The sequence below is a fragment of the Marmota monax genome, unplaced genomic scaffold (genome assembly GCF_021218885.2).
Source record: "Marmota monax isolate L192 unplaced genomic scaffold, Marmota_monax_Labrador192_F-V1.1 WCK01_AAM20220418_F8-fsc00149, whole genome shotgun sequence".
Classification (NCBI taxonomy): Eukaryota; Metazoa; Chordata; class Mammalia; order Rodentia; family Sciuridae; genus Marmota; species Marmota monax.
The window spans coordinates 1,261,080-1,324,606 of NW_026693170.1; the positions used below are offsets into that span (position 1 = coordinate 1,261,080).

Sequence of the window (63,527 nt, forward strand, 5' to 3'; positions counted from 1 at the left end):
GGCACACCTCCAGCATAGTCCACCCTCCATCCTGGAAAGAAACCTTGGCCAGGACCTGAGGGTGGCACCCTATCTGGGGAGTGGGGGGGGCAGCAGGCTGGAAGGCTGCAGGGGGCAGTCTGCATGGGTCATGCCTGTTTTCAGGCGACTGCACCCAGACACACTGACCACAGATGCCATGAGCTCTGGGAGGACTGCCGTCAAGCCCAGCCCATCGTGAGGCTGGGAAAGACAGCGATGACCTTCTTTTTCTTTTAAGGCCAGGAACTTTGTGTTCGGCTGTGCAGATGTGCAGTGAATTGGCCAGAGGAAAGTCTGGGTCCTGGGAGGTCACTTGTGAGCCTTAGAATGTCCTCTCTGGTAAGATGATGTCCAGCGGTGTGATTTATGCTGTGGCCTTCGAGTCTCCTGAGACCCAGGCTGGCTGTGTGGGCTGGATGGTCACCAACCAACCCTGCTGACCAGGTTGGGCACCAGGGCTCAGTGAGCTTCCTCTGCCAGAACACATTCTGGGCGTCCCACACATGCCCCCCAGGGGAGGGGGCTGGAAGCTTCGCCTGGTCTCCTGGGTCCCGCCCAGTGCTCACCTTCCTGTTGCTGGTGAAAACCCTGAGCGGCCTTCTCTGAGCCCAGTGGATCCTCCTGGCACATTATTGAACCTTAGTGGTCTGGGGCCCTCTGACCTGCAGTAACTTCAACACCCAGTCCCGTGGGAGCAGGCCAGCTTCTCTGCTGACCCCACACCTGTCCTCGCCCTCCTCCTCTCCCCTGGGCACAGGTGGCCTGCAGCCACTGGCCAGGAGCGCTTTCCCAAGGCCCACACCAAAGTATGCCAGGGTCTGAGAAGGGCCTCTTGACACCAATGGCCGGCAGAGGGCAGAGATGGATGGGGTCTGGAAGGTCACCAGGGGGTCAAGACCCCCTCAGAACTCTGCCCTCCAGGTGTCTTGCAGGACAGGTGTGGAGGGGCATCTCCAGCTGGGCTCAGGCTGGAGCCTCTCTTAAGCGCCTACTGTACCGGACTGCTTGGGGGGTCAGGCCAACTCCTGGGCACACCTCCAGATCACAGTCACACAGCCCTGGCAGCCAGTGGCTCCACCAAACAGGATGACTTACAATAATGACTTTATTTTAACATATTTAATTACAGACATAAAACAGCTGGGGAAGGGGATGGGCCCCAGCCTAGCCCCACCCTGGGGCGACCAAGAGTGGGTGCAGGCGAGGCCTCCCTGATGACCCTCTTTCTGGGGGTCTTCCTATGGCGGGGCCCTATTGCTTTAGCAGGGGAGGAGCCATGCAAACGAGGGGGGGCGGAGAAGCCTCCTGGCCCCACCCCACCCCGAGCGGCCTTCCTCCAGAATGCCCAGGCTGCCCCCAGCCCCAGCTCCTCCAGCGCCTCCCTCTGCCCAGGGAGCAGACCCTCTGGCCAGCCCCGCTCTGCTCCCCACCCCCTCTGCAAACCTAAAGGGGAATAAATACAAACTTTACAAAGTAAAAGGGGGTCCAACGATGCCCTGGGGCGGGGCCTGCTCTACGCCTGCCCAGGGCTGGTGGAGCGGAGGCCCCGGTGCAGCTGCCCGCCCTCACATCATTCCTAGCTGCAGCAGCGTGTTGGCGTAGGCCATGGGCTTGACGTTGGGATGAGGCTGGAGCCGAGACAGAGGGACAGTCAGCATGGGGGACCCCTGAGCGCCCAGGTGTACTACCCCCTCTCCAGGTCTGGGGAAGGGCAGAGGCTCGAGGGGTGACTCACCACTGCTGTGAATTGGTGGAACTGGGGCCGCAGGTCGGAACCCCGGAGGTGGATGTAGGAGGCTTTGTTCCCCATCTGGTCGCTGCAGGGACAGGAGGGAAGTGACTACCGTGGTTGGGACAGGGCTGGGGGCTGAGAGAAGGGAGGGTGGAGAAAGGGGAGCAGGCAGGAGGGGGTACAGGTGAGGGGAGTGGGTGGGGGCGGCACCAGCTGGGCACAGCCAGCCCCATGAAGCTGGGAGCTGATCCACCAGGAGGTGTGAGGGACACTACGGGATGTCCTCCAGCCTAGGCTAGGGCACAGGCCACCCTGCAGGTGTCTGGACTTCAACAGAAAAGAGGGAGGGGAGTGGAGGGACAGGAGGAGGCAGGAGCTCACTGGTAAAGAAAGGAGAGGAGAAAAGTTTTCAGAAATGTCTGGGTGACACCGGGAGACGGGTTTGCTCTGAAACGGCCCAGGTGGGGCAGCCTGGGGGACGTCCTGGGGGGACATCGTGGGGGGACATCGTGGGGGATGGGGTGCCCAGTACAGTGAGTGTTCTATCCACCCTTCCTACAACGGAAATCTCCCATCACAAAAAGTTAAAACCAAAGCAGACAAAACCCTGTGCCTGGGAGGAACCCTGGCTGGGGAGGGTGGAGACGCACCAGTAGTTGGGGGCGGAGAAGACAGTGACGCAGCGGCCACCATGTGCCACTTCGTAGCCCTCGGCCTTGACCTCGTGGCTGCGGATGATGTAGTCCAGCTGGTTCTCCTCCAGGAAGGCCTTGGTCACGTCAGGCCCGAACTGGCAGCTCACGCCCCGCTTGCTGACCGAGCGCCCATTCTGGGGGTGGGCCATGAGAGGTCAGGGTGACCCCTGGCCTGCCCCGCCCGCTCTGCCCACAGCCCACGTCTGCTGGCCCTGGAGACTCACCTGAGGTTGTGGATCCGACCATAGCAGGTCACACATAGGACCTGGTGGGGAAGGGAGGGAACATCAGGGACTGTCCATCTGGGGGGGGGGGGGGCGGCTGCTGCACCAGCCAGGTGCCTGCCCCACAGCACAGCCCGGGTGGGGGTCAGGCAGGGGACAACTGGGGTTGGGGCTCAGGACATGCCCACTGGGTTTCCGAGCTGGCCTGTTGTCCCTGCGGATCTCCCCTTGCCTCCTCCCCCAACCCATTATTCCACATTATTCCATTAGAGCCCCGACGCCAGATGGAGCATTCAACGTCCCAATTCAGACCAGGCCCTCGTCGGCTCCGAGTCCTGGTGGCTCCCCACTGCCTAGGAACAAGGACCCAGCTCCTCACAGGCTGTGGGGCCCTGCAGGATGCGTCCCGGGGAAGCTCATGTCCAACAACAACCCTGGACCCGCCACTCCGTCCCACTCCTGCTGCGATCTGCCCTGCCCTGGGCCCCTCTGTGCAGGCACCTCTTCTTCCTGTGGTGTCAACTGGAATGTCACCTTCCTGAGAGGCCACCCAACACCATCCATATCCTCCAGGACACGTGCCCTCTGTGGTCTCTCCCCAGGACTTGAGTGGCACCCGAACACCTCCCTCCGAGGGGCGGGAGTCAGATCCTGGTGGTGACAGGTGTGCCCAGGGCGCAGTATCCTCGCCCTGCACTGTGGGTGTCTCCCTGGCCAGTGTGGCCCTGTGAGGGGCCCGGACTCAAGCCACAGGTAGGAAACGCAGGCTCCTGGTCTTGCTGTCCTTGCCAAGAGCAGAAGGCCCACGGGAGCCACGGGAGCCACGGGGGCCCAAGCTGCAGCTCAGGTCCCAGCCCGGGTGCTCACTGCCTCCTGCTGGTCCCACTCACCAGAGTCCGGGGGCTGCCGATTCCGCTCAATCTTTCGGATATCGTCTAGGGTGACGCCGTCTTCACTAAATAAGCCTCCATGCATGATCTGGGGAGGGGCAGGTGGCGACTGTGAGGGGACAGCCCCCCCAAGCACTTCACCCAGACACGGCCGCGTGGGGGGAGCCTCACCAGCACTTTGCCGTTGATGCACTGAGCCAGCGGGAGCCACTCGAACACCTCGCTGAAGAGCTCGTACATCTGGGCTGTGTACTTGGCCTTCACCTCACCCTCAAAACCATAGATCTGGTTCATGTTGTCCGTCTCGTGGTTGCCTGACAGCGACAGAGGACAGAGAGCTCCTCAGCCTCTGGGCTCATCAGCACCCTCTGCCTGGCGTGCTCAGAGGGACTGAAGGATTCCTCACTGGTGGCCAGCAGGTCCCAAGCTGATGACAATTCATACGCCAGCCCCTGGCCCTTCACAGGAACCCAACAAGATACAGACATAGCTCCTAGTCCATTTTCTGGGGGACAAATGGAGGCTGGGAAGGGCCCACAGGCACCTGTGACCAGGACCAGGCCAGTCTTGGGGCTCTATGGCCATGGGATAGCCTGGGCTGTCCCAGTCCCGTGGACCTCAGGCTCCCCATGGCAGGCCTCCCAGGCTGGGGGCGGGTGCCCCAGCCAGGCCCTCACCACCCCCACCCCATCTGCTAAGGGCCCAGCTGTCCTGCAGCCTGACGAGCTCCACTAAGGGGGCTTGCCCGGCCCACCTGGCCCCTCCCAGCCACCTTAGTGGCACTCATCTCCCATGAAGCCCCGCCTCTCCCTCGACCTAGCCAAAACCAGCAGTCCTTCGAGGCCCCTGAACTTCACAGCCCCCAGGGAGCCTCACGCCCATGACTTCCTCGGTCCAGGGTGAAGCTCCTCACCTCTCAGCCCTGCCCTCTAGTGCTCAGGACAAAACCCTGCAGCCCCCCCCTCCCCCCCCGCCCCGTCACCTCTGGCACACACTCTGAGCTCTACCTCAAGAGCCTGAACCTGACATAACCCCCGCCAGGTTCCACTGCCTCCCCACCTGCTCCAGCTCCCACACCGATCCTCCATTTGTGCTCTACGTAGAGGTTGGGAGACCCACATTGGTCCCAAACAGAGTCCTCTTGGAAGCCATGAGCTCCATCCACCTCCCTCTCCCAGGGTTCCTGCTCAGACCGCCCCCTGCCCCCTGGCTGAATCTGGGACAAACCAGAACAGCTCCCTCTGCCCCAGGACCTTTGAACACATAGCTTCTGCTACTCTCTCCCCAATTCCTGGCTCTCTCCTCTTTCGGATCCTTGGTCCACCTGTACATCCTCAGTGGGGGCACCCTGAATAAGCCAGCCCTCCAGCCATCCCAGCTCTCCACTCCCTTTCCCACTTGGATGCTCCTTGATGCAATTTGCCAGTAGCTCTTGTGCATCTCCTGCAGTACCCCGGGAGCCCTCTGGGGGCAGCATTTTGCTCCCCAGGGCTCTGAGTAGCCAGCACCATGGCTCTGGGACACTTTAGGGAACATCTGGGCTGGGAACTTGCCAGTGGCCTACCAGGCCCCAGAGATCAACACATGCACTGTGCTGACACTGGAGGCGGTGCCGATGGCCTGGGCTGAGCGGTGACATCCCTGCCAGGGGCCTCACCAGCTCCCTTCTCTGGGACACACCAACTCTGTCTCATCATTTTTTGGGGTTTTCATTTAAAAAAAAGTTATGTGACTCCTCTTTGGGGGTGATACCCGCAGTGATCCCCTGCCTCCCGCCCAGATCCTGGCCCTCTTCTCTGGAGGCCTCTGGCCCCTTCTAGGGGACGTCTCAGGGGCTGGGGCTGAGGAGGGGCCGGAGGGAGGAAGCCTCCAGGAGCAGCCCGCCTCGTCCAGAGTGCTGAGCAGAACCCGCCGGACACCTTGGCCGGCGTCACGCAGGAAGCCTGTTTCCGTGCAGATCATCAACAGGCCTCTGACGGCCACCTGCTGGACACACTGCACACACCTGGGCTGCTCAGGTACAGTGCTGCCCAGTGTGGCGCTGGCCTGTTGCAGCGCACAGCCAATCAGGCCTCACCAGGTGGTCCTGCACACTTTCTGGGAGAATTCACCCATGACCCCGACCTTAAAGCTCAGGGGGGACAGCCCAGACCACAGTGCCTGCAGGCCCGGCACCTCCAAGCTCACCTCGAAGTAGGTGAAAGTGATCTGGGTAGAGGAGCTTAAAGCCGAAAAGGGTGAGAATCACTTCAACTGAGAAGGAGCCACGGTCCACAAAGTCGCCATTAAATATCTGCCCTGCTAAGGAAAACATGGCGGGCAGAAGGTGGGCTGCACCCCGGGTCTGCTCACCCCGGGCCCCGTCAACACCTCCCAAGGAGGTGGCACCAGGGGGTGGGGACCTGCACTGTGTGGCTCTGGCCTGAGGCTCTAGACCAAACTGAGGCCGATGGCAGGAGGCCCCGGGTGCTCATCTCGCTTCAGCTGTCCCCACAAAGCAGGCCTGAAACCACAGGAGGGATGGCATGGGACTCATGCCCAGCCATACACAGGCCCAGGGTCCCACCCCCTGGTTACTTATCAAGCAAATATCATGATGTCAAAACTGTGTAGAGTGGGGTGGGCCAGGTCTCAGCACCTCCTGAGAGGTGAGCCCATGAGGTGGGCCCTCCTGTCCCCATGTCACACACGAGGAAACTGAGGCACCAAGAGGTAGAGCGACTGCCTCAGTCACACAGTTGCAAATGGCCAGGCCGGGGGGGGGGGGCGGGGAGGGGGGTGGGCGGGCAGTGGTACAGAACAGTCTGCCTGCAATCTTAGAGCAGATGAAGAAAGCAGGGGCTCAGGAGAGGGGGCCGCAGGCCCGGGCGACAGGGCACTGGCAGACTGGCCCTGCCCTCCTCCCGTGGCCAGGCCTCCCTGGCGGGGTCCTCTCCCTCACACGGTCGGGTGGGGGTGGGACAGGCGGGCTGTGCTGAGAAGGATACGTAGGGGTTGGTCTCTGAGGGTAAGCCGTTGAGCTCAAATATGTTGAGGAGGTCATAGAACTGGCCGTGAGTGTCCCCGCACACTGTAATCTTCTCTGTCTGGAAGAAAAGAGGCCACCGGAGAGGGAGGGGCCCAGAGAGAGACGTGGGGAGGGGGCAGAGGTGAGGGGAGGGACGAGAGATCATGGCAGACCAAGAAGATCCATGCAAGAGACAGCGACAGCAGCACAGCAACGAAGAGGACAGACAGAGACCAAGAGGCCAGGAGAGGGACATGCGGGAAGACAGACAGGGTGGCGTCAGGCACAGAGGGAAGGGCAGACCGTGCCAGGTGGATCTGTGAGTTCCTGAGCTCAGCAGCCCCTCCCGAGCCAGGAGGCCACCGCCCCCCACTGGCCCCTTCTCCCACTGCCCCTCAGGCACCCCTCTCTCTAACACCAAGCCGCACCCCCGGCCCCCACTCTTTTATTGAGAGAGAGTCTTCATAAGTTGCCCAGGCTGGCCTCGAACTTGCCATCCTCCTGCCTCCCACATGGCTAGGATTATGGCATGCGCCACCACACCTGGCTCAACACGCACCTCTTTAAGCGTGGTCTCCACGAGTGTGCTCAGCTTGGAGAGGACCTCTTTGACCTGTACCAGAATCTGAAAGGCAAGGCAGACTGTGAGTGGGGACCGGCTGGGACAGAGGTGCCCATCCTGGCAGGTCATATGCAGCATTCAAGTCTCCAATGGATGCTGGAGTTTCAAAAAACAGCTTAAAAATGATGTTTTAGAGAAAACCTGGGGAAATGACACATCTGGAAACGTAGGTGATACTGCTGTTCATGGACCGAGATGACCTGGACAACATCACGTATCTCTTTCCAGATTTTCAGGCCAGCCTGTGGACACCAGTACTGGTCACCGCTGTCACATCAACAGGTGGGACAGCTGCACCGCAGTCGCACAGAGGACTCCCCTGGTTTTAGGAGATGCAGGGGGAACTTATTCTCCAATGGTTTGGGGGGAAGAAAAGAAAACAATGCACACGGACACGCAAGGAGAGGGCCCCAGGGCTGCAGGGGAGGGGCATAGGTGCCAGGGCCCGCTCCTCCACTGCCCACGGGCCTGCCATCCTCAAAGCGCTGGGAGAAGAGTGTCAACAAAGGTAGGAGGTGGCCACCTCTGGTCAGAACCCAGACGGCCGAACACTGCCACTCTCACGGGAGGCCGAGGGCAGCACCTGCCCGGGCTGAGTGTGGGGAAGCCAGTGGATACCCGTGGCCGTGAGTGGGCTGCTCTAACAGGTGAGCGCCCAGGGGTCGGCCATGGCAGACTGCCCTTGCCCCCCACCAGCTCTCCAGGGCCTCTAGAAGGCGGGGCAGGAGGAGGCCTGCGGCAAAGACCCCCGAGTTCCGAGGAAAAATGCCCCAGCAACCTCCGCGCTAGCGCAGTGCCTGCTCCACAGGGTCCCAGGTGCCAACAGCACAAAGGCACCCCGGGGGTTTCTCCAGGGGGAAGGTCCCAAGCCCTGCTGAGGGGACAGCTCCAAAGTCACTCTGAGAACTAAAAGCTGACTCCAACCAAGGCCGCGGGACTGCAGCCCAGGCCCGCAGCCCATGCTCCTGCGGCCTGACGCAGAACGCACGCAAGGCCATTTTGAGGGAAATCTATCTACCTCGGTCTCTGTGGTGCCTTTACACGGCCTCTGCTGGTGTCCAGAACTCCAGCCTTAAACGGCACGGACACACGCGGAGCTCTCTGGACTAGTCATAAAGATGACAGGCGGGCGGGGCTGTGGCAGTAAATGAGTGCACTGTGTCCACCTACAATTACAATAATTAAAAAAGAAGATGGGAGGCCACTGTTTTTTTTTTTAATTTTTTTTTTAGCTATAGATGGACACAACAGCTTTATTTATTTATGCGTTTGTTTGTTTATTTATTTATTTTTATTTGGTGCTGAGGATTGAACCCAGTGCTCACACATGCTAGGCAAGCGCTCTACCACTGAGCCACAATTGCAGCCCCGAGGCCACTGTTCTGAATTAAGCTTCTGCAAGAGGCCACAACAGGCCAGGCCAAAAATCAAAATGGTGTCACTCCTGCTGAAGCTCTACATCACTGTGCCCGTACTCCGCTCTTTATCTGACCTCCTCACAGACTTGGTTCCTCACACAAAGCCACCTGCAGTTCTCCCTTGTCAACCAACCAGTTATCTTTATTTTGTCCCCATCTTGCAAGGACAGTGACCTGGAGGCGACCCATATGTTGTGTGTTCTTTTCTGCTTCCTCCAGCCTCTGCAGCCCCAGAGCCTCCTTGCCTCAGCTCACTCACCTGGTTTATGGGATACGGTACTATCTGACTCTAGAATCAGAAATAAAGCCCATCAAGATCTTCAAACTCAATTACTGTCATTCTGTCCTTTGGGCTAAAGGAAACTGGAAGGCCTGTGTAGCAGCCCTCAAATCAAAGATCTTCTGATCTTCTCCTGCAGCCCCATAACCAGAGCGAGGTCCTCGGGAAGTTCACCACACCACAGGAGGGGATGTTGTGCCCGGCCAGTCGTCACCGTGACGGCCTACTTCCAACACAACAACTCCTACCTGAGGCCACTGCTGACCACGGGCTTCCTCTCCCATCCCACGGCCAGCCATCTCCCTCCCACAGGCCCCTTCCCAGCGCCTTGCTGTAGCGCTTGCACTTTGGACCCTGGAGTCTCTGCCCCTGTCCCCCCCCCCCAAGCCGCTGCAATACCAGACCTCAGACACGGGCAGCTGCCATCTCCTCCTCCTCCTCCTCACTGCCCTCTAACTGAGAGCACTCGGGGCTGGCAGTGCTGGGAGGCTAGCCCGGGGTCTCTGTGTGTGCGCACATGCAAGCGTGTTACCTGGTAGGCGCATTTCCTGTGCAGTTTCTTCTGGTCCTTGTACCACTGCATGAGCTCCTTCATGAAGGTGATTGTCACTTTGCCGTCCTCAAGCTTGGGCCCACTATACTCATCCTCGATGGCTGCGTGAACAAGGGGACCAGTCAGGGGCCTCACCTACAGCAGGGTGGGCAGGGGCCTGCTCCAGGGATGGGGCAGTCGTGGCTGTACACGTGCAGAGGCGCAGAGCGAGAAGGTTCCCGTGAGGCTGTGACATGCTGGTGTTCCTGGGTTTTAGGGTTAGCATGCAACCCTGAAATCCACGGAGCCTCCACAGCGCTCGTGCCCTGTTTCCGACAGTACCAGGCTGCTCCTCTGGAAGTTGTCTTTCGCAGGGCTGTGTCCCTGCCCTTTGCCCAGCCTTCTAAATTCTAAGAAAAATGGCACCTAAACGACTAAGATGTTGACGTGAAGGAATCTTTCTTTAGATTTACGGAGTCCAGAACATCTGGTGACCTCATATGACACCAGAACGTGCCATCCTGCCCCTCAGTCTTCACTCCTGGGCTCAATGAAGCTCAGAGACAGCGTGAGGTTAAAAAGCGACTGTCTGGGGACTGAGGAACCAGCTCCCGAGGACAAGGCCAGCCGAGATGTGCTTCCCACAAAAGGAAGAAGAGAATAAGAAAAGGACCAGAGACCACCAAGGGAGGAGGAGTCTGCGGGCCTGTCCCCTGCCGCCGCCCTGCCTCCCCCCCCACAGACTTCCCTAAAACCGTCTTGTCTGCCCCGTCTTCCCAGGGCACAGGCCCTCAAATACGCCCCTTTCCTTCCTACCAGCTCTCGTCTACTGAGGGCAACCAAAGGAACGTGGGTCCAGTAACCTAAGAGCCCATGACGAACCTCCATGACACCCCAAAGAGGCAGGGCTCAGGCAGGAGGAGAGCGGAGCCCCGCCTGTTAAAGGATGCCCGACGGGAGCACGGCCACACGGGAGCTGAGGGGTGCAGTACAGTGGGACAAGCTATGCCCACTGGGACTTGGGACTCCCTCCTGTGCTGAAGTGGTGAGCCTGGGGGATGAGGGCGCGGGGCGGCTGCGGGGTGCAGAGGAGGAGTCTAGACGGGTTGCTTTGACCCTCTCAGTGGAAACTGCCTCGGAGAGCTGTGTGGCCACTAGCAATAGACGGCCACGAGCCAGGTCCCCAGGGGAGCCCTGAACACAGCTGGCTAGTCAGACTGATGCTGCTGGCCCTGGGGCCAACAATGGGTCCCAAGAGGACCAGACACGGTTTCTGGACTGGGCTTTGCAAATGCCCAGGGAGCCCTGAACAGCGGAAAGCCCACCCTCCCTTCTCCACACTCAGGGCCGGACATGTCCAGCGATCGGCAGAGACACCCTCCTCAGGGGCCTCGCTTGTCAGAGCCGTGGAGGGGAAGCGGAGGGTCAGTTGTCTAAATTGAAGGGAGACAGAGGCAGGAGGGCTGGGCCTCTGCCTTCGTGAGTGTGCACTCACTCTCAGTGAGGCCCGAAGGAGTGTCCCCGGGATTCTCCTGTGTTCCCGGTGCATCTGGGGCGCAGGGGTGGGGACACAGGAGTGACTGTGCAGCTCTCACCCCGAGGGGCACACACCAGGAAAGGACGGGGCTGTTCATCGTGGCCCTTCCTTCCTCCTGAGAGGAGTGCTGGCCGGCTCGGGGCTGCAGCGTGAGTGCCAGCAGCCGGCAGCTGGGAGGACTCCCAGTCGAGATGCTGGACCCATGTGTCCGACCTTAGGGGAGAAGTCCCAAGGCCTGCTGGGGTGGCCTGGGCCTCCACTCCCTCTGGCAAAACTGGGGTGAACCGGTAGGCAGGTCCACTGCTTAACTGGCCCTCAGGTCCCGCCTCAGCCTATTTGAATGGAGACGGATGGCGGGAAGGGCACTTGCTGGACCACAATAAAGGAAAATTCTGAGAGGTCCTAAATTTAATTTCAAGGTTGGAAGATGGCAGGGAGAAAAGATAGGGAAGCCCATGGGTGAACACCTGTGGTGGAACCGACACATCAACGCCACGCTCCTGACGGTGCACAGAGGCCGGCTGGCTGGCTCCCCTGCCCACCCCGCCCCGTGTGCCTGGACACAGATTGCTCTGGGCAGGGAGGGTGGGCACCGGCCCGACTCACTCATGCTCTCGATGTCCAACGAGTCCACTACGGAGCGCTTGTGCTCGTCCCCCGCGATGGCCCGCTCAAAGGCCTTCTGCTTCACGATCTTGTTGCACTCCTGGTACTTCATCTTGGCATCTTTGTCATGGGGCTTCACCTTCACCACCTGGGCGGAGCGAGGGCAGGAGGGGGGAGAGCGGCGTCAGCACTTGGGAGGAGGGGTGGACGCTGTAGCTGCCCTCGTCTGCCCTACCCTGGGCTCTGTAAATGCTGCAGTGAGACCACCCAGGGTCCCCTGCGCTGGTGGGTGCATCTCCCTGGGCATCTGCATCCTGGCCCTGAGCACAAGAGCTGCCCACACAGGGCCCAGACCGGTGCTCCTGACGGAGCTCAGCCCTAACTCCAGGTGTGGCAGCACAGCTCGGGCAGCTGAGGCGGGAGGATCACAAGTTCAAGACCAGCCTCAACAACTCAGCAAGGCCCTGTCCCAAAATAAAAAAATAAAAAGGGCTGGGGATGTGGCTCAGTGGTTAAGCGCCTCTGGGTTCAATCCCAGTACCAAAACCACACACAAAACCCCAACAACCCAACCAATAAGAAACAGTGTGCGTCTGAGGACCACGGGCTCCGCTGCAGGCTCCTGAAGGGAGCTGGCACAGGCCAGAGGGCTGTCTGTGCAGCTCGCGCGCTGCTGTGATGCCAAACAAGAGGGCGCCTGGGAGGAGGGTGGCGGCTCAGTCACGGAACAGTGTGGACACCTCTGCCGTGCCACGCTGGAGACCTGGACACCCGGTTAGGTCTCAGCTTCCTCCTCTAAGAAATGGAAGCTCTGCGGCCAGGGCTGCTGGACGGGATGAGCAAGGAACCCAGGCCTGGGACTTGGACCTCAGGCTTTTTTTTTTTTTTGGTACCAGGGACGGAACCCAGGGGTGCTCGGCCACTGAGCCACATCCCAGCTCTTTTTATGTTGTGTTTTGCGATGGGTCTCACGGAGCTGCTCAGGGCCTCGCTAGGTGCCCAGGCTGCTTCGAATGGACTTGGGCTTCTCGGGAGAACCCTGATCACTGGTTTCCTGCAGCTTCCTGTGCTGAAGAGACGTGAGGCTGGGGCCATCCAGGTGCAAGTCGGTTCTGCCGGCTAAGAGCGGAGGCAGCTCTGGTGAGCCTGCCCTCTGCTGTACCGCTCAGAGCCACCATGAGAGTGGAGTGAGGGGCACGTGGGAAGCAGGTGCAGTGGTGAGGGCGCGGGAAGCCATGTCAGCCAGCGCCCACGGCTCTTCACAGCCCCCCTGGCATGGCTGCTGACCAACTCAGCAAGATCAGACCCAGTAAGCACTGGACACAGACTTTGGGACACAGGAAGTTCCCCGTTAAAGGAGCTAGTCCCTGCCCCCCACCTTCTATCCTACTTCCTACAGACCCAGGTCTTCCAAGCTCAAGAGCGGGCAGCACCAGACTCAGCTCCTGGCCCTGCCACCTGCTGTGACCTTGGGCAACAGACCTCACCTCTGCATCTCAGTTAGTTAACCTGTAGCTATTTTACCTCTGTGCTTCTGCCGGACCCGGTGCACACATGCCCCATCGCCTCTCCAGGAACGGGACCCCCATAAATCCTGGGCAGGGGACAGAGCACTGAGGGCCAGTCCTGGCCCCCAAGCGGTAGGGGCTCCCCAGTGGTGAGAGTCAGAAAACTCAGCAAAGACCCGCTACTCCCCGCGGGGAAGGAAGCAGGGTGGTGAGGCTGGTGCACCCTGGGGTGGAGGTGTCGACCAGGAGGGCAGGCAGCAGCAGGGAGGTGGCAGCCCATGCCTCCTCTGTCCAGGCAGGCCCAGGCTGGGACTCCTGCCAGGCAGTTCCACCTGGGGTGTGGGTGTACAGCCAGGCAGGGGAGGCCCCGGCAGTCTTCATGGGAGGGGCTGGGAATCTACGCCACTACTTGGCCTGGCCCTCGGGGCCCATCCTGCCCCCCACTCTCTGTTTGCCCAGTACTAGGCGGCAGACCATGCGAGTCTCCAAATGTGCCAGCCCCACCCTAGCGGCAGGACTTTGTTCGGGAGGCCCCTGCCAGACACTCCATCTCCCCCAGCTCCTTCCTAGCTCCAGTGCCACCTTCCTCTCTTCCACGAAGGCCACCTGCCACTGACTGGGGACAGGTGGGCTGTGGCTGCATCCCCCAATGGAAGAATGGTCAATTAAGCATTTCTTCTGAGCCAGTCTGCTGCCCACAGGCACCTGCAGGCCAGGAGGACCGCAGACGGGAAATGACGGCACAGGGAGAACGAGGAGGGGCAGAAGCAACAGCAGCCCCGGCAACAGCCACCAGTCGGGACTGGGAGATGCTGCCCCGAGCAGGAGCCCGCTCACTGTGTCTCCCCTGCAGCTCTAGCTCTACGGGTGGCCAGCAGAATCCTCGTTTGACAGATGAGGAAACTGAGGCCTGGAGTGGCGAAGTCACCGACCTGCGAAGCCAGGACTCTGTCTTCTTCCAGGTCAACCTGGGCCAAAGCCTAGGCTCTTGATTTCCACCACGCATGCGCACGCGGGCAGTGCTTCCCCGCCAGCGCTCCTCCCTGCCCTGGCCAGGGTTGCTTGGCTCCCACTCCTCCTGCTCTCAGGGCATCCTGCGCACCCCAGGGAGGCCGCGTGGCATAGTGGCAGGCTCTAGGCCAGGCCTCCTGGGTCTGGTGGGCGGCTGGCCTCACCTCTTGAGCCTCCCTCCGTTCTAGGCAGCGGGGTGGTGCCAGCACCCCAGGGAGGGTTGGTGTGAGAATTACTGCCAAGCGCTTCCCTGAGGCCAGCAGCAAGCAAGCGTGCAACTCGAGGGCCTGCTGCTGCTGCAACGCCCTGGGTGGCTGACCAGGACAGAGAAGGGACCTGCCAAACTCCTGCTCCTGGGGAAGGTCCTTTGTTCCAGGTGAAAAGGGCCTGGTGGGACCTTCAGGAGCTGGGCCTGCTGGGCCAGAGCTCAGTGCTGGATACCTCTTTAAAGAGGATTATCTGAAGCCAGGCCCGGAGGCTGTGCCACACAAGGCTGAGGTGCGAGGACCGCCTGAGCACCAAGGGCAAGGCCCCCTGGGTGGCAGAGTGAGACCTGGCTAAAAAAATAAACAGTGGTGTCTGAGCTGTACCGAAGTCAGCCTTCTGATGCTACCTGGTTGTACCAGATGCCCTTGGGGGAAACCAGGATCTCTGTGTGACTTCTCCCAACCACATGGGAATCTGTGACGTTCCCCAATAAGCAAGCTGTCTTTAAGTAAAGCCTTCAGTCAAGTGTGGTGGTGTGCACCTGTAATACCTGCTTCTCAGGAAGCTGAGGCGGGAGGACTGCAAGTTCAAGGTCAGCCTGGGCAACTTAGTGAGGCCCTGTCTCAAAATAAAGTAATAGGGGCCAGGGATATAGCTCAGTGGCAGAGCACCCCTGGGTCCAATCCCCAGCACCACCAAAAATAAAAACAAAAACAAAAAAGTAACACAGGCTCATAACATCCCCATGGGAAGCCCTGGGTGCTGCACGTGTTTGGGCTGGAGCATGTCAAGGTACCTGGAGCACAAGCTCGTCTCCATCTGAGCTGGCCATGAACCTGGCACCTGACCACAGAGCCCATGCCTCCAAGCTCTGCAGAGGCGACCTTCAGACTCCTGTCTAAGACCCCCAGTAAGAAACAGGTGCTATTTTACATTTGTATTTGTTTAAGTAAAATATATTTGTACACAAAACAAGATGAACTTTTCCTTTTCCACACGATGTAGACCAAAATGCTGACCTCAAACCATTCACCAGACTTTGTGCCCATGTACAGTTCCACTGGTGGACTGTGAGCCAGGGTCCTGCTAAGTGACCCTGCAGGAGGATCTCACAGCAGTGCTGGCCCACCAAGGGCAGGCAGGCAAGGAGGTGGAGGCAGAGGGCAGCCCTTTTGCTCCAACCAAGGCCAGGCCTTGGCTTGGCCTCCATAGCAGCTCCTGATCTAAGAAGAAGACGGGCCTGAGTGAGTCCTCTGTGAACCTGCACCTGCCACAGGATGCCCTCTGGAGGACAGGGGTAGAGCACGGGGACAGGCGCTGCCCTTGTGCCCCAGCATCAGGAGGCAACAGGGCTGACATCCTGCAGGCAGCAGCAGGCACGCAGACTCATGTGACGTCCCCATGTGGACAGTTTAGGTGCAGCATGTGGCCGCACCTCAGGTCGGTCCTACAGAGGGTCTGGGTTCCCCACCAGCCCTCCATGGCACGCACGATGCTGGGGATGCTGGGACACAGCTCAGAGGTGGGGTGTCCACAAACTGGCCGGGATCAACCACCTTAGGCTCCCAGAATATGGGGAAAACCTTTTCCCAGACCCAAGAGTGCCCTCGACCTGTCCTGGCGATCCTCTCAACCTCTACGCCCAGCGTCCTTTAGGCCCCTCCTCCCTGCTGCGCCCTGCCCCCAACCCTGACGCCTGTGGTTACTCATTACTCAGCCACCAGCCCCAGTGACCTTTACTCACACGACTTCACCAGAGCCCCACAGCTGCCCAGGAGGCAGTCACTCCTCCTGTCACCATTTTTCAGATTAGGGCACCAAGGACAACAAGGGAGTGGCTTGGCCAGGTAATGGCTTATAGGGACACGGCTGTGCCGCCCTTTCCCCCACTCTCCTGGGGTCACTCCAGACCCACTTCTAGCCTTCGCCCCCACCCTGACAGTGCCCCTGGCCTCAGCTTGGTGCAAGGTCTCACCCTGGCTGTCCACCCCGACCACAGCCAGGCTGCCATCTGCCCTGGCTCCCTCCAGCTGCCGACGTGCCCCTCCGTGCCCCTGCTGCCCTTTGCACACCACAGAAGGTGCTGGGTGGACCCGAGTGACAGTGCATTGATGTGTGGCGGGTGGGGGAATCCCCGACACTCAGAGCCATGCCATGTGCCCAAGCACTGTCCCCAGAGCACAGCACGCACCCCACTCTCAGGGAGCCAGTTCTCTGAAACAGAGACATGGTCTTAGGGCCACTCTGGGCTCAGATCCCAGCTCGGTCCCTTACCAGCCGGGGACTGCTGGGCGGATGACTGGCGCTCTGGGCTGCAGGCTCCTCACTCACAGTGAAGGTGAGCCAGCTTCCCCGGGGGGCTGCCCGGCCACGCAGCCAGCTGGTTCTCGTGAAGGGTCAGCACACACCTGTCAGAAGGTGTGCGCTCAGGGGGTCCCCAATGGTGTCCCCCCAGTGGGGCAGGGAAGATGAGGAATCCTGCCCTGCTTTAGGTCCTTCCTCACCACGGGGCGACACATCCCTGTGTGCTGTCCCTCAATGGCATGGTGGCCTCCACTTCTCAAGGTACAGATCCACACCTGAAGTTACCCTCTGCACTACTCAGTGGGTGATGGGGTTGTCCACCTGGCCTGAGTCCTGAGCTGCCCCAGAGGCTGTGCTGTGCTGACCAGCAGAACCAGCCCCATACTCACAGGGGCTAATTACTACGTGACCCCCAGCATGTTCTAGGCGCCAAGGAGCAGAAACTCATCGATTCCCTACAGCAGCCTGCTGCTCTCCTCGGTCCACAGACGTGGAAAGCAAGGCAGAGGGGCAGGTGACTTGTCCAGGGTCACAAAGCAAGTGACGGCAGGGCTGGGACCCTACAGTATGCTCCTGTGGGCACCTGCTGGGGAGTGCCGAGCGAGGCGGGAATGGCCGCTCACTCCCTGCACTTCTGGCCCCACCATCTACCTGGCCCAGATGCCGGGAGCTGGCCCGTGCCCCAAGGCCCGGCTCACCGTCTCGTAGTCACGGAGGGCAGCCCGGAACTTGCCCAGTGCCATATTGCTGGCGGCCCGGCGGTAGTAGCCCTTGATGTACTTCTTGTCGATCTCGATGGCCCGCGTGGCATCGCCCAGCGCATAGCCGTAGCACTCGGTGCGCAGGTAGGCCAGGCTGCGGTTGCCGTAGTAGATGGCATTGCTGGGGTTCAGCTCGATGGCCTGGCTGTAGAACTTGATGGCGTTCTCGTAGTCCTTGGCTGTGGAGAGGAGGAGACGTGAGGCCGGGCTGCCACCGGAGGGGGGGGGACAGGCACTGGCCCAGTGCTGGCCGAGTCTCCTTGTACACAGATGGGGAAACCCAGGTCCACAGTGGAACTTGAAATATCCCCTCCAGCCACCATCTCCAGCACCCAAATTGCACACACTCACCCTCCCAAAGCCCAGGCTGGACACTACTTCCTTCGGGACCTCAGGAGGACCGCCCAGAGTCCTCACCACAGTCAGGAAGGGGTGATCTAAGTGTCAACCCCAACCAGCAAAGTGAGTCTGCCCAAGCCCACGGGTGGCCCAGCTCCCCAGAAGGCCAAGGAAGGAAGAGGAGATAGATACAGGGAAGGAGACGACCCAGGCCTCCAGGAGAAGGGGACCCCGAGGACAGAGACATCAGCCTGGAGGAGGAGGGCTCCTAACAGAAGGAAAAGTGGGTGCAAAGGCCCCGGGTGGGACAGGCCTCCCGTCTGAGGGCGAGGAGGCTAGAGTGGCGGAGGCAGAACGGGCTGGGGAGACAGGTGAGGAGAGAAGGAAGATGGGATAGATTCCTGGGGCCCTGGCAGCCACAGTGAGGTCTGCATATTGATGTTCTAAGTGTGGAGTGACAGGGTGTGACATCCAGTCAAGGGCAAAAGGTCAGATTTTATTTAAATGAGCCACAGCTGTGCCCTGCACTTTACATCCTGATCTGCAAAATCCTCGTGTCTCCATGGCACAAATACCATCTGGTGCTCACTCTACACACAAGCCACAGAGGTCTTGCTCAAGGTCAAGTGCCCGTCTGTACCTGCAGAGCCTGGCTTGACTCCTCCCACCTGCCCACATAACGCACAGGAGAACCAAGGCCTGGAGAGCCGCGGGGCCTGCCTGGATGGGGACCCTGATGTGCCAGATGCCATACAGGGCGGAGCCCTCGTAATAACCCCAAAGATAGCTGCCTGTTCTGCAGATGAGGGCTCTGCTCAGGGAGGGAAGGTCTGAGCCCGACTAAAGCAGGCCAAGCCCCAAAGGCTTCCACTCCCACCTCAGGGCCCGGGGCAGGAGTGGTGGGGACAAGGCAGGTGGCCTGTGCCGGATCCCTGGCTCCACCTTTACTGGCAGAGCATCCTGAGTCCTCTCCTACCACTCACCCCACCTCTGCTGGCCACACCACTCACCCGACGGAGCCAGTCTCCCTGGGGTGGGCCCCATGAGGGCCGTCTCCCTTACTTCTTGAGCTCTGGCCCTGAATTGGGACACAGGAGCCCCCTAGCCCTGGCCTCCCTGAATCACAGTCCAGGGGAGAGAAAGCCCTGGTCCCCGTCAGCGAGGACCCAGAGTGTCCAGAGTTCGGGCACTCTGAGGGGACACCACAGCCGAGCCCTGGGGGGCAGGAGTGAGTGGCTCAGGGAAGATGAAGGACAGAAGGAAAGAGACAGAGAGTGACAGGGACGGAAACGAGAGCAGGGAGGAGCCGCTTCCTAGGGAAACAGCCAGCAGCAAGGTGACCATCCTTCTGGAAACCTTTCAAATGGCTCCAGTGTCCCTCCTTGAGGAAGCCGTACTTGACCTGCAGTCTGGTCAGGTGCCCTCCTGGGCTGCCCCAGCCCTGCCCACCTGGTTGTCACTGTCAGGTGAGGGCAGCACCATGAGCCTTAGGAGGGCAGAACCAGCACCGGCTCCGACAGGCCTCCCTGGAAGGCCGAGCCCGGCTGGCCAGCGCTCTGGGCAGGCCGGGAGAACTAAGTGGCAGAGAGTGGCACCCGAGATCTTGAGCAGGCCCGCAGCACAAGACCAGGACAAGCGGTCCCCTCCCCAAGCCCGTCTGTTCACCTGAAATTCGAGAGCCACGGGGCTGAGTTCTGTGAGACCAGGAAGAGTGGCAGCAGCCCAGAGCCACTGCACGAAGGGCCCAAGAGGGACAGGGACGGGGAGGGGCCCGTAGCGAGCGGCCGCCTTCTGTACCCACCCAGTCCTGCCTCACAAGCACCAGTGCACCCCCTCCTCAGACGGCCCCAGGGAGCGAGGAGGAAGCGGAGGCCCAGCAAGGTCAAGTCACTCACCCAGCGTCACAGAGGAAGGTCTGAGCTCAGGCAGCCTGGCCCCACCCTCGGTGCCCGCCTTCCTCTCCAACTCTCAGGCCAGGAGCACACCTTAGGGGGAATGCGCTCCCCCAGCCCCACTTACCGAAGGGGGCATCGGGTCCAGGGAAAGAGGGCAGAGCCACCTCCCCTAGACTCAGAATGAGCAAGGACCAGGCTCTGCCCCAGGATCTCTAAAGTGAGACCAAGCTCACAGAGGAACAGCCATGGGGAGACAGGGACATCCTGAGTCCCTAAGACCCCCCAGGCCCTCCTCTCTGCAGGGCCCGGTGCCTCTGGACGTGAGCGCCAGGCACGTGGCGAGGAAGGGGATATCCGGGGCTGTGCCCACGCTCTGACCTTGGCAGGCAGTTCTGCTTCCGAGCCCGGCTTCCTCTAGAGAACAAACAGGGCTGCAGCCACCTACTTCCCGCCCCGGGGAGGTCGGCGAGTGTACCTGGCCACCACCAGGGCTCAATTAAAGTGAGCAGTAATTATCTTTTATTGTATTCCCACAGCCCCCGGAGCCTGGGGCTCTGTGCCTGCCACCACCTGCCAGGCAGCAAGAGGCCCGGCCAGGAGGGGTGCGCTCGGCTGCAGCTCAGTGCCAGCCACTTCTGGCTGCCTGCCCAGGTCCTGGGGGGCAAGGAGCCCCCGCCATGGCCTACTCTTTCCCAGAATTCTTACCTCGCCCCACAGCAATCAGACTCTTGCTGCTCCTCTAGAGCCCCAGGGAGGGGTGAGCACAGCTTCCAGCCCTCACCCAGGTGGTGACTGGGCCTTGTCCTGGACACCTCAGGCCACTAGCCCCAGAGCCCTGTAGGCTCTTCATTCTGTCCAGTCAGTCTCCTGAGCATCTTCCACACCCACCCCCATTCCCTCCTGCCCGCCCAGGCCCCGGTGCCCCTCTGCCCAGGTTCCTGACAGCCTTTCCCCTGGCCTCCCAGCCTCCAGTCTTGCCCTCCAGAGGGATCTTTCTTTTCCTATTTTCTTTTTTTGGTACTTGGAATTGAACCCAGAGCCTGGCACGCGCTAAGCAAAGGTTCCTCCAATGAGCCACATCCCAGCCTCAGGCCCACCCTTCTTTTAGGGAGACAAGATCTCACTCACTAAGTTGCCCAGGCTGGCCCTGACTTGTGATCCTCCTGCCTCAGCCTCCTGAGTAGCTGAGATCACAGGTACGTGCCACTGTGTTCAGCTCTAGAGGGTCTTTCTAAAGCACAAGTCTGCTGTCCTCTCTGCTTAAAACCTTCCATGGTCCTTGGAGCCCTCAGCTCAAAGTCGAGTCCCTCCCCATGCGCCTGCATGACCTGCTCCCAGCAGCCTCGCCGTGAACTCCTCCCACCCCCCTGACAGCCCGCTCTCTTCCCCAGTGCCAGGCTCTGCTCACCTTTGGGTCTTTGCCACCTGTTTCGTTTTTCTTTCTTTTTGTGTGGGACGAGGGATTGAACCTGGGTGCTTAACCACTGAGCCACATTCCCAGCCCTTTTTTATTTTGAGACCAGGTCTCGCTAAGTTGCTTAAGGCCTGAGTTGCTGAGGCTGGCTTTGAATTTGCAATCCTCCTGCCTCAGCCTCCTGAGTTGCTGGGCTGGGATACATACAGGCGAGGCCACCACACTCGGCTCCCACCCGGTTCTTTCTGCCTAGAGCACCCTCCCCACTCTCTCAGGTGGCCACTCTCCTTTCCTCTCTGAAGCACCTCCTGAGTCAGTTTCCGTGCTTCCACCCTGATCAGAGGCTCCACCGCATCTTACCTTCCCACCATTCCAGCCTCCTTTCCTACCTCCAGTCTTGCCTTGGCACCCAGTCTGCACAGCAGCCGGGGATCTTCTTCCAGCACTAATCAGACCAGGCTGCTCCTCTCCTAAAACCTTCCATGGCTCCCTGCCACCTCAGGATAATGGCCACACTCCCCAACCTAGCCTCCAAGGCTTAGCCTCATCCTTCACCAGCCCTGCTCCCCCGACTGATGAAACTTCCCCACACTTTGAATCGGTTTCTCTTCCCACTGGATGGAGGCCCACTCTATGCCGGGCTCTAGATCCTTCCCATCCCACCATCTTCTCCAGCACGTGGCAGGTGCGAGCCTCCCGCTCTCCAGCAGAAGCAATCCTGTGCCTCTACGGGACTGTACCTGAAGCAGCAGACTCCTGGCCCTCACGCCCCTCCTGCCACCCTCCCCTACAGAACCAAGTACTCAAAACACTGGCCACACCTGCTGTCCCTACTTCCTGCTTCCCACCCACTCGCCTGGGCCACCTCGGCCGGCCTCCACACCATCGTTCCCCAGCAACACCCATGGAGCCAGATCTAGTGGTCAGTGCTTGGGGCCTCCCTGGGCAGTCCCTGGCCCAAGGCACCTGCCTCCCCTTCTAGAAGCACTTGCTTCATGATACCTTTCATGGCTTCCCTCTCCCTCATTAACTACTCCTCAACACCCTCCTTCCGTTCTAAGTATTAGAGTTCCTCAGTGCTCCATTCTAGGTCTTCTCTAGGTGCTATTCTTAGATGACCTCATCTGTTCCTAGGGCATTTCCAACCACAGCTGATCACGCCTAAATTTTTCTCCAGTCCTGACTGGCCCATGTTACCTACTCCATTTCTTCTTGGACAGCTGAGTAAAAACCAGACAAGTCTTTGCAATGACTTCTGACACCCTGCACGATCTGGCCCCAACCTCACCTCATCTTGTATTATTCTCCCTGCAATGTGCTAAAGCTCCAATCATGCTAGCCTTCTTTCATTTCCCACCCCAGGACCTTAGCACATGCTGCTCTACCTAATCAGAATACTCCTCTCCCATTCTCTTTCTGATTTTCAGCTTAAACACCTCCTTCTCTATAATGCACTTCCTGTCCACCCTATCTAAAGACACCTCCAACTTTTATTTTCTACTTCGTCACCTTGTTGGTTTTCTTTTGAAAGAAAATTACTCAATGTGATACTCCTGCTAAATTACAAGCTCAGGGCAAGGCCACATGTGTCTCATTAGCTGCTATACCCTAAGCGCCTTGCGGTGTCCAGAGCACATAACAGGTGCTCAATAAACATCTATCAAATTAATGAATGAACACGTGCCCCGACGTCTCAGTCTTGCCCAAGATCTTAAGTCATGTTATTCTCAGCGCTTCCTTCACCTCTTCTCCCAAGGCCTCCCTCCTTGTCCCTTTTCCTCGGATCACCTCAAACCTCCTGCTTTTTGCTCCCCCCGCCCAGTCTCATGACCTCACCCCGACCCCCACAATTCCCTTATTTTTTGGGCTTCCCCCACACTTGGTGGTCTCCACCCCAAGCCTCCCCCCGGCAGCGCCATCACTGCCCAGCCACATGTCACTGGCTGGTAGCGCCCTCATCAGGCCTCACCACCAGGTAGCACCTCTTTCCAGGTCTCGCTTTTGGTGGCGCCCACATCCCGGTCCCCCTTCCGCCCCACGCCCGGTAGCGCCCGCCTCAGTCTCCCCGTGCAGCAGAGCCCGCTCGGCAGCCTCCGCTGGGTAGCAGCCCTTCTCCCCGGAGCCCCCTCTGTCGCCCCTTGGTAGCGCCACCCCGGGCCTCCCCGCGCCGGGTCACTTGGTAGTGCCTGCCCCGCGCCCAGGCTGCCGCTCCGCGTTGCCATGGTTCCGCGCGGGCCTGGCACCCCCGGCCTGGGCCGCTGTCCACCCTCCCTCGCCGCGTCCGGGCCGGGCGCACCTTTGAAGTAGTCGTTGGCCTGCGTCTTGAGCTCCTCTGCCCGCTTCAGAGCGCCATCAGCCGGGGGCTCATCCCGGGCGGGCTCAGCACACTCAGTCCGCTCGCCCTCCGCCATCGCCATGCCGCAAAGCGACCCCCACCCTGGCAACGGCCGCTAGCGGCGGCCGGCCGAACCGTCGCGAAGGAGCGCCGAGTGACCGCCGCCGCTGCCGCACAAGTGTCGTAAAGCGCGGGCCCCGAAGGCGCCCTTGGCGCGCCTGCGCAGGATCCCCCTCGCCATAGAGCGCGCGGAGGACAAGGTGACCAGAGGGTCCCCAGACAGCGCCCCTTGTAGGATGAGCCAATGAGGAAAGCGAAAGGGGCGCGCGGGGAAAAAAGGCCCGGCGTGGCCCCTGCTCCCAAGGTTACCGTGTTCCGGGGCCGCCAAAGTTTCTTGGGTCTTACGGACCCCGCGGTCCTTTCGGATTGACGGGTGGGTGGCAGAAGCAGGTGGCAGGTGGGGCTGCCATTCCAGGCAGCGGAGCCAGACCCGGGCGTCCAGCCACCGCCAATTCTTGTGTGACCTTGAACAAATCTGCCCCCGGCCCCCCGCCCCTCCTAGTGCCTCAGTGACCCCTCCGGAAAATGGGTGCTTCCCAAAGTCCCAACCTCGCGGCTCGGGGGTTCTGATTGTTAACTGAGGACACCCCGAGCCCCAAGGAGCCTCGTTTGTCGCACTGTGTTCGTTCCCTTCTGTGTATTCGGCTCCCCAGATCCTGCTGAATCTTGGTGGTGACCGTCGCCCGTCGGTGGTCGCTTCCTCTCCCCCCCTCCACTTTACCCTCGGTATGGCCGCCGCGGGGGCCTCCTAAATCGCTGTAAACCTGGACCACACCCCTCAGCCTTCCATCGCTCCCCAGGAGAAGACCCTGGAGACCCTCGACTGTCCAGCCTCAGGCAAACTCTCCGGGTCCCGCCCCCTCGGAGCCCTGCACGTTTTATCTTCTGTGCAGCTTTTCCAAACCCAGGGCCTCCGCGCAAACGGGGGCACCACGTCCTTTAAGGCTCTGCTGTCGTTCCCCACTTGGAAGCATCATCTATCCCACCCAAACCTCTTGTCCCATCATCTGGCCCACCTTTCCCACCACCGCCAGCAGTCACCCTAGAAGGTAGGTGCTAACGTCATCTTCATTTGACACATGGTGGTTTGCAGGGATCAGCCTACTTAGGCAAGGTCACACTGAGAAGAGACAGGCAGGATTTAAACCCATCTCATCAAATTCCTGTGCTCTTAATTTCTGCTCTACTGTAGGTACCAGAGCCAGCCTTGTGTGTTCCTGAGTTTTTCTTTTCTTTTTTTGGGGGAGGGGTGTTCTGCCCTAATCCAGCTCAGGCTGGATTCACACAGTTAAGGCTGTGTGACCTTGGGCAAGTGTTCACCCTCTCTAAACCCATTTGATGGGGTCCAGTGGGGCTAGTAATGGTGCCCATCACACAGGATTAGAGGAAGTTTTATAAGATCACATGAGCACAGTATTTGGTTGAGGGACTGAAACAGACTAAGTACTTTTTATATTTACTCCATCGCAAGGGACAGTGCCTAGTGCTACAATGCGGGGTGCGGGTAGAGGATCTAGGAGGACCTTGTCCAGCTGGACAGGCAGAGAAGGCTTTCTGGAGGAGGGGTGCCTTAACCAGGATCTGAGGGGAGGAAGGCATTTGAAGCACCCCGAGGGGGGGTGTAGGGGGCAAGTACAAGGCTCAAAAGGGGTTTCCTTCCCTTGAAAAGATTCCTACATGGAACACAGGAGAGCGATATGGGGGTGACAGCAGAGAGACGCGACAGAACAGACACTTCTTCCCACACACGGATCTGCAGACACAGTCGCTCTCGAGCGCAGACGCGCTCACTGGAGTACAGAGAATCATGTTACAGACACACATTGGTCCCTGGAACTAGTGTCAAACAGCCCCACGCATGCACACAGCAACACACACACACACACACACACACAGAGTGAATCATCTCCCCCAGAGACTCACCTACAGGTAGAAGGAATGACACCCCCATCACAGGCTCACAGAAGTATGTCACCAAGATTCACACGTGCATAGAGGATGACACCACCAGGCACACACATTGAGACCCACGGAGGAGCTCGGGCCCCTTCACACACACACAGGATCAGAAAGTGAGGCGGACACCCAGCCTCCCCCCGAAGCCACCCCACAGATGACTCAGTGCACAGAGCTGTGGTGCCCACCAAGGCGAGGTCTTTATGTGGTTGCAGGGACATCAGTGGGTTCCAGAGTCTCTTCCCTTCCCCTAGCCCAACACAGCCCTCCATGGAGGGCTCGGGTCACCCCCTGAGAGGGGAGGGTCCGACCTGTCAGATCCTTTCCCCTCATAGCACCGGTCTGGACAGGCCACTCCCTGACAGAGAAGTGGGCAGTGCCTTCCAAAGAGGGGGTGAGAGGGGCTGAGTGTGGGGCTTCCTGTGGAGAGTAAGAGTAGCACCATTGTGAAGGGAGCTGGGGGACAGGAGGGCACACAGCTGTGGTGGGGAGCTGAGGAGTCCCAGCCTCCCTCCCCTCCACCTATGCAGACAGGGCTGTGCGCAGGCCTGCGGCTGGGGAAGGCTCTGGGGGCCCCCAGGCGCCTGGGATGAAGCCAGGTAAGTGCTCTCTGGAGGGCTGGGTAGGGAGGGGAGGGCTTCTAGGACAGGGAGACCTCAGGAGGTGAGGCTGAGAGGCCTGAGCGTGAAGTTCATGAGCAGAGGTCCCGGAGGGTGGAGACCTGGGAGGCAAGACTGGAGACCAGGGTGGGTTGGTGCAAGTTCAGGGGCCGCGGTAGGGGTGGGGTCTGGAATGAGAGTCAGGGCTTGTGAGATCCGAGGTCAGAGCAGTCCACGGGGCAAAGCTAGATTCTAGAATCAGATTCTAGAAGCACATGGAGGCTGAGTTCTAGAAACTGAGGAATTTGAGTCTGAAATCAGAGGCAGTTGGAAGCTGTAGCCTAGAACCACAAGAATTTATAGAGTGATGAGAGAATTAGCAAATGTCCCCAGACCAAGTTCCCGAACATAGGGATTGTGGAATCCTAAGATCCAGAATCAGGAGGAGGTGGGATTATAAGGGCCAGAACCACAGAAATCTATGAGGCAAAGGCCTATAATCGGATCTTTGAAGGTGAGTTCTAGACCCAGGGTTATGTGGAGCCACGTGATCCAGAGGCGGAGCTGGAAGACATGCCGTCTAGAACCAAGGGAACGCAGGGGCCGCAGTCTAGAATGAGAAGACAGGCATAGCTCCGTTCTAGAACCAGAGAGGTCACAGGCAATGATCCTGGATCAGAGGACCCTGACGGTTGCAAGGTCAAGAGGTTGTACAGTCTAGAACCAGTGAATGGCGGAGGTCACGAGGTCTAGAACCTGAGAAAACTGGCACGCGGTATCTGGCTCTGGACAGCCGGCACCAGATCAAGACACACACTCACTGACTTCTCTTAGGGGAAAGTGAGTCTTGTGTGTAGAGAGGCGAAGAGGAATGAGCTGTGTCCACGAGGTTTGGAACTAAGATGATTTAGAAGTTAGAGGAGGCCGAGATTTGGAACCCAGTGTATTTCAGATCAGGAAAAACCAGAACCAAGGAAGCCTGCACTCGTGGGGTCCACAACCCAGGAAGGCTGGGTATGGTGGCTCCCAGCGGCTTAGGAGGCTGAGGCAGGAGGACTGCAAGTTCAAAGCCAGCCTCAGCATCTTAGCAAGGCCCTGTCTCTAAATAAAAAATAAAAAGGGCTGGATGTGGCTCAGTGGTTAAGTGCTCCTGGTTCCATCCCCTGGGCCTGAAACCAAACGAAAAACTAAAAGAGGGAGTTAGGAAATGAGTTCTAGAACCAGCGGTGCTCACGGGCTTGAAGCTGGAGGGAGTCGGAGGTTGTGTGACCCAGAACATTTCTCTGGAGATGGGGAGGCTTCAACACAGGCAGCATCAGGAAGTTGTGAGTTTAGAACGAGAAAGAGCCAAAGGCTGTGAGATCTGGAATCAGGGGTCTGGGGCTGTTGGGGTCCACCACAGACCATGCTCGAGGGCCAGGGGAGGCCGGAGGCTGCAGCCCAGGGCCAGGGGAGGCCGGAGGCTACACCGTCTGGAAGCAGAGAAAGTTCTGGGCTCCCCCTGAAGTAGGAAGACGGCGAGTGGAATCATTGTGCGGCGAGGCTGGGTCAACGGCAGGGCTGGGGGGCAGCTTGGGAGGTCAAGGTCCCTGGACGCGAGGTCTGACCCAGAGCTTCCCACCCGCTGAGGCCCGAGGAGCGGGGACAATCAGAGGCCCACATTCTTACGGACCCCGGGCAATTCATAGTGATCAAAAACCATATCATGAAAACACAGAAATCAAAACAATAATAAAGGAAGGACAGAAAGAGACGCTCCCGGACCGGGCCCTCCCAGCCGATCCCAGAGTGAGCCTGAGTTCCGCGGGGAGTGAGGTAACCAGGAGTCCTGAGAGGCGACGAGGGGGCCGAGTCCCCCAGAGGTCACTGAGCGAGACCCCCGGGCCCCAGACGGCGTGGGCCAGGGGTGGGGCTGAGGTAGGCCCGAGGCTGGGGGGGCACTCGGGACGGAGGCCCCCTCCTTGCGCTGGTGCAGGCTTGGAGTGTGGCTGAGGTCCCTTCCCGGTGGGAGGCGGAGGCGGGAGCGGCGGCTCAGCGGGTCTGGGCCAATCCTGCCGCTGCCTGGAAGTGGCTCCTGGGCTGGACAGGATCCTGGCCTGGACAGAGAGAGAGCAGCGAGGGGCCCAGGCCTGTGGGGAGACAGGGAGTCAGGGGCAGAGCCCTCAGACCTGCCTCCCTCCCGGGAGTTCAGCGCAGGGGGGAGGCTGCCCCGTTGGGCCTCCAGCAGCAGCAAACGCGCTCTGTGGCTGGGGTGCGGCTCAGTGGTGCAGCTCCGGCCTAGCGAGACCCTGGGTCTGACCCTCAGCACAAACAAGAGACCCCTGATCTTGTCCTGATTTGATTCCAGGTGTTGCTACTTACTTGCTGGGTGACCTGGGGCAGATGACTTCACCTCTCTGGGCCTCAGTCCTCTCATCTATAAAATGGGCTAATAATAGACACCTTCCCAGGACTGCTGCAGGGTGTCATCGAGTAAAGCCACATAAAGTGCTGTGAGCGATAACCGATGTGTGTTACCTGGGAAACGGGGATAGTCATACTGGACTCAAGCATGAGAGCTACTCGTCCAAAACATATTCACTGAGCACCTACTAGGTGCCAGGCCCATGCCTGGTGGAGGAGCAAAGCTCCCTGCCCGGCTGGGGCTGATGCTCCAGGGCGGTGGCCGTACACACGCGACTTAGCACAAAGCTCGGCCCAGAGTGAGTGCTCAGCCACAGCCGAGCCCTGCACACAGACAGCCCTGGCCCTGCCCTTGTGGGCACAGACTCACAGGGAAAAGACGGCCTATGGCCAAACAAGGACACACATGCCAGTGTGATAAGGGGCGTTCAAGGACGTGAGCTCCTGAGGCCGTGCAGGGCTCCAAGGAAGGGGTGACATTTACCTCATCTACAGGTATAGTAACTAGGCAAAGAACGCTGGGAAGAGCCTTCCTGGCAGAGGGACCAGGATGTGCAAAGGCCCTGAGGTAGCTTCTGGAGGAAGAGAACTCTAAAGTCATAGTGTCCTACAGAGGCCCCATGCAATCCGCCCCTCACCTTTCTCTGCCTCAGCCACATCAGCCTGCTTTTCCCCAAATAAGAGAGAGACGCTCCCACCTGGGACCTTTGCAACTTCTTATTCCCTTTTCTGGGACATTCTTCCCCCAGAAATCTTCAGGGTTCACTCCTGCAGGTCTCTGCTCAACTCTCTCCTTCTCAAGTGAGGCCAGCTCTGATCTAAGCCCCGGCCCACCCACAACGCTCTTTCCCCTGCACGAATATTTCCCCAGTGGCACTCGTTTTCCTCTCTTACGCTTTTTAAACTTTGAGACTGGGTCAAACTCAGTTGCCAGGCTGGCCTCAGACCTGCCATCCTCCTGCCCCAGCCTCGCTGGGATTTCAGATGAGCCGCACGCCTGGCTGCGCTTCCCTTTGTACTGCATTTACTTCTTCCTTATGGTCTCTCTCTCACTGGAAATCCAGCGCCAGGAAGGCTGGGGTTCCGCCTGCTTCAGCCAGTGTCTCTCTAGCACCTGGGACAGCGCTGGCACCCGCTGTGTGTGCATGAGGGAGAGTCGGTCAAGCCAGGTGAGGTGGTGGCACCCCTGTAACCCCAGGGACTGGGCGGCTGGGCAGGAGGAGCACAAGTTGGAGGCCAGTCTGGGCAGCCGAGCAAGACCCCGTCTCAAAATAAATAAATAAATAAATAAGAGGCTGAGGGTGTGGTTCAGCTGTTAGGGCACCTCTGGGTTCAAACAGAGGGAGGAGAGTAGAATGAAGACAGTGGAAGTGGCCGAGGAGGGACACAGAGCAGGGTGTGGCCTGAGACGAGGCTCTGCCAGGCCCTGAGGGATGGGAGCCCGAAGTGGGAAGCTTCCTCTTTTTCTGAGAGGCTCTAGAAGGGTTTTGAGCAGGTTTTGAGCCAGGGCCACATTGATGCTTTGGAAAGACCCCTCGGGCTGATGCCTGGAGATGTCAGGTGAAGCTCAGCCTTTTTTTTTTTTTTAATATTTTTTAGTTGTCAGTGGACCTTTATTTATTCATATGTGGTGCTGAGAATCGAACCCGGGGCCTCACACCCGCTAGGCCAGCGCTCTGCCCAGCTCCGCCCCAGCCCCAGCCCCAGCCCCAGCCTGGAGCTCGGCTTTTGTTAATGGGAGTGGGAAGCGATAATAGCATCACCAACTAGTGTCTCACTCCTGGAGAGGCTGCGGGCCCAGCATCTCCACCAAGGCCAACAGGGGACCCTGCCTGAGCGCTTACTGCGTGGCAGGGTCCCCTCTGCTGGGACTCGTCCCCAGGAGTCCTCAAAACCTGTCCTTCAGGTGAGAACCGTAGCCACAGGCCCCACCTGACAGACGGCAAACCAAAGCTTCCCCAACCCACAGGCCAGGTGTGGCCAGGGGACCCGGCTTGGACCCGGCCTGATTCCGACTCCAAGGGGCAAGGCTGCCCCCTCAGGGTCTCCTCGCCACCGCGGCCCAGGAGAAGAGGAAGGGGCAGCCTCTGCCATGGAGATCACCTCCGGCCATGACAGTCCCCGCCACCCATCCAGCAGGAGAGGGACCCAGGGCTCTGCACTCCCAGGTCGCAACTCACCCCAGGGCTCGTTCACATCCAGGAGGCGGCTGCTGGGATCCTGCTGGCTCCCCGGGGCTGCTCCTCCTGTCAGAAGGAAACTCTGAGGGAGAGACAAAGTGGCCACCGTCACCACCATCACCACCCTTACCACCCCACCCCCATCGATGTCCAAGGGGGCAGGTGGCACAGTGGTAGTTAAGGCCACTCCTGGGGTCCAGTGGCTACCTGTCACTGTGTGACTGTGGGCAAGTCACTGTCCCAGACACCTCTGTTTCCCTAGAGCCTCATTTTCTCCCTTCTCCCCCCTCTTCCAGCCCTGGGAGGCGGCTCTGTGGGCGGCGTCCACCTTGCTGTGGTTCCTGGGCTCAGCTGCCAGGAGGTGGGGGTGGGAGAGGGGACTGCTCTAGTTGCTCCCCTACTGGGTCGCTGTGGGTTGGCTGTGCCCTCCGTGGAAGGTTCCAGATCTATTAAGGCTCCCTGTTCTCCCCAGGACCCAGAGGTCACTCCTGTCACCTTGTGGCCAGGGTTAGTGCTGCACCAGCTGGGTTTCCCTGCACCCTGGCCGTCCCCTGTGAGTTAGTTTCCTGCCTAGATTCCGACGAGGAAGGGGTTGGCCCTCATGTGTACAAATGGGCATCATGACGACGACACTCCAAGAGTGGTCCCGGGACTAGGTAAGTTAACCATGCAAGGCATGGTGAGTCATCAGCTGCGCATAGTAGGCACTCAATAAATGGAAGCTCTAGATAATGTCCTCCACACCCCTCAAGTTCAAAAAGCCCTCTGTAGATCAAGGGGCAAGAGAGCTCTTCTCTGGGCACCATGGAAGGTCCTGGAGGGAGCCTTGTGGAAGGGACACAGTGCAGGCTGGCTTTTAGAAAGGACACCCTGTTTGCTTTTGTGCAGTATGGACAGCAGGGTGAGGCTGGAGGCAAGGAGACTGGAGGGGAGGCTGCTTGGTTTAGTTGGGTTGGGCATATATCAGCGACCGCCCACAGTCATCTGGGGGGCCTGATCTCACCGAGTCCCCACGACATCCTGTGAAATGTAATCAGTGCCATTTGCCAAAGGAGGAAACTGAGGGTCAGGGTGGTAACACGACCTGCCCAAGTTCTTGGGCAGATCTGGGGCCTGAAGCCAGTCTGGCTCTAAGATTTATACGTTCAGCCCCACACTGGGAATCCAAGGCCGGGCCCGTTCCTGTCTTGGGAGGGTCCCCTGCTGGTGCTGGCCACCCGCACCTCTCCCCTCACCCTGCTCACGTTTCTTCGTGGCACTAATCATGGATTGGCAATGCCTTCGCATACCCATGAGCAGAACTAGAAGATCAAGGTCCTGGTTCAGCGGGACCGTTGATCTTGCGTTTGACCTTCAGCCGGCCCCTGGCCCTCTCTGGTTTGCCCATCTATAAAACAGGAGGTTTGAGCCTGCTGGCTCCGAGGCGGGGAACCCCACCAGCCCCAAACATACCAGGCTGAGGGGAGGCAGCAGGAAGCTTTCGGGCTCTAGGCTGGGGGGCCGCTTGGGGGGTCTCACTCCCAGCAGCTCCACCCCCTCGTCCACTGGGCTGTGGGCCAGGGCCCTGGGGAACAACAGGCAAGACTCAGAACACAACAGACCCGGGGCAGGGGCTGCACCTGTGCCCCCAAACTCATGCCACGCACCGGCCCAGCGACCCATCAGCTGCCCACCCGGCCAACTCCTCGCCATTGTCCCCACCCGCATCCACCCACCCACTTGTCCATCTGTCCACCTACCCACATGCTCATTAATTCCCCCCTTCTTTCATTTAATAAGTCTTTATTAGGCACCTGCTGTATAACCAACCCCAAGCTGGGAGCCTTGGGCAACATGGAGATGTATCCATAAAAGTCTCACAAGGATAGAAAAGGGACCTCTCTGGAGACCAAACAGGCAACGGCTGCCACTTGGACAGCGGAGACTAGTAATCTAAGATCATTGGAGGGGGACCGACAACATTTTGTGTGGGTGTACATTTTCTTAGGAAGGGAGTCTACAGCTTTCAACAGGTTCTGGGGCTGGGGATGCGGTTCCCCCCAGCACCACACACACAGGTCACCTCACCAGCTCCCACAGGTGTTGGGAGACAGTTCTAGGCACTGCTGGCTACCGCAGCAACGCCTCCCTGCCCCGCGGATGAACCCGGTGGTGCTTCACCACTGAGCTACACGACCCCAGGCCTTTTGAGGCAGGGTCCCACTAAGTTGCTTAGGGCCTCGATAATTTGCTAAGGCTGGCCTCCAACTTGAGATCCTCCTGCCTCAGTCTCCCAAGCTGCTGGGATCACAGGTGTGCACCACCTGTTACTGTGAGAGAAACTGTCACCGAGTTGGAGATTATGTTCCGAAGGAGTAATCCTGGCTGAGGTGGGGTTGGGGTTGGCAGTGAGCGTCGCAGAGGGTGCTCCAGAGGTGACAGCTTAGGAAAAGGCAGAGAGTTTGGAACAAACTTCACTTGTGCTGGGGACAGTGAAGCCCTGGCCGGAGAAGGGCTGGGGCAGGGGGATGACTGTTGTGGGAAAGGCGGAAGGAGGGGGCAGGGCAAGGCAGGGACAGGGACCGTCCACCTTTACTCCCGCCTCCTTTACTCTGGCTCACCTCTTCCGAGCCCCAGCCGTGGGGCCGGATGCTGAGGGGTCCCCTCTGGAGGGGCTGGAGCAGTTCAGACGGGGGTCACTCCCCCAGCGGGGCAGCAGGGAGGACTCGGGGGTCAGGGGCGACAGGCCGTGGAAGCTCCGCGCGCGGGGCCGGCGCACAGCCCCTCGGGGTCTGTGGTAGGCGCTGGGAGGCTGCTGGCTGGCGCTGAGCTGGAAGTCGTCGTCCATGGAGATGTAAGGGGCCAGCATCTCCAAGTCCAGAGCATCGGCGTCCTGCAGGGGACGGGCAGGGGTAGGGAGTTAGGAGCTCAAGCCTCGGACTTTAGAGGACCTGGGACGGAGTCCCAGCTCCACCGCCTCCAAGGTGCATGGTCGAGGCCAGGAGTCGGAGATTCAGATTCTGCATCTGTGAAATGGGTATAAGGACTAAGTGGTGGTCAAGCACAAGATGGCCCTCCAAGATCCTCCTCTCTTGGGATTCCCACCCTAGCTGGTGCCCAGTGACTGAGGCTGACCTGGTCACAACAGGAGACGGTCTTCTGTGACTTCCACACTGGGTTATAAAAGGCATGGGGCTGTCCATCTCTCTCTCCCATCACTTTCTGACCAGCTCCACGGAGAGACCCCCCAACCCACCAAGGAACTAAGGAACTAAGACCTTTGCCCACAGCCCAGCGAGTGACCTTGGAAGTGAATCCTCTAGGCCTTGCCAAGCTTTCCAAGAGACCTCAGCAGAAGCCACCAGCTAAATGGCTCCCAGACCGTGACCCTCGGGAATCAGGTGAAGTTACAAATACTCAGTGTTTGAACCTCTTGGTGGGGTGCTGCCATTAACCCAAATCTAAACTATAGGAGTGGCTTTGGAACTGGGCAGGGGTCAGCAGGACTGTGGAGCAGGTTGAGAAGTCTGTCGCTGCCGTGTTAACTACTCTCAGACCTGGGACGTCCCCCAGAGTCCATGCGTTGACAGCATGGACCTCATGTGGCAAGTCAGGGGAGGGGTTTTCAGGCACTGACCGGCTCTAGGGGCTCTGACCTCCCCAGTGGATTAATCCACCGAGAACGGATTCACTCATAATGGATCCTCAGTAGCTTAGTTCACAGTAGCTGAATGGAGCCGCGGAGACCTGGCTGCAGGAGCACGTCGCTGGGGCGTGCCTGGGGGGTGACCTCTCCCAGGGCCCCGCTCCCTCTCGCTCTCTCCCCAATTCCCAGCTGCCATGGGCTGGGCGGCTCTCCTCCGCCAGGTCCTTCCACCTCTTGTCTCTGCAGTAGCATCACTGACCTGGACGAAGACCTTTGAACTGCGAGTCAAACCCTCCTCTAAGTTGTTCTTTCAGATGTTTTGGTCACGGTGACCAAAAACCTAACACAGTTTTGAAAAAAGCATCCGTCACAACCTGAACCCTGCTCAGCTGGGTGCGGGCTGAGGAGGAAGGGAGGCGCAGGGGACAGGAAGCGGGGCAGAGAGCCACACGGAAAGGAGGAAATGGAGCTGGGGACCAGCCGAGGAGGCTGCAGCCAGTGTCGGGGGCCACCTGAGTGCTTCCCATCCCTCCCGGTAAAAGGCAGGAGCAGACGGAGAAGCTAGAGGAGGAAATGTCGCCATGAAGGAACTGGGATTCTCAAATACAAATTTGAAAATCGTGTATGGATTTGGGCATTCTCCTCCTCTCTGTGTGCTGAAGAATTAACTTTGGGCTGGGCTTGGGGCTCGGTGGTGGAGCACTTGCCTAGCATGCATGGGGCCCCGGGTTCCATCCCCAGCACTGCATAAAAAATTAAAAAATAGAATGAATTTTCTTCTAAGTGAAGTCTTGCCTGGGAGATCAGAAAACCCCTGGAACCCCAAGGGGTAGCTGCATCTGCTGTTCGCCATCGGCCCTTGGAGTGTGCCTGATGGTTCTACAGACAGGTGACTCGTGAGAGTCTATGCTGATGAGATGACCCTGAGAGAAAGACCAACATGTCACTCAAGGGTTGGGGCTTTGGGCCACACGGAATCAGCCTGACCCCCAGGGAAGGCGGGGGCAGCCCTGGAAACTCCAATCAATCACGGGGGCGATGACTCCGTCAGTCCTGCCTAGCTAAGCCTCCGTTAAGACCCCTGGGTGAACTTTCTGGGCCAGCAAGACTCCACATGCACGTTGCCAGAAGGGTAACGTGTCCCTAAAGACAAGAAAACTTCCCACTGGAGACCCCTCCAGCCCAGATGCCACCTCCAGCATCTCTTCCTTTGCTTCTGATTTGTATTCTTTCGCTATAATAACTACAGTTGTTGCCAGATGCGGTGGTGCAGGCCTGTAATCCAGCAGTTCAGGAGGCTGAGGCAGGAGGATCTCAAGTTCAAGGCCAGCCTCAGCAATTTAGCGAGGCCCTAAGTAACTTAGTGAGACCCTGTCTCAAAATTAAAACTAAAAAGGCTGAGGATGTGGCTCAGGGTTAAGTGCCCCTGGGTTCAATCCCTGGCACCAAAACAACAACAACAAATAATAAGAACACCCCCAAACCCCACAGTGAGCACAGGCCTGTGCTACATAATGATGTCCTGGTCAACGATGGCCTGCATATGGACGCGACTCCATAAGGTCATAGCGGAGTTGAAAGTTCCTCCCACCTAGTGACGCTATAGCTGTTGTAAGGTCATAGTGCTGTGAGTGGCCAGGTCTGTGGTGACGCTGGTAGAAACAAAGCCACTGTGTTCCTGGTCACACAGAAGCTGAGCACCCCCGGTTGTGTCCAGTACGAGGTACTGGACGGTGGTGACGGACACCTGTGCTGCTGGCCTACGTCATCAGCCCACTGTGCCTTTAGGGTTATTTTAGAGCATGTTCCTTGGACGTCTGAGAAGAGTTGGCTGAGCCAGGGGCGGTGCTCACCCAGAGTCCCAGCCACTCGGGAGGCTGAAGCAGGATGACCGCGTGAGCCCAGGAATTGGAGGCCAGCCTGGGCCACAGAGCAAACCCTCCCCTAAGTAAACAGACAGATTGATACATAAATAAAGCTTGCCGTGTGACAGTACGGATGCCACGTTACACCCGCAGCAGCCTCACACACACTGCGGTTCACAGAGTGTGTCGATCACATCCTCTTGGGCTTGATTTAATCTCCGCTGCCTGCTCTTCATGGCCCTAGAAGCCCGAGGCCATGTGTGGAGAGTACACTTTGGAGCTTAGGTGTGTGGCTGGCTGCACCACAAGATGACATGGCCTAAGGCTGCGTTCCTCAGAGTCTCCCTGTCATGAAGTGACACAGGACTGTCAAGTACCTCCCTGAATACTAGGATGGGAAGCCTGCCGGTCAGAAGTGAGAGTGGCCCTGGGGACCCCTAAACTTGCAACTGCTGTCAGAAGTCCTGGGTAGAGCTGGGTGTGGTGGCACATGCCTATAATCCCAGTGACTCGAGAGGCTGAGGCAGGAGGATCACAAGTTGGAGGCCAGCCTCAGCAACTTAGTGAGACCCTGTCTCAAAATAAAAAATAGAAAGGGGCCGGAAGTACAGCTGCTCGGTGAGACAGCACCCTGGGTTCACCCCAGTGGTGGGGTTGCTGGGGGTGAAGAAAGAAACACGGATGGTACTAAAAGAAAAGAGCCCTTTGGATCACCAATGTTCTTCCTTTTTCTTTTTGTTTAAAAATCTGAATTGGCTTCATTTTCAATTCTTGAATTTGGCAACACTTCATTCCATAAAATAGAGCAAGTATTTCTGGACCATCCAAATTCTAGACAGAGAAGCAGGTTGAAAAGCTCCTGAGGGGGCTGGGATAGCTCGGTTGGTAGAGCGCTTGCCTGGGCTCGATCCCCAGCACCAAAAAAAAAGCTTCTGAGTTGTGAATCCATGTCACTTTTTTTTCTTTTTTTAGATTGGGGATTGAACCAATCCAAAAAAAAAAAAAAAAAATCCCCCCACGCCGTAGGGGGATTGCTTAGCCACTGAGCCACATCCCCAGCCCTTTTTTTTATTTTGTTTTGAGACAGGGTCTCGCTCAGTGGCCCAGGCTGGCCTTGAACTTGACTCAACCACTTGAGTTGCTGGAATTACAGGTGTGTGCCCTTGCGCCTGGCTACACGTTACCTTTTATGAGAAAGGGGCAGTGACTCGGGGTGAGGGACCAGTAGCTCAGAGGGTGGCATCTAGAGCCATGGAGAAAACCCCTGGGAATCAATCGGGCACAGGAGTCCCCATGTAGGACTCCTGAGATCCGCCAGATCAATTACAAACCACTATGGACTCGGACCCTGAATGCTTCCTCTCTCCCCGTTTTTTGAATAGGAGTGCCTGTGGCAGTTCTGTGCCTGTCCCACCTCCACGTGCCCGGTGTGCAGCTCACAGGCCAACAGGGGCTGACCCGAGGAGCTCCGGGTTCTGCACAATGGGAAGGGACCTTGGCGGGCCTTGGGAGGGGGCGGGCGCGGCCTGAGTCATGGGGGGGGCGTCCCCAGTGGTGCACATGGTGCACACACTCTGCGTAGCTGCCTGCCACGCTGTAGGGGGTGGGTTCTGCATGACCACGATGACAGCAGGAGTGCTGCGTGTCAGATCTGAGAACAGGTCATGAGAGACACCACCTTCTGTTTGGCTTCTCCTCCTGTCTCCCTGTCTCCCTTTCTGTCTGTCTGTCTCCTGGTTGGATTGCGTGCCTTGAGCCAGCTGCCATGCTCTGAGGACAGTTCTGCAGCCCGCGTAGTGACAAACTGAGGCCTCCAGCCAAAGCCAGGGAGGTGCTGGGGCCCGTCTGCACCACGTGCAAGAACCTGGGGACAAATCCTCTCGCCCCAGGTAGTGCCACCTAAGAGCCCGACTTCAGCCTCTCGGGAGACCTAAGTCACCCAGCCAAGCGTCTCCCGAGGTCCTGGTTCTCAGAAACCGCGAGACATGATAAATGACGATTGTTTTATGGTGATGAGTTTTGGGTCATTTGTTATATAGCAATAGGTGGCTGTGCACCATGTCCCCCAGTCACCTGATGGACCTGTTCAATCAAGCACCCCTTCAAATGTCATCTGTCCATTGTCACCCAGTCAACGACAATGGTCCATCTATGCAGCTATCCAACCAAACATCCATCTGTCCATCCTTCCAAATACCTGACGAAACACCACCCATCCAGCGTCACCCACCTAATGGATACAGTGATCCGTCTGTCCATCTGTCCATCCATCCATCCAGATATCTGCCTGAACTTCATGCATCCATCTCTGTCATCCACCTGACGAACACCATGGTCCATCTGTCCATCCACTCGTCCCTAAATCCAGAAATGTCAGTCCCCAGAGCACAGAGGTGAAGAGCTCCTGCCACGCCCGCCCTCACCTGAGCTGCGGCCAGCTCCGTCTCCGCTGCCCCGAGGATTCTCCCGCTGGGGAAGAGCCTGCGCGCATTCTCCACGCCCACAGGTGGTTCACCTGGGAGATCAGCCTGTGGGGGACAGAGCAGGGACTTGAGGAAGTGACAACACGGACAATCTGGGGGTCAGGGTAGCAGTGAGGGTCAAGTGTGAGACGGCGGAGCCCCAAGGTGGTCGGGTAACAAACGTAAGTGAATCCATCCTGGTGTGGGAACGCAGAGCGCCCGAGCGCACGGGGATGGCCAGGCAGACGGGAGGGCCAGGACAGCCGAGGCCAACACCCCCAGGCCTCAGCTCCAGGGGCCTGGCATCCCAGCGCCTCGTCCTGGTTACCAGTGGCCGCCGGGCAGGGTCCTCAGCAGATAATCTCGACCCGCTGGGATCCAGGCCGGGCTGTGCGCAGGCCAGTGAAGGGGGCAGCCGCCAGGGTCTACCGCGCACCCGGGAGGTGGCTGGCCCCTACCAGGTGCTCCCCAGGAACACTCTCATTTAACCCACAGTGACCAACACGTGGCCCCTGTTCTGGTCTCCCGTCATGCAGGAGAAGAAACCGAGGCCGCAGGAGCTCACTGGCCCCAGGAACACAGCGCGTAAGGAGCAGGTTCTGGATTTGAACCCGGGACTCTGCAAGTCAAGCTCTTAGACATTCTCGACTCTTCGAGGCGACACTCAGAGCGCCTGGTGCTTGGCCACGGCGGGACCATTGCTTGTGCCAGTTCAGACACGCTGGGGTTCCCAGCCCAGGCCGAGGGCCGATTCCCGAGTCCCAACTTGAAGAGTCTGGGGTCCAGGTCTCAAAGGAAGCCCAGCCCACCCCATCCCACCCTCCACGACTGACGGAGACACAGGCCAGGGCGCAGCAAGGTCCGGCCAGAGGCGAGGGGGCTGCTTACCGGAAGAGGGCTCTGGGGACGCCGCGCAGCCTGCGGGGTGCTGGGGGTGGCAGCTCCCGAAGCTCCATCTAGGATGGGCGCCAGGAGGCGGCGGAGGTCAGGGCTACAGAAACGGCGGGGGTCAGCGGCCAGGGTGGCCTCGCTCAGGGAAGGGGGGTGCAGGAAGGCCAGGATGCGGGGGCCGGGGGCATCTGCAGGATGGGGAGGACATGGGTGATCATCTAGGACCGAGGGCCAGAGCTCCCCAAGCCCAGCCCAGGGGACACAACCAATCAGGATGGCACTGTCCTTAGCGATGGGGAGAAGGGCCTGCAGGACCCCTGGAGGACCCCTGCGGGGCCAGGGGTTAACTTCAGTTCCCTGATTGTGGAGGGGCCCCAAATAGTGATTGGTGACTCAGATGGGCCCAAGGCCCCAAGGAGGTGCTAAAGTCCCTGGGGATCAAGTTGGCCATCACTGAGAAGAGGAAAGGGCAAGAGCAATCTACCCACAGAGAAGCATGGACATGGAGGGAAGCCCATCCAGGATGAGGGGCCAGGAGAAGGAAGAGGGAGGGAGGGGCCAGACTCAGGGGACCCAGGTTACTGGAAGCCACATAGTAGTAAGGTGTGGGCAATGGGGAGCCACAGCAGGATACAGAAGAAGGGGGCGACAGAGACTGAGACCATCAGATATAGAAAAGGGAGGATGGGAGAGAGAAGAGCATTCTGGGAAGGAAAATTGCAAGTGCAAAGGCCCTGAGGCAAAAAAGGGTGTAGCAACGTCTGAGAACTCTTAAGAAGCTGGTGTGTTCTGGAGGGTGAGTAGAAGGAGAGGAGGGCAGGAAACGGGTCCCACAGGGCCGGGAGAGCCGTGTTAAGGTCCATGTGCTTTCTTCCAAGGGTCCTGGGGACACAACAGCTCTGCTCCATACCAAGCCTGTGCCCAGGATTAGGGGCGTCCTTCTGAGAGAGGGCACCCCCCTGCAGGGGTCTGCGAGAGTGTTGCTCCGTCTGCTCCAGGGACAGCACCACACCCGTCTCTTCCACTCGGCTGGGTACAAAGCAGACAGGGGAGTGGGGATCAGAGCGGTTCTCGGCCAAGCCCAGGCAGGCTTCAGACACGGACGCCCTGTGCAGGAGGCAGCTGCACCCCGGGGCCGGAGAGTGTCTCCCAGAAAGAAATTCCCTGTGATTATTTGTTTCTTATCAGGATTTGGTTTTTGTTGACTGCTTTTTATAACACAGGCCAAGTAGCCCTAATTCAAAAATCCAAGATCCTAAACCTAATGAGTGGAAAGTTCTACACCGTGAAACTTGGTGTCACACCCCAAACTACTTGAAATATTGTGAAAGTGACCTTCAGGCCAAGTGCATAGGTACACGTGAAACATAATGGATCTTGTGTTTAGATTTGGTCCCGTTTCCGAGATACCCCATTAAGTACATGTGCAGATACTCCAAGGTCCACAAAACCAAACACATCCCCCATTCTGGTCTCAAGCCTTTTGGATAAGGGATACTCAACCTGTGATGGCATTTAAAAGAAAGTTAAATTTGTCACTTCCCAAGCTCCCTCTGTGGCAGGAAAGAGAAAAAGCAGCTGGCATCTAGCGCAGGCCGGGTGGGTGGAGAGGAGGAGCCAGGAGCTGGGGTGGGGGACAAGGGGACAGAGGGGGAGGGTGCAGGGACAGCGGGGAGCCCGGGCCCAGGGGGCCAGCGAGAGGCCTGAGCTAAGCAGTCTCCTTACAGATGTGCACTCATGAGCATCCTCTCCTCAACGTATCCATGAAAAGCATATTTTTAACATCTTCTTCCTTACATTACCAAATATGAAGAACTCACAGAGCCCGGTTTTTATGAATAAGCGCTTGTTTAGGGAGCTTCTATTCATAGAAATTTTTCATACTCCAGGGGACGGGTTTATAAATACATCCTTCTGATGTCCCCCGCACCTCCCGTCCCACCGTCTCTGGCTACAGAGACGATCCAGATGCTCGCTGGGCGATCGTGGGGACAGTGGGTGTGGGGCTGGGGACCACCCCTCATTTGCATCTCATCAGCATAAGCCAGGCAGGTGGACCTGGCCTTCCCGTGGGCTCTGACCCCCTCTCCACCCTCTTGACACCCGTCCTGGGTTGGAGACATCTCAATGTGGCCTGGACCAGAGCCACACTTACCCCCTGAAACACACAAGGGACACAACTGCACAAGTACACACTCACGTCCCGAGAGCACCCAGCGACACACACATACACACACCACACACACACACATACACACACACACACGCACAATATCATATGTTCCTAAAGTTAACTTTACCTGCCAGAAAACTCCAAGTGACATATATGGCTCAAATCACATTTTTATAGGATATTTACCGTGGTAAGTACCAAACAGAGAAGGGGGTTTGCAATTTTTAAAAGCTCAGTCAAGGATGCCTGGCTGAAAACACAAGAGGGGAATTACAAATAGTTCTAAGTAAATGGGGCAAGTTATAATATCAGGAGAGAAAATGGGGAGACCTGACCTTGTGTGGTCTCTCAGGAAGTGATGTCTGATTTTAAACTGAAAGGGAGAGTAGGCATGACTCAGGAGAAAGGGGAAGACCGAGAGAGGAGGAGACTGCATGTGCAAAGGTCCTGAGGTTTGGCTGGTGAGTGAGAAGGGGAGAGAGGCGGGAGTCCCAAAGGGCCTTGGACTTTCTCTTAAGGATACTGGGGAGCTGCAAAAGGGTGCTCTCAGTTCAGGGATGTGGGATGCAAACTACTTGAATTTCAGATACCTCCCAGATCTGGGAAAACCCCTAAGGTTTTGGAAACTGATGCCACGTCCTGTAAGATAACCTTCAAGGAAAAGCTGTAACTGGGTACGTCTGTCTTTTTGAGCGTGTGGTACTGAGGATAGAGTCCAGAGCCTTGGGAGTGCTCTGCCACTGGCCACACCTCTGACTCTGTCTTGTGATCATACGCTGTCCTTGACACTCCTGCATTTCTCAATGGTGACAAAACTCTAAGGTGCGTGACAGGGGTGGGATTGGGACCCTGTGATTTTACCACTGCAGACCCATTAGGGATAACTAAAATTAAAACCAAACCAAGCCAGGCACAGTGGTGCAGGCCTGTAATCCCAGCAGCTCAAGAGGCTGAGGCAGGAGGAACGCGAGTTCAAAGCCAGCCTCAGCAACTTAGAGAGACCCTGCCTCTAAATGAAATATAAAACAGGGCTGGGGTGTGGCTCAGTGGGTGAGAGCCCCTGGGTTCAATCCCCAGGGCCAAAAAGGAAACAAAACCCTCTAGGGTCAGAGGACAGACCCTGAAAGCATTCTGGGGATGAGACGCGGAGGCAGCTGACACATCAGGGCTTTGTCATCCCGTGCATCTGTCAAAATGCACAGAACCGTGTATCAAAGTGCGAAGGTGCTCTGAGCACGAACTTTAATTTTTAAAAAGACCCTGTGTCTCGGCCGCACTTATGAATGTAACTTAGAGTTCCTTTCCACTTACACGATCTAGACGCACACGCGTGTGCACGTACAGCCACATGCATGGACATATGCCCAGGGCCTCACGTATACTCACGTGCAACACGCACACACACCTGTCCATGCACACGGACAAGACCCGGCGCACAGCCTCGGCATGGCCCCGCTCACCTGATCAGGAAGTGGACGCAGACGATGCTCTCTGACTGGGGGCCCCGGCCCCCTGACACCACCGTGGCCTGGGTCTGGGTCCACAGGTAGCCACCGCTCCGGGCCAGGAAGCGATACTGCCCCGTTACTGCCTGGCCCTTGCTCAGCACTGGGGACAGGGTGGAGGGAGGTCAGGGCCACAGAAGGGGACAGGAGGCTCCGGGGTCTGGGGTAGGACGTGGGCGGGGCCGGGGGGGTGGGGTGGCCTGGTGCTTGGGGAGCAGGAGTTGGGTGGGTGGGGAGAGCTCCCTGGGGTGTGGGGAGCTGGGGACGGCATTGATGGGGGGCCATGTGGCAGCTGGCTCCAGGCGGGGACTTGGGTCACATACAGGTGTGGATGCTCCTGCTGACGGCGTCGGAATCCAGGGCGTGGATGTACTCGTAGGCAGAACAGCCGATGAGGTCCTCGGGGCTATAGCCAGCGACCTCTGCGATCCTGGGGTGCAGTGGAGGGTCAGGGCTCAGGGCTGGGGCAGAGGGGGGGCGGGAGGAAGAGGTGGGGACACAGGGACAAAACCAGCAAGGGGAGAGACAGGGTTGGAACAGGAAGGCAGAGAGAAGGAAACAGGAAAAGCGAGTGTAGGAGGGTTGTGGGTAAATAGCAGCCCCCCAAGTCTCCGCGTTCCAGCTCTCAGAACCTGTGAGCATGGTACCCTGCACAGCAAAGGGCGTTTGAGACAGAATGAAGGTGAGAACCGAGGGCGGGCAGGACCCCGGGTTATCCAGGGGGACCCAACAGCATCAAGGGGTTCTTGGTAGAAGGGGGCAGGCAGTTTGGTGATGAATAGGGACTGAATGGGATAAGGGGTCAGGAGCCAAGGGACACGGTGGCCTCGAGCAGCTGGGGAGGCAGGGCAACAGGTTCTTCCCTAGCCTCAGCAGGAACCAGCCCTCAATTTTAGACTTGTCAGACTCATTTCAAATTCCTGATCTCCAGAACAGAGGGCCAGGGAATTGATGTGATTTTGAGCCACTGAGTTTGTGGAAAGCAGCAATAAAAACCCAACACGAGCCCGGTGTGGTGGTGCACACCTGGGAGGCTGAGAAAGGAGGATGGCCAAGTCAGAGGCCAGGCTTAGCAACAGCAAGAACCCATCTCAACATAAAAACAGAAGGGGCTAGGGAAGTGGCTCCGTGGTAAAGTGCCCCTGGGTTCCATGCCCAGCATCAAAAGCAAATCAAAACACGTGATATAAGTGGAAAGGGAGAGTAAAAAAGCAAAGAGAGGGAAAAAAAGTGAAACAGAGGAAGAGAAGAGAAGAAAGAAATTGCAAAGAAAAAACAGAAGGAATAAAAAGAAATAATGATGATAATGATGAAAAATGAGACTCTCGTGTTCTGCGCTGAGCAATGCACTTGAGTGCTCAGGGTAACTCCACAAAGTAGGCACCATTATTCTCCCACAGAACAGTTGGGAGAACTATGGCACAGAGAGGTGAAGACATTTGGCCAAGGACACACAGCCAGGTGGAAACTCAAGCAAATCTGAGCCCCAAGTCAATGTTCCTGAGCATGACTCCACAGTGAGGGAAAGATGGAAAATGGAGGAAGGATGGGAAAGAAGGACAGAGGAGAGAGAGGGAGAAAGAGAGGGAGAAAGAAAGGGCAGAAAAAGAAGAATCATGAGAGTTTATGGAGCGCGTCCTGCTGTGGGGGGGGGGGGGAAGGTGCTAACTGCTCCACATAAACTGACTCATTTGAGAGAAGCAACAGAGGGACAGAGGGACAGAGAGGGAGACGGTAAGAAAAGACACGAAGAGAGAAAAGGAATGAAAGGTCAAAAGGCCCACAGAGATTCAGACAGGTAGACACTGAGGACGCAGAGGGAACTGCAAACAGAACCAGAGCGTGGGGCGGGTCGGGGCGGGTCGGGGCGGGTCGCTGGGCACTGCCCACCTCTCGTCGCAGTAGGTGAACTTCATGTCCAGGCTGTGGCGACTGAGGAAGGCCCCCCGGCCCAGCGGGGGCTCCAGGCTGCCTGGGTGGGGGATGGCTTCACAGATGAGCACCAGGCACTGCAGCGGGGGCTCGGAGCCGGGGCTCCCGGCGGGGGAAGGCTGTGCGGGGGGCTTGTAGACCCTCATATGTCCGGAGCAGTGCAGCACCTGGGCCGGGAGAGGGGGCGGTGGGTCCCGTGTGGGTCCTGGGTGACCCACGGGGCTGGGAGGCCAGTCCCCGCAGGCCCCACCAGGAACAGCAGAATTCCTGACTTCAGAGAGTCACCTCAGAGAGCTCCGAGGACCCAGGTTCCAGCCCCACAGGGACTCTTAAGTTCAAGTCCATAGAGATCCAGCCTGAGAAAGGTGACAAGGACCCTAGATCCTCCACCTCACGGACACCCAATTCCTAAATGCCCTAAAGTTCCCCTGGGCCCAGCTTCGAGGAGCCCCGCAAAATCCTGGCCTAGGACACCGCGACTCCCAACCTCCCCAGACCTCCAGGGGCCCAGACCCCGCCCCCGCAGGCTCAGGCCCCGCCCCCGCAGGCCCAGGCCCCGCCCACCTTCCAGGTGGCTGCCTTGAGGTTGAGGGTGCGCCCCCTGCTGGTGAGGGTGCTCTTCATGCGCAAGGAGAAGCGCCGCTCCGTGGGGGCCTCGGGCTTCTTCTTGGACAGGCCTGGGGAGGCAAGGGGATGGCGGGCAGGTCACCCGCAGCTGCAGAGGGCCCAGCGCCCTCCAGCACCTTGGCTGCTAAAGGTGCCCCATCCCTGACGCGCAGAGTGATCGTCCACGGGAAGGGTGTGTCCCTCAGAGCCAGGCAGGGGCCATTTCTCCTCTTCACTTATGCCAATCCGGTGGTCCAGAGGAAGAGGGGGTGCGCCGGGGTGGGGTGAGGTGGGGTGACCTCAGCTTGCTCTCCTGTAGAGTGGGGACAGGGGCCTCCAGGGCACTCACTTGGGCTGGGGGTCAGGGCATCCTGGAGCTCCTCTTGGTCGCAGGGATGGATGAAATCGAAAACACTGTGTCCGATGAGCTCCAGCTGCCAGAGAGGGCAGAGCAGGGGTTGGAGGAAGGGCCGCCTCAGGGGGGCCCTGGCCCTTTACCTCTTCTCTCCCTCAGCCCTGCCCCAGTTCCAGCCTGGGGTGCTCCTCTGTCTCCTTCATTATCATTTATTCAGCACCCACTGCTTGCCAGGCCCTCCAGGTGGGGGTGACCCCACATACAGAGCCCTGCCTTGCAGAGCCTACCGGCTAGTCTGGGGAGACAGACAGTAAAGAAACCAAGTAAAACAACATTTCACAACGATATGATAAACACCAGGAAGGCAACCAAGGCTGGGGAAAGTGACGTAATGATGGGAGGCTGTTTTAGAAAGAGTGGCCTCTTGAGAGTTTCTTTGACATTAAAAAAAAAAAAAATTGTTGAACAAATCAAGTGAGGTGGTCTTGTGGCCCTGGGGTGAGCGTGTTCTAAGAAGGAAAGCGGCATGAGCAAAGGCCCTGAGGTGAACCATGCCTGCTAGGCAGGAGACCCAGCTGCTTGCTTCAGTCTAGGAAATGAGCCTAGTGCTGGGAGAAGGGACAGATGGATGGGGACCCACAGGGGCTCCCAACCTGGTGGTGGCAGAATGTCATCTCACTCTTCTGACACTACCTCTTGGAAATTGGAAGCATGACTCTGCCCCTTCCTAGCTTGGGGACCTTGGGACATTCGCCTCTCTGAGTCCAAGAGTTCACACCAACAGAGGAACTGGTACCCAGAGTCAGGTAATGAGGCAGGGGAAAGGAACAGAAGGCGACTGTGGAGTCCATGTATGTGAAATAGAAAAAATAACAGGAATCCCCACATGGGGCTTGCTGTGGAGACTATTAACCAGCTCTGTTTTCTAAATGTCTCCAGTTGCCCACCCCCATGGGCCCTGCCCTCTTCTCCCACCTGTGATCCCTTGCTGATCTCCCAAACTCTACTTACTCTCCCTCCAACTCTATCCCCAGGAGGACTCTTTCTTTCTAAAGTGTGAATCGGATTCTACCCCTCTGGCACACCCTCTCCCCTGCTTCCAATCATTCCATGGCTCCCCAGTGCCCTGGACACAAACCTTCTAACTTGGCCCTACACTGTCCTGCCCTTGCTCATCTCTCAGCCTTCTCTCCCATCTTCTTCCACGGCGCCCTGCTCCGGCCGGGTGAACTTCTCCATCTTCCCACAGTGCTCTGCTTCTCTCCCCTCTGGTCCCCTGGCACGTTTTGGTTGCTCATGCCATCCTGGTCTTCGCTGGTCCCACCCACTTCACACACCTCAGCTGGCCAGGTCCTTCAGGTTTCAGCTTGGATGTCCTTTTCTCCAGGAGTCCCCAGTACCCACCCCCCAGGCTTGGTCAGGTACCCTCTACCCCAGTCCTAGGCTGTCCCATCTCAGCCCTGACTATTCTGTCTTGCTGTCTGGTGACACACCTATATCCCCTCTGTCCTGTGAGTCCCGTAAAGGCAAGGCCAAGGCTGTGTGGTCACCAGCTCAGGGCCAGGCACGGAGCAGGCAGCTCACCTGACTGAGGCCCAGGTGTTTGCTGACATTTTCCGACAGGTAAGCCATGTCTCCCTCGGCGGTGAGCACCATGACGAAGCCCTCCAGGGCCTTCAGGTAGCAGGCATCCAGTGGCTCTCCCCCTGCTCCCACCTGGTTCCACTCCCCTGGTGCCCGGGGCGGGGGGTGGGAGGGTCAGTCAGTCCTGGGCCCACTGCAGCCAGCCTCCCTCTCCTTTCCTCACTGAGAGGAACTTACAGGTATGTCCAGGTGGGTGGGGGTACATCCTAGTGGTTTGGAGTCCCAAGCATTGGAATTGGGAGCAGGGCCTTTCAGGAGACAGAATTCTAAGGGAGTGTGACTCCTAGGAAGGCAGACCCCTAAGAAGATGCAACACCAGGGGTCCAAATTCAAGAGGGCCAGGACCTAGGGGCGTCAGACTTCTAGCTTCCCAGAATTCTTGGAGAACAGGACCTTCCAGATGGGCAGAATCATAAAGAAGCAGAGACTCCCAGGGGACAGAATTCTAAGGGCGCAGTCTCCCAAAGAAGTAAAATGCTGTGGGGCAGAGCCTGCCTGAGAGTAATTCGATTTCCTCCATAATAAAACCTTTCCAAGGTCCTGGGAGTCCAGGTGCGCGTGGGAGTGGGGGTGCGGGGGAATCCTGCAGAGTGGAATTCTAATTGGGTGGAAATTCAAGGGAATGGCTAAGGGAACAAGCTATACAACCGGATGGGCGGGAAGAGGAACTCTCAAGGAATTAAAGCTGGGCAGTAGAGCATCCAGGAAAGTCTCCTCAAGGCACCAAATCTAAAGGTTGAGGGGCCTCAGGCGGCTAGGGCCCTCGCTTTGAGTTCTAAGGAGGCGGGGCTTTTCAAGAGCGCATCTAGGGGGCGGGGCCTTGAGAATGATAGACTACTAAAGGGGTGGGACTTCCAGGAGCACTGGGCTCCGACTGGCCCTGCACTTGAAGAGGCGGGGCCTCGCCCGAAGAGCGGATTCCAGGGAGGTGGGGCTCCACCGGGAAAACTCCACCCAGGGGGCGTGGCCTCTCGGGCTCAGGCTTCCCGGAGGAGGAGCCTCCCGGGGGCTGGAATTCCAGGGGCGGGGCTCACCTGCGGCACAGAGGCGGTGCATGCGCAGGTAGCTGATCGTGAGGCGCATGATGGAGGCTTTGTCCAGGTGGGCGCTGACGCCGCGCGCGAAGGGCAGCGTGTGTGCCAGCTGGTACAGCACCTCGGTCTCCTGGCTGCGCCGGCTGCGGGCCGCATCCCGGGACTTCTCCTTGCGCAGCTCGGTGCTGGACCTGCGGGCGTGGGCAGCGTTCACTGGCGGAGTTCCGGGAAGGGAAAGAGATGGATGGTACCAGCAAATGGGGCGTTTGGAGCCCGGGCTCATCGGCCTCGCTGTGTGGCGTCCTGTGGTCTGGAATGTTACAATCTGAGCCCTCCTAGCCCTGGGTTTTACCTGTCCTGGTGCCAAACCATGCTGCCCTCCTGGCGCCTCGCTCCTCTCTGTGGCATGCCTCGGACCGCTCTGTCCCCTCCCTGACTTCTATGCAGTTTATTTCCCGAGCCGGGGACGCCCGGGGGACAGAGAGGCCTCCTGATGGGAGGGGGATGGCTGAGCTGGCCGGGGGCCAGAAGAGGGAGGGAGCTTGAAGATGGCTGGAGCTTCCCAGGTCCCCTGCCCTTCAGCCTCCGGGAGCCCCCTGCACTGCCCTTTCCCCTCCTCAGTGAGCTGAGTCCTCAGAATCTTGGAGCAGAGATATCTCAAAGTCTAAGGAGGCACCAATAGGGGCCCTAAGGGGCCGCCCGCCAGGGTGACACAGCAAACCAGCCCCGGCTTTTACCCAGCAGATAGCTCTTCACCCTCTACCTTTTAATCAACTTCAAATACCTGAATTTTGCGAGTGGGGCTGGGTTGGGGGGATGAATGCTGTTTTGTTGGAAACATCTGCCACGTATCGGGTTTTCCTATATCAGTACCCGTGCCAAGTGGGAAACCCACGTAATGCCCAGACAACTCTCAAGGAAGCAAATCCATTATCCCCATTGAACAGACCAGGAAACAAAGCAGCGAGGTGCAGCACTTGCTGCTGATGTGAGGCCAGGGGTTGAACACCGGTCTGCCTGCTCTCCTAAGATTTCTCTGTTTTATGGTCCTGGATTTATGTCCAAGTTTTAAAGTGTTTCATCCTGTTTCTGCCACCATCTTTGAATTCAAACTCCATGTCTATCTGAAGCTGTAGTTTGGCTTTTGAATAAAAAATTAAAGGGTCTCTTGCTTCTTATATATGTAGTCTTATGTACATTTATAATATTGGCAAAAACCATTCCTAATAAGCAGCCATCAATTGCTAAGCATTATGGGTCCGACGCTGCAGGTATTCTGCTGGGTGCACTCATGCCATCCTCAGGAGACCTCTAGAGGGAAGCTTTTAGACTTCCATTGTTTGAAGGGAAAACTGAATCTCTGCGAGGTGAAGTCCTTTGCCCAAGAAGTCAGAAGGCCAGTACCTGGCTGAGCTGGGATTTTAACCCCAACACTGAGGTTCCAAAATCTTCAGTCTTTTCTCTGATCCCCTCTTGTGATCCCCCACCTCACCCCCAATGAAGCAGAATATCTAGGAGGGGAGGCTGTCCCTTCCTAAATTCAGGGGAGCTGAGGTCATTTCTGGGGTGGCATCAACCCCACCCCCTAGCATGAGGGGTGCAGAGGAGATTTCTTGTCTGGTTGCAGAGGGAAGAAAAGCACTCAGTTCAAGAGAGTGGGAGGCACAGAAGGGGGCAGGCTAGGTCAAGGGTTGGAGGGGGTGAGATATGGTCCCCATCCCCTCCCTCTTGGCTGCTGAGGGTGGGGGGCAGGGGCCTCAGTCCTGCCTGCCCAGAGGACATTCCGTCCTGTACTGTTCTGTTCCAGCCCTGTTTGTCTTCCTGCCCAGAGGGTGGGGGTGGGCGGGCCTCCCTGAGCTGGGGGCCCTGACAGAGGGAACAGGGAGTGGGAAGAAGAACGGAGGTGGGGCGGGTGCCCCACCTCCCAGGCAGCTGGGCTCCTAATCCTCTTGGTGGCAGGCTTCTTCCTCCACAGAAGGAGCCAGCTGGTGGCTAAGGAAGGACCTCCTTCCAGCTCCCAGTCTGTTCTCCGGATGTTCTGACGGGAAGTGGGGGCCTCACTCTGGGTTTCTGGCTTTTCTGGCCTTGCAGTTAGAGTGGAAGCCAGTTCCTTGGGTTCGGGGTTCCAATCCCAACTCCACTACTTATAAGCTCTGTGGCTTTGGCCAAGTTGCACGGACCCGGTGGACACAGTAATGGAATCCACCTTGTGGGGTGTTTTGAATTTTAATGAGTTGATATATATCAAGGGCTTAGAAAACTAGACCTGGCAATTGGTTAGTGCTAAATAAAGGTTAAACTTACTCTCCCTTTGTCCACGTGAGGGATAGAAGGCTTGTGCACGGGGGAAACCTGTGGGCTTAGACAGTAACTCTGGTAGGTGCCATTATGTGTGTGGCTTTTACATGAGCACCCTGGGAGGAGGACTAGTAACGGTGTGAATCATAATGTGAGCTTTGGAGTGTTACACACTCGTGGAGCTAGAGACCCCACTAAATCCTCCCAACAACCCCCTGGGCCAGAAGTGAGCTCCCTTCATAAAAGGAAGCAGCAGAGCTGGAACAATGGAGTCCCCACAGGACCAACCCAGGTGGCATCCCAGGGTGAGGGTGGGGGGCTGCTCGTCAACTCTCAGCGTTGCTCATCCACTTCTTAGTTAACCCACCCTGTACCTGGACCTTCCTTCGGGGTTATTCTGATGTGGAAGCAGGTCCTCAGAGGTGATGAACTTGCCTGAGGGCACACGGCGCTCAGAAGCAGAGCCAGGTCTGTCCACTGCCACCCAGAACTCTGACTTGAACTCAGTTTGTTGTCACCTGTCAGGAGTTCTGCCCCCCGAACCTTTTCCTCACTGGCTTCTCAACTTGGTCTGGGGTGGGGAGGAGGAGGGACGCCTCCCATTTCCCAGGATATGAAATTGGAGATCAGAGAGGCAGACACTGGCCCAAGGCCACACAGCTAAGAAGTGGGTGGGCCTGTGCCTTTCAATGCTCTTCCTCAGTGGGGGTGTCCAAGGGACCCCTCCCAGGCTCCTCTTTGCCTGGTGGCTTCAGTCTCTTCCCCTGTCCCACTGCTGCTGCCTCTGGATCTCCTCAGCTGGCCCCATGCCCAACCCTGGTCCAGCCCCTTGGCACAGGGCCCAGCCGGAGACGTGCTGCTGGATCCCTGCCACCCTTCCCCATGTTCCAGCCAAGAACAGGGGGTGGGGCCAGGAGGCCCCAGGGTGAGGCCTGAGAAGGGGGACAGGGCCGGTCCTTCCCCCCACCAAGAGGGAGAGAAGCCCACCTCTTCCCACCCTGAAGGACTTAGACCTGGGAGCAAAGACCTGACAAAAGTAGGGAGTCCCCACCCCACATTCAGGGCTCCTCCTGGGCTCTCCTGGTTCTCTGGGTATTGAGGGGGGGGGGCTCACAAACCTTTGTGGACTGGGCGGTGGCAGAGGCTTAGGTTTTATCTGGGCAGGGACCCTTCTTGGCACTGCTCAGAGGTGACCTGAGAGGCCAGAGGCAGGATTTGGGTTTGAGAAGGAACTTGGGGTGGGCGTTGGGGGAGTCTCTCTGACCCCAACTTTGCTTGTTCTCAAGGACATGGTAATCCCGTGGGATGCTCATCTCCAAAGTCCTATCTCCTCAGGGCACCCTTGACCTCCGTGGGCACCCAGATAGTGTGCCCGTAGGGACTTCCGGAGAACATCTATGCCCAGGGGTGGCTGCAAGTGCATCTGGAATAAGGGAAGGGGGCAAGAGGGGCCCACTCACCATCACCCCCTTTGGCTGAAGTGCCATCCTGGGGGCGCAGGACCGCTAGAGCGGAGCCGGGATCCGGGTGCGAGTTATGAGTGGGTGGTGTGCAGAGTGGGATGACACCACAGGAAAGGGCTGGCCTTGGGTGGCGAGGGGGCCCCCACCCGGCCAGGAGGGGGCGCTGGGAGGGGCAGGGCCACCACAGCTGGCCCAGAAGGGGTGGGATGGAGTTCCCTGGTGGGCCCAGAGCCAGGGACTGGAATAGACTGGGAGAGAAGAGAGCCTGGAGGGGGGGGGGGTAAAAAAACTTAGGGGTGTGGATGGATCTAATCAGACCTTTGAAGCCAGGGAGGCGGGAAGCCGTGAGGCTTGCTGAGTGCCTCAGATTGGATAGGAAAACCAAGGACCTGGGACATTTTCTGAGGTCCCATGGAAACCTGAGAGCGGTCCCAGAGCATAGGTTGCCTCTCTCTGCCCCAGCAGATCTGCACCTGCTGGGTGATGAACTCTAGCTGAGACTGAGCAGGGGGTGCTCCAGTTAGCTTGTGTGTGGGGGTCACCTGTTGAATCAAGCACAGTGCCTTGCCATAGGCTCTCCCCCAAATAAGGCTTGGGTGTGGCCCTCATCCCTCAGTATGCAGGGACTGGTGGCTGGGAGGGGGTAGTGGATGAATGAGGAATGGGGTCAGACTTTGGGAAAAGGGTCATGCTCGTTTCCCTGTTATGAGGGGGATGACGCTACTATTTAAAAGGATACCAAAAGGCTTCTGGGAAGGATCTCAGGCAGCTTCTAAAACGGACTTTTTCAGCCTATCTCTAGGGGAACCCAAGGTTGGGAGACTGTCATTAAGGGTCCAATCAAGGGGGAATCTCTCTTCCTTTTGGTACTCAGAAGGCAAATCCCTAAGGGATTCCCTTTATCTGAGAATGGCCAGTTTGTAGGTAGGCACCCATATCCCCTGGGATCCCAAGGGTCGGAGGATGGCTAAGCACCACCTCCATTCTGAGACTTTGGAGACCAGAGGGATCACTATGCAAGGTAGAAAGGTTCCCCCGACTCTCGAAAGCCCGGGCACTGCCCAAACGCAACCACCTCCAATTCCATGTGGATCTCAAGTTTCACCCCAACCAGGCGGGGAAGCGAAGTGGGGTGTCAGGAAATAGGGGATCACGACCCCCAAACCGTTCCTGGTGAGAGGGGCGGGACAGGCAAGGAGTTGGTCTGGAAGGTGAGGCGGGGTGTGCCTCCAACCGCTCGCCCCGGGGCGTCCTTGGCTCTCATCCGCGCACCTCCCCCATCAGGGGTCCCGGGAAGGAGAGCCCCCCAATTCCCATAATTTTGTCCCTAAATCCCAGTACCTTGCGCGCTGCAGCCCCAGTGCCATGGCTCGCCGGTCTCGGCTCCCGAGCCCTCCGAGGTCCGGAGCCCCCTCCCCTAGCCTGTGAGCCCCCTCCCCAGCCCCGCCCCCGCCGCACCATTGGCTGCTCCGCACCCTGCCTGCGCTCTGGTTGGGCTATAAGCCTGTCACTCCCGAGGGGGAGGCGGGCCCAGAGGAGAAGACTTGGAACTCTGAGGGGGGATACCGCGTAACACACACCCCCAGCCACGCCCCTCGCCGTGGACTTCCTCGGCAGCCGCGCGGTCAGCCGGCCGCTCCTTCACTCGCCGGGCCTCTGAAGTTCCAAGAGAGTGCACTCTGTTCTCTGTTCCCTGTGCCAGGGGCCCATCCTCTAACCCCACCTCTGTTCCACCCCTCCATTTCCTACCGCAAGTTGGGCCCCTTTGGCCTCTTGCCCCTTCTTGTCCTCCCGCCCAGCCTCCTGAAGCCCCTCTTCCTTTCCAATGAACCCCAACCTCCCCTCCTGCTCCCAACTCCCAACCCCACGCTAATTCCACAATCCTTCCGTGTTTCCAGTCTAGCGCCCTCTCTTCCCCCGACCCTGCCCCTCCATCCCTCTCCACTGTCCCCTAACCCCTTGGCCTCCCTAACTCTCATGTTCCCACTGATGAATAATTAGTTTATGTCAAGTAAATATGTTTTAACTCAATCACACCCACTTTTTAAAAACGCTTTATTTTATTTTTTAGTTGTAGATGGACACAATATCCCCATTTTATTTTATGTGGTGCTGAGGATCGAACCCAGGGCCTCACACATGCTAGGCAAGCGCTCTACAGCTGAGCCACAAACCCAGCCCCATCACACCCACTTTTAAAAGGAACAGAGAAATGGTAACTTTTTACCAGTCGAGTACGGAGAATGAGGTACAAAGCCACAGCCTTACCCACTTGGATAAGAGAGTTACGCATGTGAAAGGGATGTTCATGGATCCGTATACAGGATGCAACTGCGGGCAGGGTGGAGGACGCTGTAACAGAAGTCCATAGTGTAGCAGAAGTGACCTTGCTGATCCTTGAACTTAAGAGGCAAGTCCCAAGAGCCTCTGCACATGCAATTCCAGCTACCTGGCTCCCCACCTCACCCCAGTGTTCCATTGTTTTCTTTTGGGGAACTACTTCTCTCCTCTTTCAATCTATTTAATTTGAAAAAGGCTGGCCATACCTCTGCCCTCAACAACTCCAGAGTGAGACAGAGGACCCACACCTAGCCAATCAACTTTTGTTTTCCCTGGCCACAGTGATTGGTTCAAGGAAGGCATGTGACTTAACCCTGCCCAGTGAGAACAACCCTGAGACATTTGCTGACACTGTCAGGAAGGAGGTTTTTTATTTCTGCTAGAGTTGCCACGCTCCAGCTGATGGGCCTCAGGACTGAGGTTTAGGGGAAACTGGATCAAACCGAGGGCTTTCAGCATGCTGGGCACATGCTCTACCACTGAGCTCCACCCCAGCCCGAGGCCTACTGTGTTAACATGTAGATTGTTTCCATCTTTTGGATATTGTAAATAGTGCTGATAAGGACCTGTGTAGGCACACTTGCTTGATATCTGTTGTCAGTTCTTTCCGGAATACACCTAGAGGTGGAATTGTTGGGGCATGTGGTGATTCTGCTTAACTTTCTGAGAAACCACCCAAGTCTATTCCACAGCAGATGCACCATTTCACATTCCTGCCAGCCATGAGCCAGGCTTCCAGTTTCTCCATACCCTTGCCATCACGAGGGCCATAGGCCCCTGTGGGGGAGAGAAGTCCTGCCTCTTTTGCCTTAGGGTGGAGTGTCTGCAAGAAAACCCCCCAGTTCCCAGGGCCCAGAGCTACCACCCCTCATTCTAAACTTCAAGGGTTTCCATCTCCTTTTCTTCTCTGAATGATGAGAAGCCTGCTTCCTCTCTTAGAGTGACTGCCATGCCATGGAAGGATGTTGGCTGTGTGTCCCAGGAACTGGAGGAGGGGAGTGTCCCATTGTCTTTAGGATAGGCCTCTGGTCAGGAGCACTACTTTTGTAGTTTGAGAAACCTGGGTCAACTGCAGGTTCTGTCACTTACATCATAGAGACTGTGGGGTGTGTGTGTGTGTGTGTGTGTGTTTGTGTATTTTTTTTGGTACTGGGGTTTGAACCAAGGCTGCTTAACCCTTGAGCCACATCCCCAGCCCATTTTAATATGTTTTACTTAGAGACAGGGTCTCGCTAAGTTGCTTAGGGTCTTGCAAAGTTGCTGAGGCTGACCTCAAACTTGCAATCCTCCTGCCTCAGCCCCCTGAGCGGCTGGGATTACAGGTGTGCTAGAGTTAATTAGATCAGATGTGTGAGTGCTTAGCATAGCACCTGGCACCTGGTGAGTTTGAAGTATTGGCTGTCATTCGCTTGTGTGAAGGTCTCCTAAATGCCACGTTTCCCTGTGCAGATGCAGAGGTGTATGTGGCACTCATGCTGGGGACTACTCCCAGCATGGTGTGATATTAAATATTAAATTGGAATTGGAGAACATCCCACTAAGTGAAAGAATCCAGACCCAGAAAGTCAAGGGTCAAATTTTTCACTCATATGTAGAAGCTAGATAAAAATAAGAGGGAAAAAGTTGTGGGGGAATCACATGAAAATAGAAGAGATCAGTGGAGAAAGGGTTGTATATTTTCTCTCATGTATGGAAGCTGGAGGGGAAAAATGAACAGCAAGTGTAGGTCTTGGAAATCAAAGGGAGATCAGTAGAATATAGGGAAGGAACTAGAGGGAAGGTTGAGGGAAGAGAAAGGAGAGATATTGGGAAACAATATCGTGTTTGTGTGCCTGTGCAAATATATATAACAATAAATCCCACCATTATGTATAATTATAATGCACCAATAATATGGGAGGGAAAAAAGGGAATCCTTGCGGGGGCCTCAGCGCACCAGCGCCCCCTAGAGGAGAATCTCTGGCCGCACTGTGGAGGCCGAGCTGCCTCTCCCAGCGTCCTGCACACCCACACCCCTGCACATACCTCAGAATCCAGCGAGGTGTGTGTGTAAATCCGCGTGGCTTCTGGCCATCGGCTGCTGCACACGCCCACCGCAAGGCTCTGACAAGGAGAGATCTCCCGGAGCCTGCAGGAAGAATCTGTTAACAGTCACCATGGCTGGAGCCGCTCCCATCTGACATAAATAGCAAGAATTTTGCACCATTTTAATAGACGTTGAGTTTTCCAGGGAAGCAGCCACATGTAATCCAACAGAAAATCGAGCTCCGTCTCTGGCAGAAGCTGCTATTGAGAAATGTCACCACTTCAGAGACACCTATCACCGACCTCTTGTGGTATTTGAGTCGCAATCTAAGCTGGTCACTCTAGTTTAGCTTCTGTCTTGGTCTCCAGAGACACTTGGATTAGTGTTTGTTCTAGGAGCTGCCCTGAGCTAAGCTGGGCTGTACTTCGGAGCTGTGTACACAGTGCTTTCTTTCCAAAACCCAAATGCTGCTGTTTTTTTTTGGCATGATTCTTTTCTATACTAGGGATAATGCATTGCAGTCTTTTCCCTCAGAGATTATATGGCAGATAAATCATGCTGTGTGAATTGCATTTCATAATAATAAAATAATGAAAATTTATTTATTTATTGATTTTTTTAAAACTGGGAATTGAACGCAGAGGCACTTTACCTCTGAGCTACATCCCTAGTCAGCTGAGGCTGACCTAGAACTTGCAAGTCTCCTATGTCAACCTCCTGGGTTGCTGGGATGACAGGCGCATGCCACCAAGCCTGGCACAAAACATTCATTATTAAATAAAAGGGGAGTATGGGATTGAATAGAGAGAGGTCAGAACTGAAGGTCTAAACCAGCGATTCCCAAAGTATGGGCTGTAAGGTCCCTGGGGGTTCCTGAGATCCCTTCAGAAGATTTGGCCTTTGATCCACAGTGTCAAAACTATTTTCACAGTACTGCTAAGATGTCGTTTGCCTTGCTCCTTTCCCCAGCATACAGCGATGTCTTCCAGCAGTTATGTGACATGCGATGGTGTGATGGCTCTGATATGAACACGTAAAACATTTATTATGGTTATTTTTTAAATGACTAAATAAATCTTCTAAAATTTTTAAATTTAAATTCTTTTAAAAATACTTCTTGTAGTTGTAGATGGACACAATACCTCTATCTATCTATCTATCTATCTGTCTATTTAATGTGGTGCTGATAATCGATCCCAGAGCCTCACACATGCTAGGTGAACGCTCTACCCCTGAGCTACAACCCCAGCCCTAAATTTAAATTCATACAAAATTAATGTTGGTAGGTAACCAGTGATGTGATGATCCATCCTCCAGTGGCTCAGGAGGGCCTGTTGTTAAATTTTGAGAATCAGGCAAGCCACTTGTTAAAGTTTGATAGCTTGAAACGGATCATTTTGTCAGTATTTATACTATGGAAATTGGCAAATGCTAAATGAGAGCTTTTTTTTCCTTCCTTGGAGAGCCGTGTGATGAGAACCCCATTTTATTTATCCCACAACAGCTCTTTGGGAGTCCTCAATAATTTTTAAAAGCATAAAGGAGCTCCGTGCTTAAATTTGAGATCTAAACCCCAAAGCAGTCAAGCCCTAACTGAACCTGACGCGCCCTCTGGTGGTAGTAATTAGAACGACTCTGACCATACAAGCCTGCACACCTAAAAAACCTGGGTGTGCATGTGTTTATTTGGTTGTGAAGAAGTAGCAACACAGGCATAAGAGTCTCATTGGTTACATATTTTCTTTTCATTTATTTGAACACAGGAGTGTTTAAACACTGAATCACATTCCCCAGCATCCCTTTTCTCCCAAAGACAGTGTCTTATAAATTGCTTTGGGCCTAAATTGCTGAGGCTGACCTTGAACTTGTGATCCTCTTGCTTCAGCCTCTGGAGTTGCTAGGATTACAGGCGTGTGCCACAGCGCCAGGCTTGGTTAATATTTTTAGTGGCTTGATTTTACATTTTCATATCTCCAGTTCATTGAATGACAACATGCCAGGAACTGTTAATAAACATTTCAGCTCATTCCACTTAACCTCCCGTTTATCTGACGAGGTAATTACCTCCCCACTTTCTTTTCCTGAATCATTTGAGAGTAAGTGGCAACATAATGTCGCATTGACTCACCTCTGAATATATTATTGTGTAATTCTGACAAATAAGCGTGTTCTCAGGTTATCAAACCAGGATCAGGAATTAACACTAGAACTTACTACCATGGGATCCTCAGGTTCCGTCAGTTGGACAGTTATCTTCATAGCATCCACCCTAACAAGAGGGCTCAGTTCAGAACCACAAATACTGCTGGACGTGGTGGTGCACACCTGTAATCCCAGGGACTCAGGAGGTGGAGGCAGGAGGATTGCAAGTTCAAAGCCAGCCTCAGCAACTTAGCGGGTCTGAAGCAACTCAGCAAGATCTGTTTCTAAATAAAATATTTAAAAAAAGGGTTGAGGATGTGGCTTAGTGGTTGAGCACCCCTGGGTTCAATCTTTGGTACCAAAAAAAAAGTATGTATACACACACACACACACACACACACACACACACACACACACACACATATATATATATATATATATATATATATATATATATATGTAAATATATATAATTTTATTGTTTATTTTTCATGGTCTTCCCACTTTTGAAGATCACCAGCTGTCATTCTCCTCCTCCTCCTCATTAATATTATTTTTAAGTGCTGGGAATGGAACCCAGGGCCTCAGGCATGCTAGGCAAGCATTCTACCTCTGAGCTACACCCCCACCAGCCAATTATTTTGTAGAATATTCTTTTTTTTTTTTAAAAGAGAGAGAGAGAGGGAGAGAGAGAATTTTAATATTTATTTTTTTAGTTTTCGGCAGACACAACATCTTTGTTTGTATGTGGCGCTGAGGATCGAACCCGGGCCGCACACATGCCAGGCGAGCCTGCTACCGCTTGAGCCACATCCCCAGCCCTAGAATATTCTTTAACTGGTTTTGTCTGGGTTTTTCTCATGATTAGCATCAGAATATTCATCTCAGGCAGGGGCATCAGAGACAGTGTGGTACTGGCACAAAGATAGATGTTATACATCAGTCGATTTGAGTGTCCAGAAATAAAACCATATGACTCTGTTCAATTGATTTCAACAAACGTGCCAAGACCATTCAATCTGGACAAAATAGCTTTTTTTTTTTTTTTTTTATGGTGCTGGGGATTGAACCCAGGTACACAGAATGAGTGAACAGATTTGCAAATCATCTATCTGATAAAGGACTTGTGTCCAGAATATATAAAGAACCTCTGCAATTCAACAGAAAGACAAATAACCAATTAAAATGGACAAAAGATTCAAATTGACATTTTTCCAAGAAAGATTTGCAGATAGCCAATAAGCAATGAAAGATGCTTGACATCATCAGTCACCAGGGAAATGCAAATCAAAATCACAGCGAGACAACACTTTGCACCTACTTGGAGGATCACAGTCAAAAAGTGGCACAATAACAAGGTGTCGAGGATGTGAAGGAAGAGCCTTCCTCAGACATGGCTGGTGCAAATGTAAAGCGCCATAGTCACTTTGGAAAATGGTCTGGCAGTTCCTCCAGGAGTCTGACACAGAGTTACAAGATGAAAAAATGTAAGATTGGAAAGGAAGAAGTAACACTGTCCCTATTTGCAAGGACATAATTTTCTACATAGATGATCCTAAGGAATCTACCAAACAAAACGTCGAACAAAACATCCTAGAATGAAAAAGTAAGTTCAAAGTGGAAATATATGAAAACATATGAAAATCAAATTTATTTCTATATATTATCAGTTGGTCCCTAAGTTAAAAGTACAACTCAAATACAGTCACTCACAAAATGAAACAGGGGTTAATAAAATTTAACAGGTATGGGACTTGGATCCTGAACAATATTAATCTGTAATGAAATAAATCAGAGAAAATTTAAATGAATGCAGAGATATAGCATCTTCCCAGACTGGAAGAATCAACATGTCAAAATTTAGATGAATCATGTCAATTTCCCCCAAATTGATGTACAGTCATTTCTTGGTGTCTGCAAGGAATAGGTTCCAGAACCCCCATGGCACTTCCATGGATGTTCAAGTTCATGTAAATATTAAAGTCCATGTCCCTATAAAATGCCACAGCATTCACACATAACTTAGCACACCCTCTTGATACTTGAATCCCTAAATGGCTTATATATACTGCTCAGTATGATGTGAACGTTATGTAAATAATAGTTATACTGTGCAGTTCAGGCATTAATGACAAGAAAAGTCTGCAAACGTTCAATGTTCAATGCATTAACATTTCCAATCTGCCTGTGGTTAAATGAATCCTTGGAGGCAGATCTGGTGGATACCGTGGGATGAGTCCATTAAAACGTAGCTAAGCGCTCACTGTGTGTTGTATTTAGGATTTCTTTGCAGAGGCACATTTATTTACTAACTAAAGGAATAATTCTAATTAAACACTTTGAAATAGTTGCACGTGAAATGTTTGTGATAAAGGTAATTGAACAGCCATGAGAAAGTGGAGGAGAGGCCTGAAATCCTGGCAGCTCTGGAGGCTAAGGCAGGAGGATCATGAGTTCAAAGCCAGCCTCAGCAACTTAGCCAGGTCCTGAGCAACTTGGCAAGACCCTGTTTCAAAATAAAATATAACAAGGGTTGTGGATGTGACTCAGTGATTAAGCACCCCTGGGTTCAATCCCTGGTACCAAAAAAAAAAAAAAAAAAAAAAAACCAAAAAACAAAAAAACAAAAAAAACAACAAAACAAAACAAACAAACAAACAAACAAAAAACCCACAGAAAAACCAAAAAGTAGAGGAGAGGGAGGGAGATGACAGGAGAGAGGGAGGAGGAGACAGAGGGAGAAGAGGACACTTGCTCGTTTTAAGTTCTCAAACTTAATTCCTGGCCAAAGTGATGGTGGGATTTTTAGTCTAGTTTTTCATAGACCAGAACATTGTTCATGATGAAGTCCACCACTAATTTTCTATCTTTCAATTTTCTGGTTTTGTGCTTTTCTTCTGGTCCCACTGCTAATTCTGAACCAACGTACCACGGTGCTGTTTTGATGGTGAGGTTTTTTGCCATCAGGAGTAAAGACCCGGTCTGGCTTGACCAGTGCATCCATTTTTCGCAGCGCTAACCTCTCTCCTACACAAGCCAATGCTTGTGCCCTCTACCAGGTTCCTTGCAGCTGCTGAGAGGTGGTCGAAGTAAGTGCGGTGGGCATGCGCAGTGAGGAGCAGGGTGTGACAGGGTGAACTAGATCCACCTGCTCCCTCCATTGTTTTAAGCACGGGGAAACCATGGCAAACAGGACAAAGCGCTCGGATACTGCCAAAGTCATCTGAACACCTAGACAGATAGTAAGGGGTGGGTAATGTATACAGCTCAGATACGCTGGGCAGTGGGATGATTCAGCAAGCTGGCCAGCACCAGACTTCATCACACTCTTTAGAACAACGAGCAATTGAAACATGAATTGTTTATTTCTGAAAATTTTCATCCAATATTTTTGGAAGGAGTTGACTGGGAGTAACTGAAATCTCAGAAAGTGAAATACAGAAAAGAGGGGACTACTGTTAAATAAAGCAAAGGAGTCAGGGCACCAAAGGTGTGAGTCTTTGCTTTAGTTGGGAGTGTCCCTTTCCTTGGCTAATCATCTTTAAACTCTAGATTTCATTTGGTCACACACTGAAGTGCAGTCACCTAAAACTTCTATTCAGATCTTATTAACGGTGACCCTCATAGGTGGCCTGTTCCTTACCTTTCTGGGGATGGAACCAAAGGCTTATTTGGGTTGGGTAACAACTCTGCAAGTAAATGAACTCATTTTTTTTTTTTTTTGGTAATGGGAATTGAACCCAGTGGTGCTCTACCATTGACCTCTACCCCTAGATATTTATTTTGAAACAGGATCTCATTGAGTTGCCCAAGCTGGCCTCCAATTGTGACCCTCTTGCCTCGGCCTCCCTAATAGCCGGGATTTCAAGTGTGCCTCAAGGTACCTCACCACAGGGAATATTAATAAGTAGCCTGAATACTTTTGTATCAATGATCAGGGAGCGGAAAGGGGAGAACTTTAACCCATTACATCCCAATTAAATTTTGTGCATAGCTTAATGAAATTGACACAGTTGCCTTAAAATAGGTTGTCAATGATAATCTGAACTTTATCCTTTATATTTTCAAATGCTCGAATCATACACCCATTACTTTATCAAAAGTATAGAACTCTAAAACCTTATTTTTTATATCAAAAGTGACTGTAAATAGTATATTTGTGGCTCAATTTAAGCTTTGATAGGTGTCGGGCATAGGTTTGGGACTTAATGGGTTAAAGGCCTGTCTGCCCGCTTCCACCACAAGGGGAAGCCAGAGTGCGCGTTGATAACTCAGGGACAGGAATCCGAGGTGAGGTACCCTGACCTGGTGAGGACCCAGCCTAGAGGAAGTTGATAGTCCCCCGCAATCCAGTTAAGTGCCTAAATGAACAGGCTTCAGAGGATTTCTCCAACCCCTGTGGTCTCCTGAATCTTGTGGCCTCTGACAGCTGCTAAAACTGTCTAAGTTCAGGGCCCAAATCACTCAGCACCTTCCAGGCTTGGCTGAAATGTGGGTTTCCCCCTATGACGGAGAACACGGCCATCTGTCCCACCCCCCACACTCCCAATCCGGGTCAAGTTATCTTATTTCTGTTCTCACCCTCTGACATCCCAAACAGAGAGGGACTATATGTGGGAACTGCACATGG

At 56.1% G+C, this 63,527-nt stretch overlaps 2 protein-coding genes and 1 long non-coding RNA gene across 7 annotated transcripts; 1 reads left to right on the top strand and 2 right to left on the bottom strand.

Annotated features, from left to right (window-relative positions):
* Positions 1-1,108: 1,108 nt before the first annotated feature.
* Ppp5c (protein phosphatase 5 catalytic subunit) lies at positions 1,109-23,493 on the bottom strand. Its single transcript, XM_046455514.2, has 13 exons — positions 23,300-23,493; positions 17,293-17,534; positions 11,565-11,712; positions 9,422-9,543; positions 7,129-7,194; positions 6,550-6,648; positions 5,750-5,855; positions 3,734-3,876; positions 3,563-3,650; positions 2,673-2,713; positions 2,404-2,582; positions 1,757-1,838; positions 1,109-1,649 (listed from the first exon to the last, which is right to left on the bottom strand). Exons 1-13 carry the CDS (start codon positions 23,418-23,420, stop codon positions 1,587-1,589), a joined length of 1,500 nt encoding a protein of 499 aa, XP_046311470.1. The 5' UTR covers positions 23,421-23,493; the 3' UTR covers positions 1,109-1,586.
* A 42-nt stretch (positions 23,494-23,535) lies between these two features.
* On the top strand, positions 23,536-25,958 carry LOC124100171 (uncharacterized). The gene is made up of 3 exons (XR_006854176.2): positions 23,536-23,598; positions 24,052-24,447; positions 25,885-25,958. It is a non-coding gene; the product is annotated as an uncharacterized LOC124100171 (long non-coding RNA).
* Hif3a (hypoxia inducible factor 3 subunit alpha) lies at positions 25,531-53,796 on the bottom strand. Of its 5 annotated transcripts, none has more exons than XM_046455510.1 (15): positions 53,731-53,796; positions 48,629-48,819; positions 47,535-47,680; positions 45,945-46,029; positions 45,554-45,666; positions 44,948-45,156; positions 43,381-43,487; positions 43,013-43,160; positions 40,290-40,408; positions 39,377-39,567; positions 38,450-38,554; positions 33,137-33,408; positions 31,989-32,100; positions 30,537-30,618; positions 25,531-28,082 (listed from the first exon to the last, which is right to left on the bottom strand). In XM_046455510.1, the coding sequence occupies exons 1-15, from the start codon at positions 53,754-53,756 to the stop codon at positions 27,985-27,987; spliced, it is 2,004 nt and encodes a 667-aa protein (XP_046311466.1). In that variant the 5' UTR covers positions 53,757-53,796; the 3' UTR covers positions 25,531-27,984. The 5 variants fall into 5 exon arrangements, 4 of the variants coding, with proteins under 4 accessions (XP_046311466.1, XP_046311469.1, XP_046311465.1 ...); XM_046455513.2 differs by lacking the exon at positions 53,731-53,796 and adding an exon at positions 52,387-52,510; XM_046455509.2 differs by lacking the exon at positions 53,731-53,796 and adding an exon at positions 48,981-50,102.
* Positions 53,797-63,527: the final 9,731 nt, after the last annotated feature.

Excerpts from the sequence above, each read along its gene's own strand:
- Ppp5c (XM_046455514.2), bottom strand. The coding sequence starts at position 23,420 with ATGGCGATGGCGGAGGGCGAGCGGACTGAGTGTGCTGAGCCCGCCCGG. Across the intron at positions 3,877-5,749 it reads TCACTTTCACCTACTTCGAG|GCAACCACGAGACGGACAAC; the intron begins GTGAGCTTGGAG and ends TGTCGCTGTCAG. Across the intron at positions 2,714-3,562 it reads TCGGCAGCCCCCGGACTCTG|GTCCTATGTGTGACCTGCTA; the intron begins GTGAGTGGGACC and ends CTTCCCCACCAG.
- Hif3a (XM_058582944.1), bottom strand. The coding sequence starts at position 48,911 with ATGAGCCCGGGCTCCAAACGCCCCATTTGCTGGTACCATCCATCTCTT. Across the intron at positions 43,488-44,947 it reads TTCACCTACTGCGACGAGAG|GATCGCAGAGGTCGCTGGCT; the intron begins GTGGGCAGTGCC and ends ACTGCACCCCAG. Across the intron at positions 28,083-30,536 it reads GGATGTGAACGAGCCCTGGG|GCCTGGGCCCCTCGCTGCTC; the intron begins GTGAGTTGCGAC and ends GTCTCCCCACAG.